Raw genomic sequence first — 61,443 nt, forward strand, 5'->3', positions numbered from 1 at the left:
CAAATGACAAAAAATTCAAAGAAATTACAATTGTTTATTACCATGAAATTACAAAAAGTAATAAGAAAAGGAAAATAAAAAATAAATGACAAAGTAATTAGGCCTAACTAAAATAAATTTGAGTTTAAACATCATTGTAAGTACCTAGGTGTTAATATAAAGAAAGATTATTAATAAAGAGTACAGATCTCTACTCATGGTTATGAGGGTAATTAGGGGTTGTAGTAAGGATGTAAAGGAGAGGGAATATCAGTCTCTTTTAAGACCCCAACTAGATTATGGGTCCAGTGTATGGGACCCTCACCAGGGTTACTTGATTCAAGAACTGGAAAAAATCGTTACAAAAATGTTGCAAAGTTTGGGCTGGGAAGACTTGGGAGAAAGGAGACGAGGTACTTGACTAAGTGGTATGTTCCAAGCTGTCAGTGGAGAGACGGCATGGAATGACATCAGTAGACGAATATGTTTGAGTGATGGCTTTAAAAGTAGGGAAGATCGCAATATGAAGATAAAGCTGGATTTCATGAGGACAAATTGGGGCAAATTTTCTTTTATAGGCAGGGGAGTTAGAGATTGGAATAACTTACCAAGGGAGATGTTCAATAAATTTCCAATTTCTTTGTGATCATTTAAGAAAAGGCTAGGAAAACAACAGATAGGTAATCTGCCACCTGGGCAACTTCCCTAAGTGCAGATCAGTAGTGACTGATATACTATTTGAGTTGTCATATATTAAGGAATACTTAGAGGATGTTAAGTTAGATCACTGAGGTCTGCTGCAAAACCAATCATATCATTAAATTGAGCAGAACTACTTGTTATCGGTTGTGGAAGTTTCTGTACGATGTCAAACTCTCTAGTGTAGAATTCTGCTTTGGTTTCTTTGAATTTCATTAACTGCAAATGTCTTTTGTAAAAAAAGGAACTATGTAGCCTATATTCTCTTTCTGTAAAGTTTTTGCTTCATATAATCTGAAACTACTGGAAAACTCACCAGGTTCAAGTGTAATTGTATCTTCATCCACATACTCAGAGAAGCTTTTGAGATAGTCTTCTTCTATTTCTTGGATAGCATAAACATCACAAACATTTTCATTAGAAGAGTTGTAATGAACTTCTTGTGATTTTGATTTTCCTTTTCTTTCTTTCCTTTTTTCTCAGAAGGCTTCTCTTTTCTTGCTTACATAATTGTAATTTTTTTTATGAGACTTGATGAAATATCTTATATGGAACAAGAAGTCTAGACAACATGACAGGACTTAATATAACAGGTTTTACCGAAAAAAATTGAAACAAACATATGAAACTACATGGGAGTTTATTTTACTTATTATGCATTATTGGGGTAATTCAGTTCAGGGGACTCAGTTACCCAATTGGAATGGCCTACTTACCCCTGTTTTGGAAATATTTTCTACTTAGAGCCACTGGCAGTGCCATTGCACTATGAGAGACTTTATCTCATTTTCAAAAATTGATGCCTGCCTGGCCTACGCAGTGGCCTCCACGGTATGCACTAGCAATGTGTCTTAGAAGGTGTGCTATTTACCAACAGATGAGCCCAACTTAGCACACTGCGGTGAAATGCTGGCAACCAGGAATCAGTTAGCTGAAAATTTATGATGTCCAATAATGGACAAACATTATTCGTATTATAAATTTACTCATTTGGAATGAACATCTTTATCATCTGATGGCCAGACAGGCATCAATTTTTGAAAATGAGACAAAGTCTCTCATAATGCAGTGGTACTGCTGGTGGCTCCAAGTAGACTATGCAATGGCCTACACGGTATGCACTAGCCATGCGTCTTGGTAGGTGTGCTATTTACCAACTGAGGAGCCCAACTTACCACACTGGAGCAAAATGCTGGCAACCAGGAATGAGTTAGCTAGAAAATTTAGACCAACTATATTGGTGTTTTTAAATTTACTCATTTGGAACCAATATTTCAGGTTCCCTTTGGGAATCAACATCTTTATCATCTGATGGCCAGGCAGGCATCAATTTTTGAAAATGAGACAAAGTCTCTCATAGTACACTGGCACTGCCGGTGGCTCCAAGTAGCCTACGCAGTGATCTCCACGGTATACACTAGTCTTGGTAGGTGTGCTATTTACCAAGTGATGAGCCCAATAGCCCAACTTAGCACTCTGGGACGAAACACTGGCAACTAGGAATGAGTTAGCTGGAAAATTTATAATGCCCAATAACATACCAACTATATTTGTATTATAAATTTACTCATTCGGAACAAGTATTTCAGGTTCCCTATGAGAATCAACATCTTTATCATCTGATGGCCAGACGTTAGCATCAATTTTTGAATATGAGACAAAGTCTCATAGTGCATTGGCACGGCCGGTGGCTCGTAGTAGCCTACGCAGTGGCCTCCACAATATGCAGTAGCCATGTGTCTTGGTGGGTGTGCTATTTACCATCTGATGGGACCAACTTAGCACACTGGGGCAAAACATTGGCAATAAGGTATAAGTTACCTGGAAAATTGGTAATGTCTCATAACGTACCAACTATATTGGTATTATAAATTTACTAATTCAGAACCAATATTTCAAGTTTCCTATGGGAATCAGCATCTTTATCATCTGATGGTCAGGCGGGCATCAATTTTAGAAAATGAGACAGTCTCGCAGTCAGGATAGATTGTTAAGCCTTGAACAGTCCGTGTTTTTTGACAGGAGTAGTTTATGCACAAATATAGTGTTTCACACTTTCCCGCCTCATTTCACACACTACACAACACATAACATACAGTCAACATACTGGACACAGAAAAAACATACACACATGTAATGACATTTACCTCTTAGCCTAGGAGTAACTAACTACTCAACTGAATATGGTGTACAAAAAAGTATGAAGATCACTATGCATCCATCATAACAAACATTGTATTTGTATCCAGATGTCAACACTGATGCTTTCAGGGCCCATACTTATAGATATGAGATGGGCTTATGCCATTCAAGAAAACAAGTCTGTACGTATTACAGATATTCAGATTTCTGGGCATATACATACATTTTACATGATAGGAACGTAAATATAGTTTAGCCTACTTTGGTCAGAAGCATGATCTTTCAAGGAAAAATTGTGAGTGCATCTTGTAAGTATGCACACAAAGCAAAAGCTGAATTAAATGGAAGCAGTTCACAGAAAGTGGTGGTGTAAGAGAATATTTAGATAACAAAGGACCAATTAATGAAGAACTTGAATCATTCCTTGCAGTAGTTGAATTGTATTTAGTTTCAGTGTGACAGTTTAAGTTGTTCAATAAGTATGGTACGGTTTAGCAAAACTGGCATTTGAGGACTCTGAAGATCATGCATTGACTTCACTATCTCCCTCACATTACTGGGCTTTTTTTTAAATACTTTGATCCAGTTTCACAAAATTCTGAAAAACTTTTAGCAGTCCATGTTGCGATCGCTTTCGGAGTTTACCGGTTAATGAAATCTTTCAGGTCTTCCTTCCAGCACTGCTTTGGGCTGGATATTGTCAGACATGAGCCCAACTCCATAGCTGAATCATCAGTGTTGAGGCCATCAGTTCAGAGAGTACCAGATTCGATTCCCGGGCAGGACAAGGGTTTTAATCTCATCTAATTAATCCTTCTGGCTTGGAGACCAAATGTTCGTGAGAACGCTAACCTCTTCATATATTCACACAACATGCCACTGCAAACCACTACAGAAACACTCAATAGTGATTATATACCTCCACATATGGTTACATTAGGGAGCCTCCGTGGCTCAGACGTCAGTGCGTCAACCTCTCACCGCTGGATACCGTGGTTCAAATCCCAGTCATTCCATGTGAGATTTGTGCTGGACAAAGCGGAGGCAGGACAGGTTTTTCTCCGGGTACTCCTGTTTTCCCTGTCATCTTTCATTCCAGCAACACTCTCCATTCTCATTTCATAACATCTATCAGTCATTAATAAATCACTTTGGGAGTGGCGACCCCATCGTACTAATAGCCTATATATGGTTCATTCATTACTTCCCTGACCCGGTCAAAGGCTGGAAAACAGCTTGTAGGTTTTCATTTTCATGGTTACATTAGGAAGGGTACCAACACTGACCTGGTCAATGACTGGAAAACAGGTTGTAGGTTTTCATTTTCATAGGAAGGGTACCAGCCATAAAATATGGCCAAAGCCACATGCGCAACTCAGTTTCCACCCATGAGGTAAAAGCAGTAGAAGAGGATTGTCGGACAGGAACATGACATACTTTCATGCTCTCATTTTTTGTACAATATTAGAATATTCAACAAAGCATACAATTCTGGGTTCTGCAACATCACTAGCAATCCCTATCCTGCACAGTTCCAAAAATCATTCTCGATTATCAATATCTCTTCATCACCAGCATCATAAAAGAACTTACAATTCTTTAGAAATCACAGCACCTGCACTGCCTCAAATAATATCAAGTAACAAAATGATTTCTGGCCTGTCACAGTCATGAAAAAAAATCGTTTGTTATTCAAGTCAAAGAAGGGCTTTCTTTTTTCACAGAATAATGCAACAAGTGTATGTCTAGTTCTTTCCTAGTATTGAAAGACTTTCCACAATGTGAACACGGAAAGATTGCTGCAGAATGTGCTCGTACTAAGTGTTGCTTCATTTTGAAAGATTCAACGAAAGCCTTGTCACAATAGGAACAACTAAATGGACGAACACCAGTATGTCTTATTACATGTTTAATCAAATTACATTTCGTCGCAAAGGACTTATTGCATGTACTGCAGGAATAAGGTCTTGTACCGCTATGTAGTTCCATGTGTTTTTTCAGATTCGATTCGAAACTAAACATCTTAGAGCATACGGAACACTTATATGCTTTATTTCCCGTATGAACAACCATATGCCTCCTGACGTCCACGGCTCGGAGGAAGGATTTCCCACAGAGTGTACATTGGAAATCTCTCTTCCCACGATGGATTTTGACATGTTCCCTTAAATTTTGAGGCCATGTAAATAATCTGTTGCATTCCTTACATTCATAGCTACCTTTGCGATTATGAGTATCACTTATATGTTTCTTCAGATGTGATGTTGTTTTAAACACTTTCTCACAGTGGCAACATGTATAGTTAAGTTCATCTGAATACCTCAAATAGTCATTTGAGGTGAAATCTTGAGCACTTTTTTGACCGTTTGATGATGATGTTGCAGGCAAATGAAGGTCACTAGGGAACATAAGAAAAAGTCTTGTTTAAACATACTAATATAACTAACATATTAATGACAACTTCAAAATGTAACTTGTCTAAGATGGGAAGGTGTGCATCACAACTACTATTTCTAACAGCAATAGGATGAAGCTGTGAAGGTGACAAGGTAAAATAAATGGAAACAGAAGCTGAGTTAATTTTTGCTGTTGACATTTAAGTGTGAGAAGCTAATAGAATGCAGTCTCAAGGTTAACTTGACATGTTCAGTGAATATATTAGTAAACATGGAATTAAAGTTAGTACCAAGAAGAGCAAGACAATGGTTCTAGTTAGAGGAGAAAGAAAAGGTACAATAAAACTAGGGTGGAACAAACTGATGTAGGCTGTAGGACTAAGCATGGAGGTCATTAAGAGTAACCAAACGGGACATTTATTGTTAGAGATTGTGAGGAATATGATTAAGAAAAGAAATGCACCAGAGCTGATATATAAGATGTACTATTGTTCCGTACAGACATAAATAGCAGAGACCTGGACACGGATGAAAAGGCACAGTAGGAAAAATAAAACCAGTGATATGTTACAGAAGTCTGGAGAGAAATTGGCAGTTTGAAACATGGATATCTGGAAAGAAATCAGACTAGACAAGCTGTCAAACACAATCAAGAGAAATAAACAGACTGAAGATGTAGGAAGGATGGTCAATGGGAAGATACTGAAGAGGACAAGTGATTCCAAGATTGAAACATGGCATGAAATGCATTCAGGTTAAGGTTGTTGGATGGAAATAACGGTGGTATAAGAAGGAACTGTATTGGAACATCAGTTGAATAGATGTGATTAGATAGAAGAAAAAGTAAATCCAATGATCAAAATGAACTTTCGACTTAAATGTAACTTTGAATATACGTTAAGAACAGAACCGAAACTGGGAGGTTGTGGGTTTCGATCACACTGGTGTCCAGTTGGCCACTTTTGTCCAGTACTTAGACATCTCTTCAGCATATGCTATAAGTTAATTTATTAAATTAACCATTGCGGTTTAATTTCTTTCGGTAGGTATTTACTTCAATCTATTCACCACTGATAAACACTGTTATATATCTAAATCAGCACTGTTAATGCTATTAAATAGTACTAAATATTGTTGACAGAGCTGATCTAGCTGATATATATCAGTGATTTTCAGTGGTGAATGTATTACATGTATGGAACATGACCGAATAGCTTGAAAGTTGATTTAGAATACAATGTGACTTTGAAAATTCAATAACAACTTCAATTTAATGATGTTGATATAGTAATTGACCAGCACAGTGGTTGTCAGAACTTTTTTTTTTTTTTTTTTTTGCTAGGGGCTTTACGTCGCACCGACTCAGATAGGTCTTATGGCGACGATGGGATGGGAACGGCCTAGGAGTTGGAAGGAAGCGGCCGTGGCCTTAATTAAGGTACAGCCCCAGCATTTGCCTGGTGTGAAAATGGGAAACCACGGAAAACCATCTTCAGGGCTGCCGATAGTGGGATTCGAACCTACTATCTCCCGGATGCAAGCTCACAGCCGCGCGCCTCTACGCGCACGGCCAACTCGCCCGGTGTTGTCAGAACTTTTGACACTTGAAGCTTCATTCCCAGATAATCATACTCACATGGCATTCTCATGGCATTTATAACCTATGAATAGGGTACACCTGTGTTTTATGCATTAATATTTGGGTAGGTTCTACACGAGGTATGCCACTGAATGCCTCGACTTCTAAACTAGCAGTCTACAACAGTGCTCCAACACCTTATCTGTATTGCCAGCACTCTGCTATTGCATCAAATGCTATCGCAATACAACCACGGGAGATGGCCATCATAAAATTTAATACTCAGAAATGCAAATTTTGTTATGAGAACACGTTGAAATCAAATTCACAAAAAATACATATGATGATAAACTGAGAAAAATAAATTCTTACAAATAAAAGATAATGAGGACATAACAAACTTCTTGCAGATAATGTTTGGCAGAGAAATAATAATATAAGCTACATAAGGAACACTTCACCAATTTCAGAAACACTTTTAATTTGAGTCCCATTCTCAATCACATTTAAGTGGCAATGATAGAGTGGTCATGTCTACTTGCAGTCTGTCCACAACAATTGTGGTTTACTGCCCTTTACGAGCTGCAAAAATTTCTCCCTCCTGATCTCATGATTAGAAAGACAAAGAGTATAAATAACTATACAAAAAAAATTGCTGAACAAAACACACAAGAAAACAGGCTGTACCAAATACCACACACGCTGAGTGAATCCAAATAAAAGAATTGGCAGATAGGTTGCGAGATTATGCATTTTCAATGGCCATATCAATGTGAAATTAGCTTGGATATATCTGCTTATGCACAAGTACTACACAACAAAATGTCAGTTTGAAGAAATCTTAACACGTTGAGTGCCATACGACCCCATATGGGTACGTGAGAGTAGCCAAGTTTTTGAACCTCACGTCCCCATATGGGGTCGTACGTTCATTCTAAATCGAGAACTGTGCAAACCCATTTGGGTGCGCAGTAAGTATGTGTTTCGAAGATGTATAAAGTCTCTTCCTGCCATCTGCTGGTCGTCTATTTAAAGTACGTGCATAGTCCACCTTCCATTTCTCAATTCCTGTTTTGGCGCGACCCCATATGGGTACGTCAAGAGTGCTTTGTGGGGTGACAAAGTCATTGTCTATCTCACGCAAGGGTTGTTTATGTAAGTGTGCAGTGCTGTGAGTTTCCTTTTCTTTTTTAAGTCGTTACGAGTAAATCGACCAGTAAAAGACTTAGTGCAGACTGTCTGGACGATATATCGAACAAGTCGGACAATGATGGTGCAGACAAAGTATTTAGTTACAGTGGTTTTGAACCCAGTATACAGCAAATATCGATCTCACACGTTCAACCACATTCATGAATTACAGTCTTCAGCACACACTTCCCCACTGTACTCCAGGTTTCCAAGCCAGCTGTTGCAACAATTATGACCGTCTTCTACGATGTAGTCACTGGTTTCCCATGTACACAACCAGTGCTGCCAGCTTCTCTTACTCATATTGAAAGTTATACAAAAAAATTGTATACTTTTTCAATATTCCGTAACTACTAATTCTTCTTATAATGTTATTCTGTTACATCCTAATTTACCAAATTCACATGATTTTCACTACTTTATATAACTATATTCTATACGAAAATTTCCTAACCTAAAATCGGAAGATCGTCATTTACAAACATTTCCTGACCTTAAATCGGAGATCGTACATTTTAACGGCTCCAGTATGAACAAGATAACATATCTATCATAATCAACAGCATATAACGCGTCCCCGCAAATGAAAATGTAAGTATGACCGAGCGTCGGGACAGTAACTACTGTATAAGTACGACCCCATATGGGGGCGCGTGTACGTGTACAGTTCGTAATGACCAATACGACCCCATATGGGGTCGCAATATTTTACCTAATATACATAATAAGTTAACCTAATATATCATAAATACATCCTCATATCAGCGATCATTTGCTTGGTTAAGCCTGTGAACGTTTTGGCACCAGGGAATAACTCGATGTTATTAGCTCACGGCACTAGACGGCAAGCCTATGAAAATCGGTCTGGCACTCAACGTGTTAATATTCACAGAGTTAAGAACTGAAGTTCAATAATAATAAAAGATAGTACAGTGATTTTATGTAGCAGAAAATCTACAGCATATTTATGCTTACAAGCATCTGTGTACATTAATCTTCATTTTCACAGTTCTCCACAAATACAGAATCATTTTATCCTCTCAGAAAATACATCTGGTTTACAATATATATTTTAAACAAGGAGCAGTCATTTATTATTACAAATAGATGGTATATTCATTTTGAAGTCAAGGATGTTGATTTGGAACAGAGAATTTAACAAACAGAAAGCACTACATTCAGTGTGAAAAATTTGCATGTCGATTCTCCCTATATCCATCAATATTAATTTACTGGGTATCCCGACAGGTTATATAATATATTAAATTACAAGAAGATTATTATTATTGTTATGTCTATTTTCACGGCAAAATGATTAGCATGCTGGCTTTTAGTCCAGGATGTCCTGGGTTAGATTCCTTGATGGTTCAGGGATTTTAGGCTTCATTAGCTCAGGGGCTGGGTGTGTGTGCCGTCTTCATCATTAGAATTCACCACAGGGGGGCCCAATCCTCACAGATGCGCAGGTCACCGATAGGGCATCAACTCGGAAGACCTGCACCTGCCCCCTTCAGAGGCCACACACCATTATTGTTATTATAATAATCTTTTCTACTGTGACCTTAAGAAACAGTGCTTTCATTTGCCTGGTGTGAAAAATAGGGAACTACAGAAAAACATATTCAGAGCTGCCAGTGACCAAAACCTAGTAGGTAGCTTGCATGGTATATGACAGAATTAACATTGTCCCATACAAACAGATTTATTGTCTAAAAATGTTACATGTTCGTGGATGTTACCATTTTATTGTTTCTAACCACTGAGTACATACATGACAATATACTCCATGTGGTACTCTTGCTGACGTCTGGTGGAACTCCAGCAAGCTGTTATGCATACTTTTGAAACCAGAGGGCTATCAAATATATTGGAAGGAAAAAATAAAATGCCTTAAATAGATAGTAGGAATATTATAGCAGTTTTTGATTATGATACTTTCAACATAGACTTTATTCTTATTTTAGAAATAAGAAGGTCTACCTGGCATACTCATCACATTTCAAAGACACAGCAGGGTTGGTGGATCAGTTCTGGTTTAAACTGGGCTAGAATTTATCATAGAATGAGGTTGCTATACTGAAGCATATAAAAAGGGACAGTATTCTTTAAATAAGGTATAAGATACAGATAACTAAAAATTTGAAGGAGAAGATGGTTTTATCATTGTAGCTGGACTATAAGTACTTTTAGAAACTCCAAGCAATCAAGACTGTAGTCTTTAGTGAATTCCTACATTTGACTTCATTCATATAATAGTGGTGCCATTTTATAAAAACTTTTAAAGTGAGTTTTTGCATTAAATCAAGAACAAACAGAGCAACTTTTAGTGAACATGTTTTAATTGTAATCACTGATAAAGGGTCTTAGATAATATGATGTCATTATCACTGATGAAGAAAACTGCCATTTTTCAAAACATGTACAACCCATGGTTGATTAAATTAATGATGTTATAATAAACATTCACAGGGTGGAACAATCAACAACCTGGTGCACTTATTTCCATAAGCTTAATCAATAGAAAGGCCATAAAATAGTCAAATTTGTGAATTCTGCACCGAAGAACCTCGTTGTTATATATTAACTAAGTTGAAACTGAAGAAAACAGTTTCATAATATATCATTTTGAAAATGATAGGTCGTGTAATACTTATTATCTGCCGACGCATTTTGAGCCTGCAACCAGGATTGTCTTCAGAGCAATAACAAAGATTTTAGTGGCAACTACCACTCCATAGTAACTAGAATCAAGATAGAGACACCCTGTTAGAATTGTAGTTCATTCCAGGGTCCCCAGATTCAAGGTGAAGGATGCTGAAGAGTTAAACATGGAGGGTAGCCATGATCCACAAGTTATATATCCTTGCCAAAAGCATACTTATTAGCCAAGCAAAGAAGGTTTGTGAGAAGGATAAGTTGAATGGTGAACTTGAGTTCCTAACCAGAACTTTCCTGAACAAAGAATACTCAAGGAAACAGATCGATGAAATGCTATACCCTAAGCCAAAAGACAAATTGTTATGTGATTCTCATCATCCAAGTCTGTCTTTCTCTCTATACAATAAAATCTGTCATGGATAGGGTTAAGAAGTAAGTATAAATAAGCACCTAATCGATACTTTATTAATGCCTCAGGCAAAATTGAATAAAATTAAAACTTACAGGACATGTTTCGACCACTTAGTGGTCCTCATCAGCTGTATAAATAAAGAACTGTCCTGTAAGTTTTAATTTTATTCAATTTTGCCTGAGGCATTAATAAAGTATCGATTAGGTGGTTATTTATACTTACTTCTTGATTAAACATCGATACGGTCATGAAATGGACAACTTGTAATGGATAGGGTTGGCAAAATTCTCAGAAGGCACAATATCAAGACTTTCTTTAAGCACAATAATATCATAGGCACTTGCTTGTGATCTGTTAAAGATCTTATTGGTTTAAACTGAGCTGGGATATATATGATTCCTTACTCCTGTGGATAGGTTTATGTTCGACAAACATGTAGGACGGTAGCAATGAGGGTTAAGGAACATTGCAGGCACTTAGGTCTCTGCCAGCCAGAGAAGTCAGCTGCAGCAGAACATGCCATACATAATATCCATCAAATCATTCTTGATGTAACTTCTGTCATTTCCAGAGAGAAATATTTTATACCTAGAATCATTTGTGAGGCAACAAAAATTGTTAAACCTCTGAATAATTTTAACAATGAGGATGGCTATATACAGAGTAACTCTTCAGCATCTTTCTCTTTAACTCTGGAGGCCCTGGAATGAACTACATTTCTAACAGGGTCTATCTTGAGTCTAGTTACTACATGTAGCAGCAATTTTGAGTTAGAAGTGGGGGCAACAAATGTATAAGCATAAAAAAGTACCCAATTTAGGGCTATAGCAGGGGTGTAAGGGCATAAAAATTGAAAAAATCTACAAAATGGTAAGTATTTTGATGCTCTCTGAGCAAATTTTGATAGAGACGTAAAGGTTAAGTATACCAAATTTAGAGAAGTAATAATAATACTATACAATAAAACTTTCATCAAAGGAGCAATAATTAGACATATATGGCAATTAAATATTAGTTTGGCATGATTATACAATTAAAATGTCATTTCGTATTCAACTTCATAATAACAAAAGAACAGACACTAGATAGAACTGCACAAATATATTTACTGAGTGAGACTGCCAGACTGATGTATGCACATGGTAAGCAGGTGAATCATACCCCAGTGTCCATGACTTTGGCAAAAGTAAATACCCCTACTATCCTTCCTTACAGCACATGCTACACGCTGCTGCGTGTGTCTCCAATACTTGCTGTGGCGCTGTACGAATCTGTTAGCTGTGATGAATGATATTTTGTGCATATTTCTACCAAGTATTTTTCTTAACAATTAAAGGAAGGAATTAGCTGAAATTCAATAAGGACTGTACAAATTGCTTTCTTCATAATTTGTAGTTTCATGCAAAGTTTTTAATAACTGTTAGATTGTTCAGTCTGCCAAAGCTTTATAAAAAAAATCAGCTGGCTAAAATGGAATATTATTTCTCCCTCACACTCCCTAATTGCTGCTACTACTTACTACGGAGTGACAGTTGCCACTAAAATCTCTTTTTACTGCTCTGAAGATGATGCTGGTTGCATGTTCAAAATGCATCAGCATATAATAAGTATTGTTGTAAGCAAATAAGGTAATCCACCTAATAAATTCAATATAAAATCAGTACTTCAATTTATTTTAATCGTGGTACTGGTTTCAGCCTATCACCAGCCATAAGATCTTAAAACAATTCAAAACTAATTGGCTATACATATAACAAAAATAGATAGCATAATACTTGAAAATTGTTCTGTCCAATATTCAATATACACTAAAATAAGGCACTATGTTCAGGATATAACACAACACTTGAAAATTCTGGTGATCTGTTGGTATACTTCAATAAATATAAATTACTGTCTTGAAGGTATAAAATTAAAAGCAATTGGTGAAAAACTGAGATAAAATAGATTGATGTTAACCCATTCACATACCATTTAACTGAACTTATTTTTGCCTTGGTGAACCATTTGTTTTCATTACTTTACATGATATTATCACCGACACTGAAAAGGCATGCTTTACAGCAACGCAATGAAAGGAAATATCCAAACTACTGTCAGATGTACTTTGTGAAGTCTTTATGAATATGGTACGTCATAAAAGAGTCATATTCGTGCATCGCCACCTTGCACCGTTGGCATTCAAATGAAGATTCCTTCCTCAGACCCCGTGTCACACAGACTTTGCATCTCCGTGATGGGATGACCTTCTTCGTTGTTGGGGGTATTTTGGTCGGAAAGTGTCCCCAGTGCTTCTCTTGAAGTCTCATTGGTGTATACCCAGGGCTTGGGTGCCTTATTTTGGATAGTCAGGCAAGGTCACACTTGCCAACAGCTGTTCGGCCAAATTGATCCGGAAGGTGGAAAAGCCTACTCACTTCTTTTCATGGTTGAGGAGGGGATGATTGATGTTGGAATTCAGAAGTGTCATATCTAGCATGTAAAAGTATATTTTTTGTATCCTTTTACATACTTCCTCATCAAGGAGTCTCTGGTCATGGGAATCAACACCACACTTTCCCCAGTTGTAGTCAACAACAAGATTGAGTCTGAACGTCTTTTTTCTATCATACATTACCACTTCAAGGTAAACTGGCCTTTATTTCATCCACAGATACAGGAAACCAGTGTTCCTTTCCAAATGACATTACCCTATTTATATCCTCGGCAGCCGATACAAGACGTTTACTTGCATAAGCATTTACCTCATTGGTTAGATGTTCCCGAAAAGTCTGCTGTTAGAAATTCGTTCACAACTTGTAGTTCGTTCGGGCATTGTCCTAGGTGCCTTTGGAAAACACTATTTCACCACTTGCGATGCATGAATGATTCTCTGTAGTATTACTACGTGCTCCCAGTTCCATTCCCTATCATGTAAAACATTATTAGAAGCCGCTGGTGCAGCATCAGTTGTAGGCCTAAAATTCAGTGACATATTTGATGGCAAAACAGCACTTTGTTCACCCCTACCAGCGCTAAGGTTTCTATCACACAAACTACATTCACTACTTTCCATATCCACTAAATTCTTTGTCGCTTATTTCTATATCAATGTCATTCTCTTCTAAAAATTCCCATATAATCGCTTCGTCACTCAACACAGAGGCAGCCATGATTTCGCTTACGATGTTGCTAAGATACTGGTTATTCTTTCTGCGAAATAACTGCACAGACGTGTTTATCGAATACATCAATGGAATAAAACAGCGATTCCATCTGTCAAGAGGTTACCTTACTAATATCAAATCCTTTCACAAAGGAAACCGGCTTGGAGCGGGTCTGGAAATAAACACTACGCGCGGACGGAGAGATCCGTCTTTGTACCGGAGTGCAGTCGAGAGCCAGGACGGAGAGATCCATCAAAGTACGTCAAGTGGTTAAATTAGATTTTACTTGATTATGTTATGAATATATTTATTGGATACTGAATATTTGATCAGAACTATTTTCAATTACTATGCTATCTATTTTTGATATATGTACGGGCGATTAGTTTTATACGTGTTCTAAGATTTCATGGCTGATGATGGCCTGATATATACCTGCTAACTTTACAAAACCAAAAATCAGGAGATTTTTATATTAAAATCAGGGAATATCGGTACAAATCAAATTGGTCAATACTGCTTATTCTACATGTCTTCTGCAATACAGGAGTACTATGGCATATATTATAACACTTATTGCCTCAAAACCTGACTGTTGCTATGCGAGGCTACAAGGCTGAAAATTACACATCTCTATTCCCTCACAGGAAGTATGTGAATGGGATGATCGTCTCTGATAAGCCTTTCGAATACTCATACTCCACACATGTGAATCAGTCAAACACTTAGATGACATTACTTAGCAAGTGCATAGATTAATATATTGCATCATGCGCCCGCACGATTATGTGAAGTGCAATGCTATTTTCATCAAGTAATAAATTAAAATTTGCCAGAATTGTCTCCAATGGGCTCCTAAAATCTCTAGAAATGTCACTAGTCACTATCTTTGAAATTCTGTCACTAAATTACTAAAAAAAAAAGACTCCAAATCTAGCGACTAGTCTCTAAAATTGACTAAACTGATGTAAATGAACACGAACATAGCAAACGAGAACGTCAGATTGACAATCGGTATACACGTCGTGATATACTGGTTTCAATAAACTTTGCACATTCGTGCGCATTTCTCGTATTAATAAACATCGATATTTCATTTGAAAGCAGCCAATTAGTGAAGGACTTCTGGCCATTGGTAAACAAAGCTGAAATGGCATGATTTGAAAACAAATGTTAGAAATTCATCAAACAATAAGGTAAAATCAGGAGAAAAAATAGAATAATCAGAAGACGGGAAAAACCGTCGAAAATCAGGAATCTCCCACTAAAATCGGGAAAGTTGGCAGGTAAGCTGATATCAATAGGCCGAGACTATTACCAAGATAAAAATAAATTGAAGTACTAATTTTATACTTTATTGATTAGGTACATTACCTCATTTGTCTACAATAGTTATATTGTCATTAATATGGAATACGAAAATGATAAACTTTGATATTATAAGTATTACACAACCTAACATCCTCAAAGGTCATTTAGAGGTCATAAAAATCAACATCTTACAAAATGGCTTCCATTATAAAAATTAAAAACAAAACATGAGAAGTAAATGTATTGTGTGTACAGAGTTTTGGGAGTCACTCTCCATATATAACCTGTGAAGCTACTTTATTTTGTACTCTGCAGAAGAAATAACTGGGTAGATCAAAGGAAAAGGTGGAGTTAAGGACTACAAAAAGACGTGAGACAGATTGGATTTGGGAATGACTGGTAGGAGTGAGGAAGTAACAGGACCCAATGGTGCTCTCAAGCAGCTGCAGATGTCGCTAGGCATTATCACCTGTTGATGATATTCAACGAAAGATCAGAAAATGGAGCAAACCTGATCTGATACTTACTGATCCAAAGGACATCTTCCACTGATGACTTCGTCCTTAATAATTTCTTCTTTAGGAATCTAAAGAGAAGAAATTTCAATGAAGTTAAAAATGCAGCAGAAAAAAATGCAGTTTTGAAACATAAAAGACAGAAAAATACATGAAAAAATGATGACAATGATGATGATTGTTGTATAGAGGGGCTGAACATCTAGGTCATTAGCCCCACACAATAATTTAATAGCACATGGCTTTTAGTGCCGGGAGAGTACCAGGACAAGTTCGGCTTGCCAGATGCAGGTCTTTAGATTTGACGCTCGTAGGCAACCTACGCGTCGTGAAGAAGATGAAGTGGTGATGAAGACGACATATATACCCAGCCCCTGTGCCAGCAGAATTAGCTAATTGTGGTTAAAATTCCCGACCCTGCCAGGAATCGAACCCAGGACCCAGAGCCATGGAGCCAGACATCAGCCCCTAATGGTACAAAATGTAATGACAATTTAAAATTCCAAAATTCACCCACTGACCAGAATTTAAAACTTGATGATGAAGAATGTATGGATGAATATGAATGTAAAATAATCAGCGGATCCAACTCAGAATATTGAAAATTAGAAATAATTCCAAAATCAGTCCACTGACTAGACTTCAAAGAGACAAAGACGAACAATGTTAATGAACATAAAACAATCAGTGGATCTGACCTGAAACTAAATTAACCGACTGATCAGTGAGTTTTGGTGACACTCACAGGCTCCCAGGAATGAGTTTTTTCGTGAAAATTTTGAATTGTTAATTTTAAGTTATTTTGATCCTAACTTTTCTCTATTAATAAATTTACATAATTTACACTTAGGTACATAACTGATACCTTCAATTTAATTGAAATCAGTGACACAGAAAATATTTTTCTCAAAACAATGAAAGGAATAGAAAAATCTACATAAATATAATTAGGTCTACTCTCTATATATGATCAAGTTTGTAACCTTTACAATACACTGACTTGATTTTACAACAGTTTCACCTATCAAAATATCTCTAGGGTATGGTACTGTCCAAGACACTCAAGTTTTTCGTCGTGTTCAATGTCCATATTCTTTCCAGTACAAACAATAAAATCAAGGATAAACCCAGTTTCACAGTCACAAAATATAAACATCTTTATATCAAGCCTGTATCGCTTTGATGTTTCCATTTTAGGCGACTTTTCCAAGCAACTAGGCTCTCATAAATACAGATATTTTGGAAGGGATACAATATAGATTGGGATTTCTCCCTGAAATAGTTTATTATAGGCCTAATTTTGTAAGGTCTGTCATCTGGAGGTTGTAGATTGTTGTCAGAAAAGTGAAGCAGCCTTAGAAGGAAGGGAGAAATTGTCGAGAGAGGTCACTTTACCGAACATTAGAGTTTTGAACAATTAATTTGTCGACCAATAGTTTTTCATTTTTTCCTCATATGGCCCATCAACAAAACAGTTGCCAGAAAAAGATAAAGTGTCTACAGTTATGGCTTGCCATTTATGTAACTTCGACTTTTCCTTTACGTCCGTATTTTCCGTAACAAATAAGTAGTACTTGTTCGTTTCTGACACTATCAAGTTCATAATATTACGATCAACAACTTCTTTGAAAATCGACACATCAAGTCTTGAATTACTGTCATTATCATTCAAATGAAGATTATCACTAACCCCTGAATTTGATGGATCAAAATGAGCAGAAAGCATGGGAAGAAACCTGCCTACAGAACTACACTTTCTTCTTTCAGATTGAACAGCTGACAGCTTAGCCTTCTTTGCGAGAGTGGAGCGCTGCATTTCATTCTCAATTTCTGTGTTGTCGTCTTTCGAGGAATACCCAATTTCACTCACATCAGATACAATACAATCACTACCACTAGGCCTATCATAAATATCAATTTCATCATCAGACTCCTTGTTAATCAAAATAATACTAATATCTTCCGAAGCAAGCTTGCATCCTCAATTTGATCCTGCCATTACCACGCGTATTTGTTTACTATCAGAGATTGTTTGTTTCTATGGAAACCAGAAATGAAGGAAAAGAAAAATAATGTGTGTTGTCAAAGAATATTCATGCAACGCACTCATAAGAAACAACAATAGAAAACAGTTCTCGGGTGTTGTAATTTGTAGCACAATCATGTAAGAAGTTAGGTTATGTAACTACGGATGCTGCGACAGATCTTAGTCACAGAACCTATGAGATGTGATAAAACACAGAATAAAGTTCGCTGAACATGTCAAACATCCCCCACCTTTTTTCTAAAAACCCGCCAGTACGGTGTCAGGAAAAATTTTTTAACATTCAACATGAAACATGAACAGACGGCGGTACTGTTCAGGAGCAAACTTCGAGAACGTAAATAGACGGCAGTACTCCTGTGGGCCACGCGCAACACTGCCGTCTCATTGGGTTAAAACAATGGTATATACTAACCAAGGGGCTGTTTCCACAGCACAATCCTGAATCGATGATGCATGTTTTCAAAAGGCGCCCATCACAAGTAATTAGACTCCTGGTGTTCCGCACATTGTGGTACTACTCACAGGTACTGTACTATGCACAGGTATCACAGACCTATGATGTTTCTCGCATAATGGCACCATCATGGCAAATCCACAGTGTTCCTCACATAGTGGTACTAATCACAGGGTCCTGTACTATTCGGTGGTGTTCCTCATATAGTGCGTAATAATCACAGGCAACACAGATCCACGGCATCACTTATATAGCGATACTAATCACAGGCCGGGCTGACTAGCTCAGATGGTTGATGCGCTGACCTTCCGACCCCAACTTGGCAGGTTCGATCCTGGCTTAGTCTGGTGGTATTTGGAGGTGCTCAAATATGTCAGCCGCGTGTCGGTAGATTTATTGGCACGTAAAAAAACTCCTGCTGGAATAAATTCTGATACCTTGGCGTCTCAAAAAACCAAAAAGTAGTTAGGGCAATGTAAAGCCAAATAACATTATTATTATTATTAACCAAAGGCAATGCCCAGACTCATGGTGTTCCTCAAAACGAAGGCCCATGATATCCACAGCCAGATGCTGAAACACCCTAGTGATAATAGCTTCCCTTTTATCTGCTTGGGATGTTCCAACCAAACTTTGACAGAAGGGAGTCTCCATCATAGTGGCGGATACTATATGCGGGTACTGTAAACCCATAGTGATCCACCCGCAGACCCATGGTATTCCTCAAGTAGAGGTACTAATTGCAAGAAAAGTCGACTCATAGTCTTCCTCAAATGATAGTACTAATCACAGATAATCTCATGGTTCAATATCCAGCATCCCCTGGTGTTCCTTTTATTCGCCTCTGATAACAGGCAGGGGATACCTTGGTGTATTCTTTGTCTGCATCCTCCATCCAAGGGGGTTGTATGTTTGGTCCACAGGAGCTATATCATTTCTCAAGTCTGCTGGCAAGCTGGAATCTGCCACCAGGTATGCGCCACATGGGAGTTACACCTCTCTCTCTGCTACAACAGTGTAGTAGGTTCATGGTGAAGAAAAATACGGTCCAAGATATAAATTCGAATGCTCAAAACAACTTAATGTGTGACTGTCTACCTGGATAGAAGGAAGTTTGAACAGGGGTCTGGGGGGTTCAAAATAAGTACTGTGTGATAGATACTGGCAAAATAAAATATCTACTTATAATGCATTTGAAATTTTTTTGCTAATATTTTATTTCTAATTTGTAAATAAATTTACAAACTTTCAAGACCATGAATTTCAAAATCATTTTCCACTGCTGAGGATTCAGTAATACGGAACTCAACTGTCGATGCTCAGCCACCTACACTTTGACACACTCTATCTAAGCCTTTGCAAACTTAGATACTGGTGATATTGGACTTTTTGAAAGTCTAACAAAGCAATCCATCCTGTGGAACATGTTTCTGATCATTTTGAAGCTATTTATTGTCTATACATTATGACATTTTGCAAAATAATTGTTTTCCCCTTCGCACCACAATTTTTCACTACTTGATTTCCTTTTACAAGAAATCAGCTTCATTTCACGGATCAAATCTTATTCACATTAAATCAATAACAGTTTTTTTTTTGGTAATGGCTTTACCTCACACCGACACAGACAGGTCATAAGGCGACGATGGGATAGGAAAGGTCTAGGATTTGGAAGGAAGTGGCGGGGCTTAATTAAGGTACAGCACCAGCATTTGCCTGGTGTGAAAATGGGAAGCCATGGAAAACCATCTTCAGGGCTGCCGACAGTGGGATTCGAACCCAGTATCTCCCAAACGCAAAATAAATAAAAGTAAACTTCCAACTGTTTGATTATATATATTTGCTTTAAGCAAATTAATTATTTGTAGAACATGTTTCATTCCTTAGGAACATCTTCAGCTACATGACATTGCTTAGGTGAAATTATACAGAATTTTATTCTTATCAAAAAAGCATCTTAAAATAGTACCTGTGTTATGCTTGAAACAAAACTAATTAAAAATGATAATTAAAATATGTGGGGAGGGTTGAGTGGGGTGGTGAAATGAGAAGGGAAAATGGATCTACTCATGTTCTAACCTAATTTAAAACACTTAAATAGATATTAAAAATTTGTTAGTAAACAGCACTTTTGTTCATGTCTGATGTGTTTTTCTTAGTTGTTCATTTAAACAAGTTTTTGAAAAGGACTTTTCAAGTCGCTCTTGTATCTTAATTTTCAAAATACTGTTCCCTTCAGCTGCTGTTCTTTTCCAAAGTGAGTACTGTACATTGATTTAATTAGGTGAAAATGGATCTACAAATGTTCTACAAATAATTAATTTGCTTAAAGCAAATATACAGTATCAAATAGGTGGAAGTTTACTTTTATTGACTTAATGAACAACTAAGAAAAACATACTCATCACATATTGAATATTTCTATGTTTCTCTTCTCAGCGTCACTATTTAATTCCTCTCCTGCAACCTAAATTTCAATCTCCTAATTAAGCTTTACATCCTTGTTGCCTTCTTTCAGGGTAAAATCTAAATTCTTTACTACTCATTTATACGTTTACGAAATCCTACAAATTTCAATGTTTTCTTTGAAGTTATAATTCTGTTACTTTTTACAGTTGAAAATATATTTCCTTAATATCTTTAACTTTGTATAACCTATACATCTCACTTCAGAAACTCTTACAATGACACCACATACTTTTCCTCTTTCTTGTTTGTCACAGAAACTGAATGATATGAAATAAAGACACATATATAAGACATCCACGATTAAACCACTACCTTACAACTACACCACAAGAGAACATAAGCACATAAAATCCTAAACTAATAACATATATATATAAAACACAATTTAATACTATATTATGACTATTAGAATATATATTAATTTTTTTATTTACAGGATCAGCTCCTGTATGGTTACAACCTTAACTGTTCAAAGTTTACACTCCACTCCAGTTGATTAGCAAAAACAATCCTAAAATAAAAGACAGTTCATTTCTTAGGAGATAATGTAGCTTGTTTTTCATCCTACAAACAAACCGAACCCCATGGCGTAACAGGCCCGCGAACGCTTCTCAGGCTGAGGGTCTGCAGATTATGAGGTGTCATATGGTCAGCACGATGAATTCTCTTGGCCGTTATTTTTTGTTTTCTAGACCAGGGCCGCTAAGTCACCATCAGACAGCTTCTCAATTGTGAACATGTAGGCTGAGTGGACCTCAAACCAGCATTTAGATCCAGGTAAAAATTCTTGTCCTGGCCGGGAGTTGAACCCGGGGCCTTCGGGTACAAGTCAGGTCGCTAACTGTACACCGTGGGTATAGCTTTCATCCTTATAACTACTTTCATTATTTTGTGAGGTGTTGGAATTTTTCCCTGCAGGAGTTCTTTCGTTACTGGGCGAGTTGGCCGTGCGCGTAGAGGCGCGCGGCTCTGAGCTTGCATCCGGGAGATAGTAGGTTCGAATCCCACTATCGGCAGCCCTGAAAATGGTTTTCCGTGGTTTCCCATTTTCACACCAGGCAAATGCTGGGGCTGTACCTTAATTAAGGCCACGGCCGCTTCCTTCCAACTCCTAGGCCTTTCCTATCCCATCGTCGCCATAAGACCTATCTGTGTCGGTGCGACGTAAAGCCCATAGCAAAAAAAAAAAAAGTTCTTTCGTTTGTCAATAGATCTGATATGAGGCTGACTTATGTCAGAAATTTCAAATGCCACCAAACCAAGCCACAACTGATCTTGACAACTTGAGTTCACACGACCAGCTCTCCGGTGAGTAAGCTATCCAGCTTACCACGTACAATATGACAATTGCCAGACTGAGAAGCACTGTTTACAAAGTGATAAACTTGCTAGGAGTCGCTAGTATATTAAAAAAATGAACAATCTTTTATTTTATGACTGTCCTTGCTCCTCAGCTGGAGTGAAGCGTAAACACTAAACAATCAAGGCAAAAAAAATAAATGATATGTTGTTTACCTCATAAAATTTGTGAATGAGGACATCCCAAAGATTGAAGTATGGCAATAGCTACAGAAATCATGCAACTCTGCATATGGAGGGACATGAATCATATGATGGCCTGAACTAAACTGAACAAATGAGATGAAGAAGACCATGTTTCTGAGAAACAGAGCAACATTACATTTCACTGGACTCCTTTTACATTCTGTTAAGTTTTGTGTCTGACATAAAAGAGTACAGTCTATTGACATAAAGATATAATTACCAGAGTTTCACATTCAGTCAATGAGTCCCTGGTTTCTTCTTCAGCATTTAACTCAGAATCACATGATGGATTTGTTTCTGTCTTGACACTTGTGAGGCTACCGTCTGGAAAATAATCACCTGTCTCCTGAAATTAGAAAAAAAATTATGACACATAGGCTGGCCAAAAATATTTGCAACATAGCTATAATTTGTATGACTTAATTGGCAAAGGAAAATCCAGTCACTCTGTTTCTATGAACACTCCACTCACAATGTTTTTCTGAGACAACAAAGAAAATAGGATGGTTGGGGTCTGTGTTGGAACTGCAGTCACAAGTCTGTTGGGTATAAATATGTGGTGTGGGTGTTGGATAGGTGTTAGAAATAAGTGACTGTACAATTTAGATTTAGAAAGAATTATTGCTTTTGCCTAGACCCTCCCTTTGTGACTGTCATCGAACAACACTATTCCCAACTTTAATCAATTTAATTGCATCTTTCTGAGTGTTCTTGAGAATATCTACCTACATAGACTACAGTAGAATGGATATCACCTGCCTCAGCTCAATGAAGCTCTGTCTTGGATATCTTGGGCTTGTTTGATTTCTTTTGACTCATTCTTTTATCTTGTTTCAATCGGCAATAGGCTTGAATCACCATATAATATTTACTAATCGTATCACAAGCACCAATATATACATATAAATACAAATTGTACAACCAAAATACAAATATATAACAGCATTAAAAAAGGTCCCAATGTGATAGATCTGGACTATATAGGTGACTTCCTGTCGAGCACGGTGCTTGAAAAAGTAGATGCTGTGTTGGTTCCTTAATGCGGAGACTGTCTTTAGAAATGACGAACCACAATGGAAAGGTCTAAGAAGACCACAGAATGTGGCAGAGGAACAAACTTGCATGGTTGCTGACCAATAGTTAGCCACTTCCAGGGACTCAGGTGTTGCTTGTATGAGGTCTTCTGTAGTACATGAAATAGGACACAGTTTGCATTGGAGAAGATGAGGAGTTGGCTGTGGAGAACCAACCTCATAATGGTGAGTCTACACAAAAACCGCACTTCAACAGGTTATATATATTCATTTTGTAAACACCTGAGCACAATCTATTGAGAGATTTCCACATTAGCCAACCTTCTGTATGACCAGGAGGAAGTTCTTTGATTGAAGTCAGCCATCCTTCTGAGTATTTAAACCTCCCTCACCATTTGCAAATTAAAATAAGACATTGAGTTGTTTCAGAAATTTACACTATGCTCTCAACAATTTCTTTTTTTTTTTTACAATCTGTTTTACATTGCATGGACACAGAACATATGGCGACAATGGGATAGGAAAGGGCTAGGAGTGAGAAGGAAGCAACAGTGGCCTTCCTACACTGTTAATTGCAATCCAGGTCCAACGTCGGATCTGACCCCAGCATTTTCCTGTTATGAAAATGGAAAACAATGGGAAACCGATTTCAGGGCTGCCGGCTGCGTGGTTCAAATTCACTTTCTCCTGAATGCAAGCTGATAACTTTGTGACCCAAACTACAGAGCCACTTGGTCTGTACCAACAATTTCACAATTTTTCATGTTCCTAATATAGTTTTCTCACAAATATTATTACAGATATTGATAAATGTTGTATAGGCAAATCAAACACTACTGTGTTACATTAATTTTACTGCTCACTTCGAGCTCTGATTTCACCTCCAAATTGCAGATAGGCAATAGTGAATACACCCCTCTGCACAGGGCAACATGAAGGCCTCAGACATTACACTGGACCAAATCAACATTAATGATGACCCTAGATTATAGGGGAAAAGTCCAGAGATGTAGAAAGAAGCTACATTCGAAATGGTAGAGTTACAGTGCCATAGTTTAGTCGTTAATGAGCGTGGAAAATACAACAGTTCTAAATACAATAGTTTACGTGCTATATGTGCCTAAGTAAAAAAAAAAAAAAAAAAATCTGAGGGAAAATGCATTTAAAATTTGTGTTACACTTTCCCATCTCAGAATGAGGCTTCGTAGTTTTCTTGACCCTTTGTGGTCTTTGTCCGACTTAGTTCCTACACTGTTAATTGCAATCCAGGTCCAACGTCGGATCTGACCCAATCTAACTTTAAGATGAAATTTCCTATAAATTTGTGGGAAATCGACAGATGTGTTACCTTGTACATAGCATGACTATTCTTTTGGATATTTCAGACATCTAATAATAGTTTTGTTTTAGAAGTTTTATCTCTAGAAATACATCTGTATGGAATAATGTTTATGTTCTGCAGCAATATGATGACATGTATACCAAAGTAAATTCTTTCTTGAATAAAATTACTGTGTCCACCTACTCAATACAATACAATGCAATATAATTTTATTGAATAGGTTGACAAAGTAATTTTATTCAAGAAAGAATTTACTTATTGTACCTTCAATATGGAACAAAATGAGATTAGTTACTTGTATACCAAAGGTAATCAGTTATATGACTACTGATTCTAATGCTAATTCTTCATCTCAGTCGGAAGCCACATATCACCAGTGCCCAAGCAGACAAGAAAAGAAAACACTGTGCCAAATGTTCAGACAGGAACCTACGACTCATCCCAATAATTGCTTTCAAATGTACCACACATTGAAAAATCATTGCTATGACTGCAGCTGACTGAATGACCATATAAAATATTGTACTGATTGGAAAGGGGATCACAACCCAAGGAGAGCAAAACACTGAGATTTGCTGATGATATTGTTATTTTATCTGAGACTGCAGAAGATTTGGGAAATTGCAGAATGGTATGGACAGAGTTTTGGGTAATGTGTACAATTATGAAAATAAATAAGACCAAAACTAAAGTAATAGAGTGCAGTCAAATGAAGTCAGGTGATGCAAATATATTAGATTAGGAAAGCAGGAAGTAGATGAGTAATGTTACTTGGGTAATAAAATAACTAATGATGGCAGAAATAAGGAGGACATAAAATGCAGACTAGCACAAGGAAGGAAGGCCTTTCTTAAGAAAAGAAATACCGGGCGAATTGGCCATGCAGTTAGGGGTGTACAGCTGTGAGCTCACATCCGGGAGATAGTGGGTTCGAACCCCACTGTCAGCAGCCCTGAGGATGGTTTTCTGTGATTTCCCATTTTCTCAAAAGGCAAATGCTGTGGCTGTACCTTAATTAAGGCAACGGCCGCTTCCTTACCATTCCTAAGCCTTTCCTGTCCCAGCATCACCGTAAGACCTACCTGTGTCGGTGCGACATAAAGCAAATAGCAAAGAAAAAAAAAAAGAAATTTGCTCACTTCGAACAATGATATAGGAATTAGGAAGATGTTTTTGAAGACTTTCATCTGGAGCGTGGTATTATATGGAAATGAAACATGGATGATAACTAGTTCAGAAGAAATGAAAATAGAAGCTTTTGAAATGTGGTGTTACAGAATAATGCTGTAGGTGAGATGGATAGATCAAATCACGAATGAAGATATACTGAACTGAATTGTTGAGAGGAGATGATTTGTATGACTACATTTGAAGTGTGTTCAACAGATATCATGTGTAACCACATTAAATTTTTTTTTCGATCTATGGCACTGTCTGTTAAGTTAATACAGTAGACAGGCTGGCACCTGTCCTTGAGTCACTCTTCCATTCCTTATCTCGCACCCCGCTCAGACAGGAATACGTCACCACCTGTTTCTCCAGTTTCCAGTTACATCAGCTGGTTGATAGTTACGTTTTGTTTACGACGGTCTGTGATAGTTATACGAAGTTTTTGTAATATGTTTTACTGCATTTAATTTTCCACCACGAGTGTTTGTCTCTCATCGGAAGTGAAACTTCAATAGTGTATGGAGACATCATACAGACAACATCAACTCATTTCAGGTGAGTACTCTTGGTAAAAGACACATTGATACTACTTGCCTTACAACTGGTTCTTTATATATGTAGGCCTACTGTTTTTCACCTAAGCTAAATATTGGTATTTATAGCATATTGTCGATTATTATGGTCTAGGGTACGGTTTCGAGGTGGCCAAACTAGAGGGAGTCTACTATAGTATGGAACCGAGGTGTCACTCACCAACTTGAGGATGTCTTTTGTTTCTGCTGACCATTCTGGCTCACATTTAATGAAATGAGGCTCTTCCATAATTTCCAAGCAAATCTTGAGCTAGAAGAAAAAAAAATGAAACATCAAAACGGAAAGAAAATACAATTCTTTATTAAACAATCATTAAATTATCAAGAGTTGACCCCGCGGAGCCCAATACTCGCTACATTCACCTGCGCTCGGAACGACTGTCACTTAATTATTTCTTGCGGTCTTCTCACCGAGGACGTGAGTACATGCTTGGGCGTTCTAACAATGCTGCCAGTTCCTTCATTATGGAACTACGACTAGTGCCAAGCAAAGCGATAGCAGTGCATTGTATACTGGACAGTGTGGAAGAGCTGACTTAATTTAAAGTGATTGGTCTGGATAGGTAAGGTCCGGTTAGTGACAAAACCATTGGACTGTAACCAAGTAAAGGGGGTTTGGGGATGTAAGCCCCCAGGCTAGGGCTGGAAAGGGGGCTTTAGGTCTCTAGCATTCTGTAGGGTGATAGCAAGGCATTCTATGCTGGACAGTTTGCAAAAGATGAATTAACTTATATTTTGGGTCAGTAAGAAAGCAATTGGTCTGGATTGGTTAGATCCGGATAGTGACAAAGCTATTATTTCCTTTATATGGTGTTTTCTCTTCATTTCTGCTTTTATTTAGCTGGGGTTGGTAACACAATTTTATTATCGGCATTGATGGCAAAGACATCACATTCTATTCACGATGACCAATAGGAATGAAAGTAGCTACTTCAGCCATGGACGATGGCAGGTGCTGCTCTTTATTAGCTTATAAAAGTAAATGTAATTCTGGGGGCAGGATGGTGTGTTCCTAGACATCGCAATGAACACATCTCTCCTCCAAAAGGAATTCCAAGTAAGATTTGCATTATTTTCACTTCCTTATAATGTTATAAACATAGGGCTGCATGGTGTCACCTTTTGCAATTAAAATTTAAAAAGTGTTAGAATACACACACTTGATATAATTTAGATACATAAGCAATAAATTACTTTAACAGTTATTGACCACCTAATCAATACCATTACTAGGACTAGATTCGGCCAATGTAAAAGGCCATCTTCAGCTATTCACAGCAAGACAGTTTAAGGAAGGACATAGTGTCATTAAAATTGAATGTCTTAATACAAATATCAAATGGAACTAAATTTTAAAAAGCTATGATCACAAATATGGTCACAAAAACACATACGTACACAATTAATTTTTTGACTTATCTTATGATTATTCTCTAGAGTGGTTTTCAGAAATTCTGAGATGCCAGAAGTCTGTACTTGAAGAGTTGTTTAACATAATGTGAATCTACTGAAACAAGGTTGGCATATTCGAGTAGCTTCAAATACCTCTGGAGTGACCCAGAACTGTACCTGCCAACTTATGACCAGAATAACATTGGAACTAAGACATTTACCTAAATCTACAAGTTAGTACATACTTAATTCAGGTGAAATTCTGATAACATATCCCCATCTTATTTCATCATCCTGCATAATACATGTTTATTCTGAGGCCCCTGGATATCTCATAGATAGATAGATGTCTTTATTTTTCTTCCAGACCTACAGCAATGAAGCCTTATTGATCTATTAAGGGAGAAAAATAATCATGTCCAACCTAGGCAACATAAGCTGACATGCACATATAATAACTCTCGTAAAGTAAACATAACTAACAACAAACAAAGGAAAAAGGCAATATTAATGTAAATAATAATAATCAAATGGCAATGGTGCATTGATATCTTTTCAGATATAAAACAAAACCTCAGAAAATCTCAATATTACTATTAAGAAAGGGGGTAGAACGAAAACAAATATAACTACTGGAACAAGGTATTCTCATCTGTTGGCAATATGGCAGTAATGGAGAAAAAAAAACTAAAACTGGCAACATAATAAACTAAAAAACTGGCAACGTATTAGTGAGCCGAGTACAATGCTGTGTCCGACTGTATCTGCACTTTAGACAGAGAGTATGTCACTTCCGGCCGGGTTCGCACTCAGCGCATTCTTTCTTGAGCACTGCCCTCTCTTACGTCCTGCTTAAGTTGCAAGCCTGGCTTCGTATTACCTCCATTGTAGTGCCGGTGTGTAATTTATTCACCTTACGTTGCGTTACTGTTGAGCACTATTCAGCCTGTATTATTTCACTATATTTATTAACTTTAGAATCCAGACAACTCACCACCTTAAATGAAACCATATTCACTCACAGTTAACTAGGACCCTCAACTCATAAGCAAGCCATCCGCACATATTAGCGTTATCCTTAACACCTGTCCAATTTACAATCACTCTCTTCCTCATTCACTACGCATTATACCGCCTGCTAATTTGCCTATTAAATCACTCTTATCATTTAGCCACTCTTGACATAGTTTTATGCGTAACACACACACACACTCAGCTATTCTCATACGTACAGCACTTTACTTTTTGCTTCTTGTCACTATGCCTTCGTCCAATTTGTTCTTTTTACCCCATATCTCTCTTAGACTCAGACTTCTCCCTTTTGCCAGTGCACCTCTTGCTTCTTCTTCCTGTCTCCCAGCCGTATTTTCACTTGGTTTGTGCGCTCTTGTCACATCTTGAGTTTCCGCCCCCACAATCGCTCCCTGTATCTTCCTTTCTTCCCTCACATGGGACTCCGAGGTCAGCTCCTTAATTAGTGCCCTTGTTGCCCTGGTCTCCTTCCTCATCTCATTTACGAATTCGCTGGTTCCTTCTTCGATTGATTTGCAAATCTCATCTGTCAAGTTCATTACTTCTTGCTGCGAGCTTATATCCAGTGCCTTGTTTTCTTTGGTTCTTTCTTTGCCTCCATGACCGTTTCCGCCCATTTTACTGTCTTTGACTTGCCTTTTTTCCACACTCTTCCCCACTACCACTTCGTCCTTCCTATTCTCTTCCATTTCTCATAATTTCTTCGTTGTCCACATTCTGGTCCAAAGTCCATTGGTTACTACTAATTATTGGCCCTTAATATAGGCTCTTAACCCTTGTATTTTAGCCCGGACCAAATGCTTCTTCAGAGTGTTTATATTCTTTACCCCTTCTCTTCCCATGTCCCTTTTAATCCAAATTTTTGTATTCCGTATATTATCTGCACCTCTTAACACTATTTCCGCCATCAGGGTAGAAAACAACTTCAGTTTTATCGGCCTATCACCCCGTTTTTTACCTATCCTTTCTACATCATCAATATCCACTTCACTGAAGTTAATTCTCATCATTTTCTGGATGACTTCCACCACTTTGTAAGTTGTCAGCACTTTATCTTCTCCTTTATCTTCCGGCACTCCATATATAAATAAGCATTTCTTCCTACGTTCTCGGCTACTGTCTCCAATTTCTGCTTTCAGCTTCACCACCTCTTCCTCCATCTCCTTTATTTTTGCTTTGAGTAATATAATTTCTCTCTCGCTGGTTTCCACTTTGTTCATTGTCTCTTCTGCCTTTCCCTGTATCCAACGCCTCATCTGTTCAAATTCCTTCATTTGTTCTTTCATCATATTTTTGATCTGTTCGAACGGGCATACTTCTTTCACCACTTCTTTCACCTCTCTTCTTATAACCTCTACGTCTTCCCAGTTCATGTTGCCACTGGGGGTTGGGCTGGGGTTAACCTCTACACCTCCTATGGTTAGCAATACCATAATCACAGCTGCCACCAGTATCATCTCGCTCATCATTCTTGTTTCCACTTTACCTCCTTTAATTTTGGCTGTTTCATTCTTCCATCTCCTCTGCCATCTTCCAATAGCTGCACGATATTGATCCACGCCTATCATCTTCCTCTTCCCTCTCGTCTTACTTTTCTACACACCGTTCACACTCCACGCCGGCTCTCCCGGCACCTCAACTCAATACGTCTTACACTGATCGCTGACTAGGTTAGACTGGATATCTCATATATATAGCCTTCAAAATTTACCTCGTATGATGCTCTTGAGCTTCATTAGTGGAAAGTTATACAATACATTACATTTTAAAATGATGTTTTCTTCTGCATAAACTTGGTTTACAGAAAAAGAACTGTATTTTCTTCTTGTACTAAAATTAAGAACAGATTGGGATCCAGGAGGTGATGTGAAAAGTCCACCCTACTAAACTCAAAACCAAAGACAACCTCTCATAGGGACAAAGTCAGACTTTCTCCGGTGATCTTCCCAGAAATTGTAAGCCAGATGGCAGGAATGAGTAGCCGGGCAGAGAAGAATACGTAAAAAATGATAATGATAAAACTTCAATTTATTCCTCTCCGGACATTAACAGAAATGTCCGGCTTGGTGGCTGAATGGTCAACGTACTAGCCTTCGGTTCAGAGGGTTCCGGGTTCGATTCCCGGCCGGGTCAGGGATTTTAACCTTAATTGGTTAATTCCAATGACCCGGGGGCTGGGTGTTTGTGCTGTCCCCAACATCTCTGCAACACACACCACACATAACACTATCCTCCACCACAATAACATGCAGTTACCTACATATGGCAGATGCCGCCCACGCTCATCGGAGGGTCTGCCTTACAAGGGCTGCATTCAGCTAGAAATAGCCACACGAAATTATTATTAACAGAAATATCAGATAGGTAAACGTTAACTGCAAAATTGTACTATTGTATTGTTACTATCTCAAACAAGAAATAACAGAGTATTTTGAACATCCAGCCCTCTACGGCTCGTTCATAATCGTGTAACACTTGCACTCTGTTACTGTAGAGTACCCTACAGGGTTGTGATGTCGTGTGGAATCGAGTGCTCCTATGAGATTCCACGCCAATCCAGACACTACACGCGCATGACAATAAATGATTATCAAGCTAAAAGTTTAAATTCCAATGTAATTGATGCAATTATGCTGAAAATAATGAAGATTTATCATTTAAATTGTAATTTTTATAGTATTTACATTTTAATCTGGAGCATCCTGTGACTCATACAAATGTTGATATTGATATGTAACTAGCATATATCTTGGTTATATTAGTCAGGCGGTCTGTAAAAATGGCAGGGCAGTGCACCCATTAAGACGATCCTGGGGAGAGCCATAAATTCTGTCCTTGTCAACGTGTTGACCACATTGGACAAATCTGGGTAAATGGGCAAGGAATGGGAAACGTTCATTGAACACTTCTGCCTGTAACTTCCGCTTTTGTCTTCTAAGCAGATGTGGGTCGATGAGTGCTGGGTAAAATTGAAGGCAACGAGGGTATAAAGAAAGTTTTAAGAGTTTTAGAAACAATGAACAATGTGAAAACTAGTGTAGAGAAGGCACATGCCCTAGAGAAGGATTTACTGAATACTTCAATTAAATTTGTGCACAGTAAGCAGCTGCAAATAATAGACTTATTCAGGGTGCAATAGCCATGAATAAAGTGCATGAAAATTATTCTTTTCATATTGAACAATGTAGTCTGTCATTAACAGATTTATTTCTACAGTTACATACTTCTTATTTCTATAGAAATGTTAAGACAATCAACTTTTAGGTTACTTGTTTGCTTAATTCTGCCTGGAAGATGATTTTCAGTTGCAGTGAACTAAATATTTGAGTCTGTACAGGTTCATCACAGCCGCAGTTGACATATTTGCTGAAAAATAACTTTCAGAATTCATGACATCTGTAAGTCACATACAACTTGATAACAAATTACTGGAGCGGTCTCACATTTCAAGATTTTTCAGCTGTTACTTGTATACACTGGAACAAAAACAGTGCTCTTCTAGCATTCACCCCCATCGCTCTATGAGAAGGGGCAGTAGAATAACACCCACAGTATTCCTTGCATGTTGTAAGAGGCGACTAAAAGGAGCCCCAAGCACTCGTAACTTGGGAGCATGGGGTGACTATCACGTGCCCTTAGCTGAGTCCTCACATTGCTTCCACTTATTTATGCTAGGCTCCTCACTTTGAAGTGTCGGACCCCTTCCATTTTCCCCTCTGATTAGTGTTCATAATCATCTCCACCACCACCTCCACAACAGCAACCACCACCACCCAACAATCAGTGACTGTTGGCCAATGGTTTCTGAGATCTAATTGTGGTGTTGGAGTTATATGTGGGTGTTTTTCAGCATCTGCAACAACACTGCCCGACCATTACCACGGATAGTCGAGGGTGTGTTGACAAGAGGCACTACCTCTGAGGAACGGCGACATCTTTAAAACGGGAAAAGTTCTGTCACCAGAATAACATTTCGTTCTCAAAGGTTTTAAATTTACCCTAAATGTCAGGTGTCTAGCGGTTAGGATTTAGAGACTGAACAGAAATATAATTTTTGGGATTTATAATCCTAGCATATGGTAACTTGTTATATTGAACTATAAGCCGATTAAAAAAATTACAAACACGATTCACGATTTCTTCCCTGGATATCTGAGGTCATAATCATACTATGACTAATAGAAAAAATACAAAGACGGTAACTTATTCTACATTTTTGTTAATGGTGGCCAATGACTGTATGTGAAAATTATTTAAATACAAGACATCCGTAGCATAAGTCCAGCTGGAAATTCTTCAGTTCCTGAAAAATCAACAAAATACTTACTTGAGCAGCAAATTTAATACCACGTCAACATTCTCACCCGACATCCTTCCTACACAAAAAATTACAGATCGTCTATTCAGAAGCAAAACACCAGACAGGTGTAATAGTAACACGAACAGAATGCACATCTTTAGAATATAATGAAACTGTTAGTGCGTTTACATACATTATTGAAAACGCCACGTAAACGAGGATTCAGTTCGGATTGAGGCTCAAGGTCGATATGATAAAATCTGGGGTTGTTTCGTACTCGGTTCGAATTGAGTTCCATGTAAATGCGGATTGTACTGAGATCCAACTGTAAACGACTGCGCGCACACTCCATGTGTGTTCTGTCAAAAATACCGTATTTACGCGAATAATTCCCACGTATTTAAAAAAAATATATATTTGAGGCACGAAATTGGGGTTGAGTGTACAGTTATGCTTTGTGTAACCGTAGATGGAAGAAAACGTCACCATAGGTCATATTTAAACGCAAAACCATTCGGGCTTTTAGTTCTAAACTGTCTTTACATTAAAAAACAGTATTTTACAGAGTAATTTAAATTCAAAATTTCTCCGCGTCATGATAGAACGCGTCTTCCGGAATGTGCAGCTGTAGATTTCCGCACATTCACTCACTTCGGTGCGTCTATAGTGTGTTTCATAGTTGAAGTTCCAGTGAAATCGTAATTCTCTGTATCAATATCACTTAGCAAACAGTGTGTAGAGAAGCAGAAAAATGGGAGGACTCACTTTACATTAGATGCTCTAATATCACAGAGTCGGAAGAAAACTAAATGTGAAGGCCTGCAATATAGATAGCTCATAATATTGAACTACATTACATTGACCATTGTTTGTTGTGATGTGCTTTGTGTATTCTGCTCCCATTTATCTCTGATAGGTGGGCTTACTGCTGCGTATCTAGTATAACAGCCTGCCTGAATATTGGCGGGAAGTAGCTGGGGGTTAGATCTCTCTCTTTTTTGCATGCCATTCCCCTGGTTTACAAATTTTCTGATACTACTGGTACTAACACATTGGATCATCATAGTATAACCACGATCCTACTGTGCTTGCGTAGCAGGGGGAAGTTGATACTCCCACGTGGTGGATAGGGGGGGGGGGGGGGGTACTAACTGGCTTGCTGGTGGACTTGAGTGAACTAAAATAGCTCTCGCGGACCAAACACCCCCCCCCCCGGTGGGGAGTCATTTAGATTTTGATTCTTATGGAAGTGTTGGTCTAAAAAGATTTTCGAATTTGGTCATTAAACTACGTTTATTGATAATCTTTAAGATCTGAAGGTCCTGGTCTATAGTAGTGAAGCTATGCCCCGTTTCTTTCACATGAATACTCGTAGCGGAGTGTTTGTTGTGCTTAGATGCTGCTTTTACCTTCACAAATCCTGCTCTATATTAGATCACCAACCCGATTTAGAAACACAACGTCAATATTGCTTTCAAAACCCGTAATACAAACAGAAATACCAATACTTAAATTCAGGGATTTATAGACTCAAATGTGCCCAATGTGAGTTTTCTTATGTGGGGCAAACTGGACGCAGCTTTCATATGGGATACTTAGAGTATTATAATGCATCTAAGCACAACAAACACTCTGCTATGAGTATTCATATGAAAGAAACGAGGCATAGTCTCACCACTACACCTTAGATCAGAACCTTCAGATCTTAAAGATTATCAATAAAGGTAGTTTAATGACTGAATTCAAAAACACCTACATATTTTTAGACCAACACTTCAATCAAAATCTAAATGACATCGTAAAAATAAAGAGCACGATAATGGAACAAATTCCTAACTTATTGTCATCTCTTAACATAAAGAGTAATACTTTTTTTTAAAATCTTTTACTATAAATCCAGCATTAATACCCCTATATCAACAGCAGCCAATGTCCCTTCATCTGGCCACACCCCTTCTCCTACTCGTACGAATAGTGATCTTAATGCCCCGCCCATCCCTCTTCACCCAACACACTCCCCTCCAACAATGACACACCCCTACAATATGGGAAGCAGAGGTAAACTGACTGTCAGACCACCTCACACAAGCAACACAGTCGGACTTTCTCTCCTAATGTCTAAAGGGTAAGTGTCAAGAAGATTAATTCCATTAATGAACTATCCCAATATAGTACTCGCACACTTTTTTGTTTATTTCACAGACTTCAACAAACTTCACACGCTGTTACACTTACACCTAGAATACAGTTGAACTCCTCTTCAGACTTATAGAGAGATAACTTCAAAAACTTCACAACCTAGACAACAACTGCATGTTTAAGGGAAGATGGAATAATTTGTTATTAAATGAGACTTGATCAAGCATCCTCTACTAGCTATCTTGCGATCTAACCGGCACTTCACTTCAAATTTTTTAAATAGAGATTCTCATTTCTTTAAGGAAGTGATTTTGATCTATAGAAGATTTTGGCTACCCCAAAAACCATATGAGGCGTATATTTGCAAAAACCGGCTATCTCCAAATGGTTAAATTTTTCAGGAGACCAAAAAAACGTATAAAATCTAAATAAAGAGATTTAGAATTATTTGTATTTGTTTTATCACTTATAAATAGCATTGTAATTAATGTTACAGAATGCCAATGTTTTATTCCTATAATTATTTGAAATATTTAAATTTCAAATTTGGAGATGGCCGGGTTTGCACCAAACTAAAGAAACTGCAGGAATGAAAATGTACAAAAAAATGCTTTATTTAAAAGTTAACTTAAAAAATCAATGCAGTATAAAAAGCCAATGCATTTACACAAAACGAACCAGAATTAAATTTTAAAAAATTAAACTTTAAAAAACATTAAACATGAAATTAAACATTAATGCCATTGTCTACACTGTGCTCACATTCATCTCCCTCATCTTCTGGGTTGTTTTGTGGAAGGTTATTTTTATCAATGAGTTCTTTGTAAAACTTAAGCACTTCAACATTTCTCCACTGAGTCCCAAAATGTTTGGTCAATAAAGATTCAACATCTTTTGCCTTTAAATTGTTTACTATTTTACCAGCATGTATAACTTTTGGATTCATCATCAAAACATTCTTGCCTTTCTTACAAACTCCTAATTTTGTTCCAACGTCTATTCTGTAGTTCGGTTCACCTTGAATTAACACTGAATTGCCTCCTTTTGATTTGGTCAAAACCCTTTTTGCAGCAGAAAATTTGAAGTGCCATTTCCCTGTAGGCTTGAAAATAGAAATACATTCTGTTTTCCAGTCGAAGTCAGGAACATTGTCATCTCTTCCTAGTAAAAATAATTTGCCATACTGAAAAAGAACATTATGAAATTCCTCAGGTTGTATTAAAGTTTCTATTTTCTTCGTTTGTTTTTCAATAAGCCCGAAAACTCTATCAGATGGTAAAAATGAATGGCCTGTCACAGGGAAAATTAACTCAATTTCCTTAATGCTTTTAGGAGCCTTTGTGACAAACCAAAAGGAGAGCATTGATATCATAACAGAATTTTTTTTCTGCCCTCACATCCATCAGCAAAACACCTTATAAAAGAAATATTGGACATATTGGTAGTATTTAGCTTATGATAAAGCGCTGATGCTATTTCATTGGCTCCTTTCGGCAAATCATTTTCACCCCATGAATAAATAAATGTGTTATCTGTCAATGGCTTCTTTGAAGAACCACTCACAATGGTGAAATTGTATAAATACACTTGCCTACTATAATATGTTGCCTGGTCTGGAATTTTAGGCATAGGGAAATTTTTTTGACAATCAAAAGAGAGAATCAGCAAATCATCTCTCTCTTCTTTCATTAGTTGGTAAAATGCTTTAACCCTCATTTTATGCAGGTTTTTTTCTGTTCTTAAGATCTCTGGATTGTCAGCCAGTTTAATTCTCTCATCTAATTCAAGACACTTGGAACATACATCTGTACGTGGGGAGCCAAATCCAATGTTAAAGGATGTGGTGAAAATTTTGCGAAAAAGACTTTCTTTTACCCTTAATTCAGTGACAGTTTGGGAGTTATACATGCGCCACATTTTCTTAATATTTAACTCACTACTTAAATAAATTCTAACAACAGATTTACCTCTACAATAATGCGATTCCAGACCTTTGAATTGCTTTATGAAACTTATAACTGCATCCCTCTTTTGTGAATATATCTGGGTTCTACGGTCACCTCCCCTATTTTCTTCTGGCATTAAACCAGACTTATGAAAACGTTTTGCCACTCCCTGTACTCTGTGTTTTGTAATACCTAACACACTTAAAAATGTTTCCCTGCACACAGGAATTTTAGCTGTGTTTCTGTTCATATAATATACTATCGAAAGAGTTTTTGCTTCCCTGGTGGCAGCACTAGGCCTATGTCGAACTGGAGGCATTACGTCAATGTACTTCAGAATGAAGCAATCTTGTTTTATTTTATCAGAATATCTGTAGAACTGATCATGAAAGGTAGTTATATCAGCTTTCTTTACAGCCATACACTGGTGAGTTTTTGTTGAATGCCCACACACTGGAAGTTTCGGCCTGTCACTTGAAGCACAATATCTGTTTGAAAACAAAACACCCCTGATATTGTGCAAATTCAAAAAGCAGCAATGTTTAAAAACATATTTCACTGAAGAACATCAAAACATAACCTTAAAAGATACACTTACCTTTCCCTTTTCTGTTTTTCTCGTTTCCAAGAAGCTGGATTCCTCTGCCTTTTTCTGGCCCTCTCAGGTGTCACTTCATCAACCTTATTGTCCATTTTTCCCTATATATTTATAATAGCTACACAGTTCTATGGTAAAAACCACAACTTTCCTTAGAACAGAACTACGACACCTACATTAGTCACCATGAATCAGCGGTTCTTTCCTGCACAATTCCTGCGATTGCTCTGCTCTCTAGCGTTAGAGGAGATGGCCGGTATTGCAACTCATAACCATACGCGGGCGGCCATGTTTGCAACTAACCCCAATTTTCGATTAAGTAAATAAGCTGGTTGGAGGCCGAGCTTGCAGCTAATAGTTTGCCACCTTGTGTAAAAGTGGACAGAGAACACATTCAGCACAAAAAGTGGATTTCAATTTTTTTTGGAGATGGCCGGTTTTGCAAATAGACGCCTCATATGAGCTGAAACGTGTTTGATCTCCTATATATGTTAAAAGAAATGTGTAGATGTTGTGATTCCAATAGACTTCAATTTCCATCCCAGTATCAGCATTATGAGTATTGATATTTTACATTAATAGTGAGTATTCTGAACTAAATCAAATCATATCCTCCTCTACATAACTTGCCAAATAATATTTCATAATGTAATAACAAAGCAAATCTACTGTTTCTAAATATGACGAATAATTCAAAAAATCAAAAGTGAAAATCAAGTCTGTTTCCTTGAAGATAAATGATAATACATATAATGACTGGGTAATGGCTATTAAGCAGAGTTCAAGAAATTTCTAAGCAGAAGAAGAAGAAGAACTCAAAAGAAGAGGTCATATATAACAGACTTTAGTGAACAGTAAAAGTAAAATTTCATTTGACTGCTCCTTATTATTTTTCCCTATTGTACTTATCCCTTCAATAACATCATTCTTTAACTAAAATGTGTGGTCTACTGAAAATGTCCAGGTTATGCTGAAAATTTACTAGGAAAAAGAAATCTATAAACTTTTTGATGGTAAAAGGTTTAAGAACAGTGGAATACATAAGTTGGTGCAGGAAGAAATGGAAAGCAGAGGCTACACTACAAAAAATGCCAAACAAATAAAAAAAATTCAAGTTTGAAATTGGCATATAAATGCTTCTTAAAAGATAGAAGTAGAAGTGGTGCGGGCAATTTCACATTGTGGAAAAAACTTTAAGGTGCCGTCAATGTGCGTCTCTGGAGGGGTTGGACATTGCAGATTACAGTTTAGGGCTGTTGGAAGAAGTGTGTCCCCAACCTGTGGAGGTTGAGATACATCCATTCGTCAGTGCAGACGAGTTAAATACATTAACTCAGTCTTCTACAAGCAGCATGTCATCAACACCATCATGTGACGTGTGAAGATAGGCCTCGCCATCCTTTGAAAAGAAAGGACTCTGGAAGTAACATTGATGAGTTTGTGAAAGAACAAGATGAACTAATGAATGAGTTCTTAAAGAAACTAGAAGAAAGAGAAGGAGCTGCAAGTAAAGAAGAGCAGAAGAGCTCCAAACTATTCTTTCTGCCTTCATCTCTGCGATAAGTAATAATGCATCCATGCCACCACATTATCCCTACCCCTACCCTACCTTTTCACAACAATCTGCCCAGTTCAGTTTCCCAGACCAACAACCTGGCCCCTCTACATCATGAATATCACATTTTCCAAACCAGCATGTAGACCGCTAGACATCAGGAACTCCACAAGTTGACAAGGAAGCAACAGACTGTGAGAACACACCATCTGATACTGCATGAGAACAATTCATGTTACCTGAAATACACTAAAGAAAACAGTACTGTAACGTTAGTGATTCAAAACATAAGTATTCAGTGTTTTCAGTTTCAATCATATATAATTTATCTATTGGCTACATTAAATATTGGCTTTGGTTTGTTTACCTATCGAATATTTTACCCCCCTCCAACCTTCTTTCAACCAAGTTCCTACTCAATCATTTAATATCAATCTATTTTTCCATTATATAAAAATATCTTTAATCTTTTCAATCTTTACTGGTTGACTGGCGGGCCGGCCCCTACATAACGTTCCTCTCAAGAAGGTCTAATGTCGGGTGGAAACTGACGTGATTTACAATCATCTTATGACAGTTATACGTTTCTTTGAATGATATCGATGGTTGTGTTAAACTCTCAAATGAGTTAATAAACTATCTTGATATATCTCTACGGTGAGATTGGTCATCGCAAAATCCCTCAAGGTGCTCATTTTAAACGTTATAAAGACCAGCTTAAGAAGACTATGAATACTACCAACATAAATACCAACACCTGGACAACAGCTGCACAGAACCGTGTTCTCTGGCACAAATCTACTGCAGAAAGTGGCTCACTGTTTGAGCGGGCACACCGCAGACAAGAAATTGAAACACTTGAAAGCGGAAACTATGTCAGATCCAATCATGTCTTTCACGCACATTTAGATGTGACTTGTGTGGCCGCATGTTTCTTGCAAAAATTGGCTTGATCAGACATCAGCGGCATTTCCACAGAGCCAACAGACTTTAAGAGGAACTGCAGGAGAAAAACGTATTCTCGGAAACAAGTAGCGGCCGACTACGACTATTGAATTCCAGCAAGAAACAGCCAAGTGTTTCTGTTTACATTCTCAGTAATCACTGAGCATCATGGCGTCTACCAGTAATATAGACAGCGATTCAGACATTATTGATGCACCTGAGAATTCTGACAATGATAATACATTTTCCTTGCATATTTCTGAATAAATTAAGAGAAAATTGCTGCAAAAGCTATCTGCTGAGGGAAGGTCTGTGGGAGGATCCACGTCAATAGACATGTGGCTCATGTGAGAGACTGAACGGGAAACCAAATTTTATTTATTCCAATGAGATAAGGAACACTGGGGACTTGCGCAGTGTGTTCAAGTAGTAAAATAACGGGTGGCGAACAGGATATTGTGTACTTTTTTTGCAACTTTTGGAAAGAAACCTGGTTTGGATCCTAGCATTTGTTTTGTAGTGTACCATACGGGAGCCAATTACAGGACTAAGGACTAAAAGTGTAGGTGTGAAACAAATTAGAAGAGCAGAATCAATAGCAATGTCAGTTCTCTGTATAAAGATACATCCCTGTATTTAAAAAATACTTAAATAAAGCATTTATGTGAAACCTGTAAAATGTGCCCCTTTTAAATACGACCTGCTTAACAAACATTCTTTATTTAAATACGACTCCTAAAGGTTAATATATTTCATATAGGCAAATGATATGATGGAAAATATGAAGAAGTCAATATTTATTGGACAGAGGATACCACATTTGATGCAACAACTTTATACCTACCCTCTGCACTCTCCTCAGTGAGATTATTACACGATGCATTGCAGCAAGTGTGAAGTTCTCCTTTATGTTGCATTACGATGTCTTTGAACTTTGTAATATAGAATCTTGTGGTGATTCTACAAACTTTTCATCAATGAACTACTACACTTTGTTTTGATTTATCTTAAATATCATTACTGCTTCATACATCTTTCTCTCACCAGGTGAGTTGGCAGTGTGGTTAGGGGCACGCAGCTGTGAGCTTGCATCCGGGAGATAGTGGGTTCGAACACCACTGTTGGCAGCCCTGAAGATGGTTTTCTGTGGTTTCCCATTTTCACACCAGGCAAATTCTGGGGCTGTACCTTAATTAAGGCCATGGCTGCTTCCTTCCCATTCCTAGGCCTTTCCTCTCCCATTGTCACCGTAAGACTTATCTGTAATTGGACATTATACATTTTCCAGCTAAATCATTCTTGGTTGCCAGCGTTTCGCCCTCGTGTGCTAGAGTGGGCTCATCAGTTGGTACCTAGCACACCTACCAATACGCTGGCTAGTGCATACCGTGGAGGCCACTGCGTAGGCTAACTGGAGCCACCGGCAGTGCCAATGCACTAAGAAACTTTGTCTCATTATCAAAAATTGATGCCTGCTTGGCCATCAGATGATATAGATGTTGATTCCCATAGGGAATCTGAAATATTTGTCCTGAATGAGTAAATTTATAATCCAATATAAATGTTCTGTTATTGGACATTATAAATTTACTCATTCAGGACAAATATTTCAGATTCCCTATGGGAATCAACATCTATATCAGACTTATCTGTGTCGGTGCGACATAAAGCAAATAGCAAAAAAAAAAAAAATCCTTCTCTCAATTATATTAATGTTAAAATTATTCCTAACATTTGTATTTTATTGTTCCTTTAATCTTAATATACACTGACTGACAGAGCAAATGCAACACCAAGAAGGAGTGGTCAGAACTTTATGCCAATTGCAGGGTAGACTGACGTCACTGAGGTATGCTCATGATGTGAAATGCGCCGCTGTGCTGCGCACGTAGCGAATGATAAATGGGACATGGCGTTGGCGAATGGCCCACTTCGTACCGTGATTTCTCAGCTGACAGTCATTGTAGAACGTGTTGTCGTGTGCCACAGGACACGTGTATAGCTAAGAATGCCAGGCCGCCGTCAACGGAGGCATTTCCAGCAGACAGACGACTTTACGAGGGGTATGGTGATCGGGCTGAGAAGGGCAGGTTGGTCGCTTCGTCAAATCGCAGCCAATACCCATAGGGATGTGTCCACGGTGCAGCGCCTGTGGCGAAGATGGTTGGCGCAGGGACATGTGGCACGTGCGAGGGGTCCAGACGCAGCCCGAGTGACGTCAGCACGTGAGGATTGGCGCATCCGCCGCCAAGCGGTGGCAGCCCCGCACGCCACGTCAACCGCCATTCTTCAGCATGTGCAAGACACCCTGGCTGTTCCAACATCGAACAGAACAATTTCCTGTCGATTGGTTGAAGGAGGCCTGCACTCCCGGCGTCCGCTCAGAAGACTACCATTGACTCCACAGCATAGACGTGCACGCCTGGCATGGTGCCGGGCTAGAGCGACTTGGATGAGGGAATGGCGGAACGTCGTGTTCTCCGATGAGTCACGCTTCTGTTCTGTCAGTGATAGTCACCGCAGACGAGTGTGGCGTCGGCGTGGAGAAAGGTCAAATCCGGCAGTAACTGTGGAGCGCCCTACCGCTAGACAACGCGGCATCATGGTTTGGGGCGCTATTACGTATGATTCCACGTCACCTCTAGTGCGTATTCAAGGCACGTTAAATGCCCACCGCTACGTGCAGCATGTGCTGCGGCCGGTGGCACTCCCGTACCTTCAGGGGCTGCCCAATGCTCTGTTTCAGCAGGATAATGCCCACCCACACACTGCTCGCATCTCCCAACAGGCTCTACAAGGTGTACAGATGCTTCACTGGCCAGCGTACTCTCCGGATCTCTCACCAATCGAACACGTGTGGGATCTCATTGGACGCCGTTTGCAAACTCTGCCCCAGCCTCGTACGGACGACCAACTGTGGCAAATGGTTGACAGAGAATGGAGAACCATCCCTCAGGACACCATCCGCACTCTTATTGACTCTGTACCTCGACGTGTTTCTGCGTGCATCGCCGCTCGCGGTGGTCCTACATCCTACTGAGTCGATGCCGTGCGCATTGTGTAATCTGCGTATCGGTTTGAAATAAACATCAATTATTCGTCCGTGCCGGCTCTGTTTTTTTCCCCAACTTTCATCCCTTTCGAACCACTCCTCCTTGGTGTTGCATTGTCACTGTCAGTCAGTGTAAATGTTTATAGTGTTTATGAGCTGATGATGGCTTGAAAACCCGAAACATGTCCACTACCTTTCCATAAATAATATTTTCATATTATATTGTCATGTATTGATTAGGTGTTCAAACCTATATTTTTTCTCAAGTTATATATAGACAATATGGACCAATATGAATATGATTACTTGTAATAATGATCAAAGGGATGAAGTTTTAATAGTTTGACATCTTTCCAAGCCATCACCTTTTCAAAATAATAATTTGCAGAATATATAGGAAATTGCTAATCACTAAATTCCAAACCAAATGCCTGCTGCTACTTTCAAAACTTTCAGCAGAACTCTTGTGGAGTGAAACCATGATGCATTTCATGGCAATTTGTCTGTCATGTTGGGTTGTTAAGCCTTAAGCCGTGCATGATTTTCAACAGGAGTAGGCTATTGCAAGTGATAAATATCATTGTGGTTCCGTATTGAAGACTACTATATTTATTATATTGCTAATTAATTTATTAATTAACCACCTATTCAATACTTTACAGTCTTATACAATTAGGATTAAATCCTTTTTACATTATGGAATATGAGACGTGTTTCGCCTTTCATAGAAGGCATCTTCAGCCTCTGTACCTCCTCAAGATGAAATCAGGCACTTGATTTAAAATTAAAGTATAATTATTGAGATTTAATATTAACATACTTAAAATAAGAGCAGTCTAAAAGAAAGACTGAATGACAGTCATTAGCCTCTGATTAATAGTTGTGTCAAAGGTACAAAGTACAGTGCTTATTTATCAAGTTATATACATAACAAAATAACAGTGTATCATTTCATCGCAGTTTGTGTCTAGTCCTGTATAAATTTTAATTGAATTATTAAAATATTGTCCACTGAATATACCAGAAATACATCTGAGATTCTGATAATTACAAAAAGTTGAAATATTTCTTCATTTGACTTGTTTATAAAACTATTTACAAAAACTATACATTACAATTTGTCACAGTGTTAGGAGAAGAATTCCAGTGACATGAGAATAGCTAAGTGAGACATTAATCAGAAATAATGTCGTAAAAATTTAAAAATCATCTGGTTGTAGTCTTTGGTTCGAGATTTTTGACTTGAAATAAGTAATTGATGATGTGTCATTTGGCATAAACCAACAACTTGTTTTGAATATTCTGATGTATTTACATAATTAAAATAGGAGCAGTTTGAAAGAATTAATACCAATTTTTGGCATTATTGTGAGCAACAATAATATCAGCTATTGGCTGTTGATTAATAGTTGCATCATGATCACATAGTACATTGTTTAGTAGCAATGGTCTATTTTGAATTTTTTAAATATAACAGTTTTCTTAGAATGTTAGGAAACACATTCAGCAATAAGAGGATACTTATTTCAGATCTTATCTGGAAAGAACATCTAAAAAAATTTGAAAATCCATCTGGTTGAAGTTTTTGGTTTGAGATTTTTTTAACTTGTAAAAGGATTGATGATATAACATTTGGCATAGATTATAGTGGAGAGAACAAATGTTTAAGTAAAATAACAACTTAATAGGAGTACCTTGACTTAAAATAAGCCTTTATTAACCCTTTGGATGCCGACCCATAATAGGTCATCATATGCATATAATGCCAAGCATGTTTCAATGGATTTTGCATCACTGTATAAAATATTTTATTTACATCTCAGTTTAAAAGATATGGAGGTAAAATTTGGTATGTGAGCTTGATATATTCCAAGGAATATAAACATGTGACTTGCATTTCAAAAAACAAAATTTCGTGGAATAATGTGCACAAATTTTTTTTTATTTAAAAAGGAGAAACATAATTTGAAATTAATTAGCACATTTTACACTAAATTCAAAGTGACTAAGTGAAGATATTTAATCTTAACTCATATCTGGGATCATATATACCAATTTATGTTGTTAATGTAGGTCTATTTTACAATTTATAAATTAATTTCCAAAAACATTGATCATGTGGAGAGAAAGACACGAACAGTGTAACCTGTCAACGATTGAATATTTTATGAATAGTAATAATTATCATTTGAGAGAACTGTGTCTAGTAGCAGTATTTGTTACTACAGAACAGTTTAGAATATCAGAACAACATACAAAATCAACTAATAGTGTCAGAAATGAAAGTGTAAAGAACAGATTGAAATATTCTACGAGTGGAGCATCAGATTGAGGTTGGCCTACGTGTTTAGGCCCTGGGATTTGATAAAAATGTTGGGCATGGACAGCATTACTTTCAGGAAATATGCATTCAGTCCAAGAATCATCTAATTCACTGTCACTGTCATTTTCATTAACACTGTCACTATAACTCTTTGACATTGCCTGAAATGTTGTAAGCCCATTAGCCAATGGCACGGCTCCATCATTCTCTGGTGCGCTACCCCAAAAATATCATAATTATCACTTCTGATAAAATTAGAGTTGCTTACATCTTCAAAGCAACCCAAAAGTTCCTCAATTTCTTCTCCCGAATTAGGCCTACGTGACGACATGCCTTGTTGTGATAATTGTACTATTTACAACTTTACTATGACCTAAATAAATTGCTAGGTAATTATAACTGCAGTAGAAATAATAATAAACTTAATATATTATGATAAATAACTCAAATGCGTCAATTAGATCGTAAAATTATTGAAAACAAGTCACAACATGCAGACATAAACCAACAAGGAGGCTGCCATATTGGATCATAGATGTCAAGCGCTCACAGATCATACACTCGCAATCGACGAGTAAACTAGCAAAAATGAAGCTATGTCAGTGCCATCTAATGACATAAGAAGGAATTACAAACATTCTACCTTCTTTCTACTTGATTTGTGATGCAATCTAGCGCCTTACTACATAACTACACCACTTATAAGAGGGTGCAGATGGAATTGGTATCCTGGCATTTTTCGTGCAGAATGTAAGTGCCGATGCGTCAGCATCTTGGCACTGTAAGAGTTAATCTTGTTAGTGAATTGAAGTTGTGAGTTGTATAGCTTCACGGTGTTGGCGCGGGCTGAATGCTAGCATTTTGGTCAAAAGGGACATCTAAATTTGTGATGAATGGTGTGAATGCTGATTGTGTGTAGACAGTCTGTAATTAAGAAAATTGTTATTAAATTTATTATTCAATTATATTAAGGTTAAAATCATTCCTAACATTTGTATTTTAATGTTCCTATAATCTTATATAAGTGTTTGTAGTGTTTATGAGCTGATGATGGCTTGAAAAGGAGTAGGCTATGCACCGATATAGGGTTTCACACTTTCAGTACCTCATTTCACACTCTACACAACACATGACATTCAGTCATCATACTGGACACAGAAAAACATACACACCTGTAAAGACCTTTGCCTCTTAGCCTAGGAGTACTGTAACTACCTCTTCAACCTAAGTTGGTGTACAAAAAAGTTTGAAGATCACTATTCGTCCATCATCACAGACATTGAACTTGTATCCAGATGTTAGCATTGATGCTTTCACAGCCCATGCTTATAGACATGATATGGGCTTTTGGGCCTATGTCCTTCAAGAAAACAAGGCAAAACTCTTTACATTTTGCAGTTTTCCAGATTTCTGGGCACATACACACATTTTAGATGATAGAAATGTAAATATATTTTAGCATACTTTGGTCAGAAGTGCAACCTTTCAAGGAGAAATTGTGACTGCCTCTTGTAAGTACACGCACAAAGGAAATGCTCAATTAAATGGAAGCATCTCACAGAAACTGGTATAAGAGAATATAAGAGAATGTTTGGTAAGATAACAAAGGTCCAATTAAGAAGAACTTGAATAATTCCTTGCAGTATTACAGACTAAGAATCTCATTGATGAATCCGTATTAAAATAGTTTTGTATAATTATGTAAGAAATTCCTTGCAGTAGTTGAAGTGTGTTTAGTTTTGGTGCAACAGTTTAAGTTGTTCAATAAGTATGGTAAGGTTTAGCTTAACTGGCAATTGTGGACTCTGAGGATCGTGCTTTGACCTCACTATCTCCCTCACATTATTCAGCTTTTCTGTTTTTGTACTTCAATCCAGTTTCACAATATTCTGAAGGCTGTTTAGCAGTCCATGTTTCGATCACTTTCCGAGTTTAACAGTTTAACAGTGTCTTCCTTCCAGCACTGCTTTGGTCTGGATATGGTTAGACATGAGCCCAACTCCTTAACTGAATCATCAGTGTTGAGGACGTCAGTTCAAAGAGTAATGGGTTTGATTCATGGCCAGGTCAAGTGTTTTAATCACATCTGATTAATTCTTCAGGCTTGGAGACCGGCTGTTTGTCACAACACTAACCTCTTCATATTCACACAACATGCCACACTGCCAACCACTGCAGAAACAGTAGTGATTATATACCTCAACAGAGGGTCACATCAGAAAGGGTATCCAATCGTAAAACATGGCCAAAGCCACATGTGAAACTCAGTTTCCACCCATGAGAAAAAAGCAGAAGAAGAGTATTGTCAGACAGGAGCATGACATACCTTCATGCTGTCATTTTTTGTACAATATTGGAATAATTCAACAAAGCATGCAATTCTTGGTTCTTGCTGCATCACTAGCAAACCCTATCCTGCACAGTTCCAAAAATCATTCTCAAGATTTTCAACATCCCTTCATCACCAGCACCATAAAAGAACTTACAATTCTGTAGAATTCACAGCACTTGCACACTGCCTCAAATAATATCAAGTAACAAACTTGATTTCCAGCCTGTCACAGACCTGAAAAAAATGGTTTATTTTTCAAGACAAAGAAGACCGTTCCTTTTTCACAGAAAAATGTATCTCCAGTTCTTACCTAGTATTGAAAGACTTTCTACAATGTGAACAAAGAAAGATGTCAGTGCAGAATGAACACTTAAATGTTGCTTCAGGTTGGCAGACTCAACAAAAGCCTTGTCACAATAAGAATAACTGTATGTAAAACCCCCAGTATGTCTCATTGTATATTTTTTACTTAGTAATAATTCAGACGTATTTCCCAACATTGGCTCATGACTTGGAAGAAGTGGAGACTATGTATGAAGATATTGAGGAACTATTAAAACTTACTAAAGAAAAAGATAATGTCGCAATAATGGGCAATTTTAATGCAATAGTGGGATCCCATACAGGCAATAAGGCAGTAGGAAATTTTGGTCTGGGGGAAACAAATGAAAGAGGTGAATCTTTGGTAGAATTCTGCAGTCAAAATGATATGGTTATTACAAACACATTGTTTGAAATTCCTCTTAGAAGAAGGTACACATGGGAGGCACCAGACAAGACGATTTCAGTAAGATTATATACTAATGAAGCAAAGATATAGGAATCAGATAAAATCATGCCACAGCTACCCAGGTCATGATATAGATAGTGACCATACACTTGTGTTAGCCAAGTGCAACATTAGATTTAAAAGAACCAAAAGATCTATCAAAAAGAAGTGGAGACTAGAAGGCCTGAAAGAAGCTGCAACAAAGGTAGCTTTTGAAGAACGAACCAATAAAGTAGATAATGGAAGTGATGAGCCAATGCAATGGAATAACATGAAGAAAAGGATAACTGAAGCAACAAATGAGCTTTTAGGAGAAAGGAAATTTGAGCCCAGAAAACCTTGGTTGACAGAAGAAATACTAAACCTAATTCAAGAAAGGAATAAGCTCAGGAAGGAAAACAATGTAGATGACTACAAAAGGATTAAAAATCAGATCACAACCAAATGCAGAGAAGAAAAAGAGAAATGGACCAAAAGCATTGCTGAAGACATAGAAGAAGATATAAAGAAGGGAAAACAGGATCAAGTTTATAAGAAAATCAGTGCTCTTCAGTACAAAAATAGAACCAAATCAGCAGTATTAAAAAACAAAGAAGGAATATTACTGGTAGACAACGATAAGATATGTGCTCGATGGAAAGAATACATGGAAGAACTGTACGATGATAAGGACTTAAAGAATGACAATAAGCTAATTGAAGATATCAATGAGTGTGGAAGAGAAATGCAAGGCCCTCCAATCATGAGACAGGATTTTGAACATGCCCTTCAGAGTCTGAAAGAAGGAAAAGCAACCGGAGTAGATGACATCCCAGCAAAATTAATAAAAAATTTAGGTATCAACATGAAAGACCAATTATTCAGAATAATAAATGAATGTTACAAAAGAAGACTTTACACAATGCAGAACCAATACCATACCTAAAATAGGTAGGGCAGTTGACTGCACCAATTATAGAACACTATCAATATTAACACATGCCTCCAAGATACTCATTAACATAGTTAAGAACAGAATAAAAGGAAAAGTAGATAAGTATGCTGGAGAAGACCAACTTGGCATTAGAGAAGGCAGAGGGGCAAGAGAAGCAATTCTGGCCTTACGCATGTTATTGGAGAGAAGGATGGAAATGAATAGAACGACTTATCTTACCTTCATTGACTTAGAAAAAGCTTTTGACAATGTGAACTGGGAACTACTGTTTAGAACTATGAGGAAAATAGGACTGGACTGGAAGGACAGAAGAATGATTAATCAACTGTATCTGAATCAAAGCACAAAAATAATCATCAATCAGGCAGAAGAAAAGGCCAGGATTAGGAAAGGAGTTAGACAAGTTTGTCCCCTATCACTGTATTTATTTAATATGTTCATTGAGGAAGCTATTCAGATCATGAAGGAGAAGACAAAGGGAATAAAAGTCAATGGTGAAAGGATACATTGTATCAGATTTGCAGATGACATCGTATTAATTGCAGACTCAGAAAAAGAAATGAATAGAATGCCGAAAGTCCTCTCAGGCACTCTTAAACTATGGAAATTAAAAGTAAACAAACAGAAAACAAAAGTAATGATAGTACGGAAAAATACGGAGGAAATTAAAACCAATATAAAAATTGATGACCTCAGAATTGATCAGGTGAAACATTTCTGTTGTCTTGGTAGTATGGTAACAGAGGATAATAGATGCCTCCTGGAAGTAAAGAGAAGAATAGCATTGGCAAAACAGGCATTTAAGACTAAGAAGAACATTTTAACCAGCACACACATGAATATAGATGTCAGAAAATCCTTTGCAAAATCATATGTATGGAGTACACTTCAGTATGGAAGTGAGATTGGACTCTGGGTAAATTACAAAGAATCGACTTGAACCTGCTGAAATGTGGATATGGCAGAAAATGACCAGAACGAGCTGGACACAAAAAAAAAAAAAAAACTAACCTGGAAGTCTTAAGGGAAGTTAAAGAAGAGAGAAGATTTTTAAAGGAAATGGAAAACATACATACATACATACATTATCATTATAGACTGTTATGCCTTTCAGCGTTCAGTCTGCAAACCTCTGAGAATTTACTAAACGAGGCCACAATCCTCGATTTACAACTAGTGTTGTGGCCTCATTTAGTTCTATACCTCTTATCTTTAAATTGTTAAAAACAGAGTCCAACCATCGTCGTCTTGGTTTCCCTCTACTTCTCTTACCCTCCATAACAGAGTCCATTATTCTCCTAGGTAACCTATCCTCCTCCATTCACCTCACATGACCCCACCACTGAAGCCAGTTTATGCGTACAGCTTCATCCATCAAGTTCGTTCCTAAATTAGCCTTTATCTCCTGATTCCGAGTACCCTCCTGCCATTGTTCCCACCTGTTTGTACCAACAATCATTCTTGCTACTTTCATGTCTGTTACTTCTAACTTATGAATAAGATATCCTGAGTCCACCCAGCTTTCGCTCCCGTAAAGCAAAGTTGGTCTGAAAACAGACCGATGTAAAGATAGTTTCGTCTGGGAGCTGACTTCCTTCTTACAGAATACTGTTGATCGCAACTGCGAGCTCACTGCATTAGCTTTACTACACTTTGATTCAATCTCACTTACTATATTACCATCCTGGGAGAACACACAACCTAAATACTTGAAATTATCGACCTGTTCTAGCTTTGTATCACCAATCTGACATTCCAGTCTGTTGAATTTCTTACCTACTGACATCAATTTAGTCTTCGACAGGCTAATTTTCATACCATACTCATTGCACCTATTTCCAAGTTGCAAGATATTAGACTGCAGGCTTTCGGCACAGTCTGCCATTACTACCAAGTCGTCAGCATAGGCCAAACTGCTTACTACATTTCCACCTAACTGAATCCCTCCCTGCCATTTTATACCTTTCAGCAGATGATCCATGTAAACTACGAACAGCAAAGGTGAAAGATTACAGCCTTGTCTAACTCCTGTAAGTACCCTGAACCAAGAACTCATTCTACCATTCTCACTGAAGCCCAATTGTCAACATAAATGCCTTTGATTGATTTTCATAATCTACCTTTAATTCCATAGTCTCCCAGTATGGCGAACATCTTTTCCCTCGGTACCCTGTCATATGCTTTCTCTAGATCCATGAAACATAAACACAGCTGCCTGAAGGCCTTAATCTTGCCAGGTAAAATAAAACATTACTAAACTAAACTAAACTAAACTAAACTAAACTATTCCTCTCGCAGCAATTTTCAATTACCTGGCGCATACTGAAAATCTGATCCTGACAGCTTCTTTGTGGTCTGAAACCACACTGGTTTTCATCCAACTTCCTCTCCACGACTGATCGCACCCTCCCTTCCAAGATGCCAGTGAATACTTTGCCTGGTATACTAATCAATGAGATACCTCGATAGTTGTTGCAATCCTTCCTGTTCCCTTGCTTATAGATACGTGCAATTACTGCTTTTGTCCAATCTGAAGGTGCCTTACCAACACTCCACGCTAATTTTACTACTCTATGAAGCCATTTCATCCCTGCCTTCCCACTATACTTCACCATTTCAGGTCTAATTTCATCTATCCCTGCTGCCTTATAACAATGGAGTTTATTTACTATCCTTTCCACTTCCTCAAGCATAATTTCACCAACATTATTTTCCTCCTCCCCATGAGCTTGGCTGTTTGCAACACCACCATGATGATTTCCTTTTACATTGAGAAGATGTTCAAAATATTCCCTCCACCTCTCCAGTGATTCCCTGGGATCTATTATGAGTTCACCTGAATTACTCAAAACACTATTCATTTCCTTTTTCCCCTCCCTTCCTAAGATTTTTTATTACTGTCCAGAAAGGTTTCCCTACTGCTTGACCTAGCCTTTCCGGGTTATTACCAAAATCTTCCCATGACTTCTTTTTGGATTCAACAACTATTTATTTTGCTCTGTTTCTTTCATCTACGTAGCAATCCCTGTCTGCCTCGGCCCTTGTTTGGAGCCATTTCTGATAAGCCTTCTTTTTACTTTTACAGGCTGCTCTCACTTCATCATTCCAGCACAATGTTCGCCTAGGAAATGGAAAACAAGAAAATAAAATTTATTGGAGATGTCATCAGACACAATACATTCATCATTAACATACTTGAAGGGAAATTGATGGGAAAGAAAGGGAGGATGAAGTATTTGGATGACATTAAGAAGAGGTTAGGTTGTAACAATTACATGGAACTGAAACGAACAGCCCATGAAAGAAGAGAGTGGTTGCATCGACAAGGCATTAGCCTTTAGAATATTGATTTGAAGGGAAGTGCTATTTGCAAGTACTGCAGAAATACAATCTATTCTCACCATTAACTTTCACGTTATTTCTCAAACCTGAATCATAGCTACGCATCTTGCAACATATGGAACATTTATTTACTCTATCTCCCATAGGAATAACCATATGTTGTCTTACGTTCACTGCTCGGAGGAAGGATTTCTCTCAGTGTGTACATTGAAATGCTTTCTTCCCACAATGAATTTTGGTATGGTCCCTTAAATTCTGAGGCCATGTAAATAATCTATTATCATCCATATGTTTCTTCAGATGTGATGTTCTAATAAACACTTTCTCACAGTGGCAACATGGATAGTTAATCGTAATCTATAATCTTCATCTCCGTATTGACGAACTACGCAATTAGATTTCAATACTTATTTATTGCACTTATTATGCTACAGTACCAGTTTCGACCCCCTACATAGGGTCATCTTCAGCTGAACAATACATTCACATCTATGTCATGAAGCTATGATTAAGATTAAATTGTCTAGGGAATGCCATATGATAATAAACATTTGGTCACATCCAAATGGGGCAGGTCAAAACAGGAACTGGTGAGTATGTCACTATGAGTGACAATGCAATTGTATATCTATAATGATATCCTTTAGGTCTTAAAAAATTAGTTTATAAAACACATCTCTACTTAAAACTAACTAATATATATTAGATAAATACAATATATATAGGAACACTTCATCCACATGAACGTTCATGCCTTGCATAGTTGTACACTTGGTTGCTGTTTCTGGAGTTTGAGTGATATGATTTGCTTGTAAAATTGTCACTTTGTATGTATAAAAGATTTTGTTTTCATGTTTAAACATAGAATAAAACACTTTCCAATTTTTAAAAAGGGTGCCAGGCGTGTGGATAGAATTAGGCTAAAATATGTATATTCAGCTCTGCTGTGTGTTGAATCTTGTTGCTTTATGTTAAAATCAAATCATGTTGTCCTGTGACGTCCATAAAATATGAGTGGCATGGGGTTCAAAGTAGTGGTTCCTTTCCCATTTGTAGCTGTGCAGTGATGTTATATTATTGTTATTGGTGTGGCTGAGTTGTGTTTGATATGCGAACTTGTTGTGTACTACTTTGTGTTCTTCTTGGGCACCTATTTCTAAATGTCTAAATGGATAGTTAAGTTCATCTGAATACTTCAGATAATCATTTGAGGTCAAATCTTGTGCACTTTTTTGACTGTTTGATGATAATGTTGCAGGCAAATCAAGACCACTAGGGAACATAAGAAAAAGATTTGTTTAAACATACTGTAAATGACAATTTGAAAATGTAACTTGTCTAAGATGGGGAGGTGTGCATCACAACTACTATTCCTAATGGTAATAGGATGAAACTGTGAAGAAGACAAGGAAAAATAAATACAAACAGAAGCTGAAGTTAATTTTTGCTGTTGACATTTAACTGTGAGAAGTAAACAGAATGCAGTCTCAAGGTTAACTGAATATGTTGAATGAATATATTGGTAATCATGGACTGATAGTAAGCACTAAGAGCACGACAATGGTTCTGACTAGAGAAGAAAGAAAAGGAAAAGGTACAGTAAAACTAGGGGAACACACTGATGTAGGCCATAGGACTAAACATGGATGTCATTAAAAGTAAGCAACCTGGACATGGATGAAAACACACAATATTAAAATCAAGGCCAGTGAAATAAAATGTTTACGAAGTTTGGAGAGAAATTTGCAGAGTTTGAAACGTGGATGTGAGGCAAGAAATGAGACTAGACAAGCTGTCAGACAGAATCAAGAGAAATAAACAGACCGAAGATGAAGGTAGCATGGTCAAATGGAAGGTAATGAAGAGGATAAGTGAGGCCAAGATTGAAGGAAGGCAAGAGATCCATTCAGATTAAGGTTGTTGGACTGAAATAAGGACAGTATAACAAGGAACTGTATTGGAACATCAGTTGGAAAGCAATAAATGTGATCAGATAGAGGGAAATGGAAATTCAATTATCAAAATCAACTTTCAACCTATTAAGATATGCTAAGTGGAGAACAAAAAATGGGAGGTTGTGAGTTAGGACCCCACTGGTGTCCAGTTGGCCAGTTTTGTTCTGTACTTGGTAACTCCATTGTGGTTTAATTTGGTTTGGTAGCTATTTACTTCGATCTATTCTCCACTGAAAATCAATGTTATATATCTAAATAAGCTCTGTCAATACTATTAAATAATATTAAATAATGAATTAGTATTAAATAGTATTGACAAATCTGATTTAAATATAATAGTATTGATAGAGCTGATTTAATTATATACATCAGTGATTTTCAGCTTAACACTGTAAATGTTTGGAGCTCCTGTTTTTACAGCTAGATGTGGTTCCTAATGTAACAGGGCCGGGATTAAAAATATATTTTACAGCCGAGTGCCCCCCTTCCTAACATGAGATTTTAAATCGCAAGAATCTGTTTTACGGCCGGTTACCCTTCCTGACGCGAGATTTTAAATCACAAGAATCTGTTTTACAACTGGATGCCCTTCTAGGATTCTAAAAAGCAGTATCTAGCCTCTTACATCATACACTATTGTTTTACGGTACGGCCGGTTGCCCTTCCTGACGCGAGATTTTAAATCACAAGAATCTGTTTTAGAACTGGATGCCCTTCTAGGATTTTAAATAGCAGTATCTAGCCTCTTACATCATACACTATTGTTTTACGGTCGGTTGCCCTTCCTGACGTCAAAGAACTGGGGATTAAGAATCTGTTTTACAACTAGATGCTCTTTTTAACACAAGAATCGGGGTTTTACAGCTAGATGCTCTTCTTGGTGCAGGAACTAAGATTTTAAATCGCAAGAATTTGCTTTAAAAAGTAGTTACCCTTCGAGATGCAAGAAATAAGATTTTAAATTACAGTATCTAGCCTCTTACATCATACACGATAGTTTTACGGCTATTTACTCTCCTTGACGCGAGGACTAAGATTTTAACTCGCGAGAATCTGTTTTACTGCTAGATACCCTTCTTCACGCGAGAACTAAGATTTTAAATCGCAAGAATTAATTTTACAGCTGGGTGTTATTTTTGATGAGAGAAACAAGATTTGAAATTGCAGTATCTTGTGTCCCACACCACAAACTATTGTTTAATAGCTAGATGCCCTTCTTGACGCATAAACTATTAGTATCTAGTCTCTTACATCATACACCATAGTTTTACGACCGGTTACCCTTCCTGACGTTAAAGGACTAGGATTTTAAATCGCAGTATACACGACAAATCTGTTGTAGCAGATTTTATAACTAGATGTCCCGGTACCGGCACATAGCCTACTCCTACTGAAGAAGCCTGCACACAGCTTATTGCCTCCATCCGACAGATGAATCACCATCAACGTCTTGTACTCACAATCATTTTCGAAGGAGTCTGCACAAGGTTTAACGTCCCCATCAACAGCCCTTACTTAATGCTGGCTTTTTGCACACCCCGCCTCTTACATCATACACCATAGTTTTACGACCGGTTACCCTTCCTGACGTTAAAGGACTAGGATTTTAAATCGCAGTATACGCGACAAATCTGTTGTAGCGGGTTTTATAACTAGATGTACCGGTACCGGAACATAGCCTGCTCCTACCGAAGAAGCCTGCACAAGGCTTATCACCTCCATCCGACAAATGAATCACCATCAACACTCTTGTACCCTCAATCATTCTCGCTAGTTCGGGAGATAGCGGGTTCGAACTCCTACTATCGGAAGCCGTAAAAAATAGCAAATGCTAGGCGAGGGACCTGCGCGATCGTCATAACGTGTAATTACATGATCTAGCCGGATGCCCTTCCTGACGGCATAAGTTGCCAGGATTTGAATCGCGGTATCCATCATTGTGTCTGACTTGCGTGTATGCAAGCTCACGCGTATTTTTTGCTGAGATATCATGCTACTTCCGTTCACCAGCTATAGCGGAAACTCGCAGTACTGCGTCTATTTCGTCTTACAACTTGGAGGAGACAACATGTGTACATATAATTTATGATTTTTCACCCCCATATTTTTTTAAAAAACATGTAAGTATGTAGTATCTCGCAACATTCTTATCCGTGTGTGTGTGTGTGTGTTTCGAGAAAAAGAAGAGTAACGTATCGTAATGTATTTGCAGTGTGACCGAGCGAGTTGGCTACGCAGTGTGCTTTCTTGATTTTCGTATGACATATACCAGTGTATTTGCTATTACTAAGCGTCTTAGCAGTGCGGTGAACGAGTTAGCTACGCGGTATAGATTTTTTAATTTTCGCACTAAGCAAATCATTTGAAGTGTTGCCGAGTTAGCTATGCGATATGTGCACAGTGTGTTTTTGATTTTCGTACTAGGCAAGTGATAGGCGAGATAGCTATGCGATATGTGCACAGTGTGTGTTTTTGATTTTTACACTAGGTAAATAATTGAAGTTGTACTTTTGCTCTGAACACATCAAACAATGTTCTAATCGCATGTTGTATCGAGTACAGTGTTCGATTCTAGTCTTGCTATGTTTCAATCTAATGTTCTCAGAACAAAGGTATCCCCCTAACATGTTGTATCGGATCACATGTTAAGGTTAACGACATCGAGTGTAGTGTTCGATTCTAGTCTTGTTATGTTTCAATCTAATTTTCTTAGAACAAAGGTATCCCCTGACATGTTGTACAGTGTTCGGTTCTACTTGTTTAGTGATCTGAACACATCAATCAATGTTCTGATCACATGTTGTATCGAGTGCAGTGTTCGATTCTAGTCTTGTTATGTTTCAATCTAATTTTCTTAGAACAAAGGTATCACTGACGTGTTGTATTGAGTACAGTGTTCAATTCTAGTTGTTTAGTGATCTGAACACATCAATCAATGTTCTGATCACATGTTGTATCGAGTGCAGTGTTCGATTCTAGTCTTGTCATGTTTCAATCTAATTTTCTTAGAACAAAGGTATCCCCCTAACATGTTGTATGGGATCACATGTTAAGGTTAACGACATCGAGTGTAGTGTTCGATTCTAGTCTTGTTATGTTTCAATCTAATTTTCTTAGAACAAAGGTATCCCCTGACATGTTGTACAGTGTTCGGTTCTACTTGTTTAGTGATCTGAACACATCAATCAATGTTCTGATCACATGTTGTATCGAGTGCAGTGTTCGATTCTAGTCTTGTTATGTTTCAATTTGATCTTCTTAGAACAAAGGTATCCCCTGACGTGTTGTATTGAGTACAGTGTTCAATTCTAGTTGTTTAGTGATCTGAACACATCAGACAATGTTTCTAATCACATGTTGAAGTTAACAACATCGAGAACAGTGTTCGATTCTAGTTGTTTAGTGATCTGAACACATCAATCAATGTTCTGAACCACATGTTAAGGTTAACGACATAGAGTGCAGTGTTCGATTCTAGTCTTGTTATGTTTCAATTTGATCTTCTTAGAACAAAGGTATCCCCTAACATGTTGTATTAAGTACAACGTTCGATTCTACTTATGTAGTGTTCTGAACACACCAAACAATGTTTTAATCACATGTTGAAGTTAACGACATCGAGTACAGTGTTCGATTCTAGTCTTGTTATGTTTCAATCTGATCTTCTTAGAACAAAGGTATCCCCTAACATGTTGTATTAAGTACAACGTTCGATTCTACTTATGTAGTGTTCTGAACACACCAAACAATGTTTTAATCACATGTTGAAGTTAACGACATCGAGTACAGTGTTCGATTCTAGTCTTGTTATGTTTCAATCTGATCTTCTTAGAACAAGGGTATCCCCTGACATGTTGTATCGAGTACAGTGTTCGATTCTAGTCTTGATCACTTATTTTGTGTTCTGAACACATCAATCAATGTTCTGATCACATGTTGTATCGAGTACAGCGTTTGATTCCACTCTTCTTATGTTTCGCAAGTCTAAACATGTACAATAATGTTATCACTGCACACGCTGGCCTTCGCGATGCAGTTTTAAACTTGTTCGATATAAAGCTATGCCTTGGCATAAGAGGCGGAGGAGGTAGAGAAGGAGGAGGAGGAGAATGATAAGGTCTTAACAGCCTATGTATAGTCACCATTGTTTAAAGATGACACCTGTCAAAAGAATTTTTCAAATTATCCACCACCACATTTCAGCTAAAGAGGGCAGCAGGGTGCTCTGTTGATTAAGCACATAGAATTTCAATTTGTTCTCCACCGCATGCATAACAGCAACCGTTATCTTGCGCAGTAGCCTCTAAGCTAGCTTTCTTCATAAGAGTAGCCGCCATCTTGTGCGAGCACCCCCTAGGCTGTCTCATAAGGAGCTATGTATAGTCACCATTTTGTGTCCGCCATCTTGCGTAAGCATCCCTAGGACGTCTCAAGCCATCTTGTGCCTCATAAGAGCAGCCACCATCTTGTAGAATTAGATAGCTGCCAATGCCAAAGGGCTTAAGTAGGAATCGAACCGTCGATCCCATCATTAGACTATGTTTTTCTTGTTCCTCATACTGCGAAACTACGTATTAGGCAGAACAATTTTGTCCGGTTTGCTCTACGGTGCACCGTTTTCGAGATATTTAACATTTTGCATTTAAGCCCCAAATTTAATGAATCGAACTAGCACGACACGTTAGCCTCTAAGCTACGAGCGGCAGCCATCTTGCGCAATCACCCTTAAAGCGTCTCATAAGGAGTCGTGTATAGCCGCCATCTTGCGTCCGCCATTTTGCGCAAGCATCCTTAGGGGCATCTCTATCCATCTTGTGCAAGGACCCTTAAGCCGCCTCATAAGAGCAACCACCATCTTGCGCAAGCATCCCTAGGGTCTCTCATAAGGAGCCTTGTATAGCGACCATCTTGCATAAGCACCTTTAAGGAGTCATGTATAGCCACCATCTTGTGCAATTAGCGTGGAGAGATGGCTGCTGTAGAATTTTTCTTTTTAAATTATCCGCCACCATATTTCAAAGGTATGTACCTAAAGAGTGTAGCACTGGGGTTTGCGATGTAAGATGGCGGATGACAGCTGACAAAAAGCGCGTGAGTTTGTTTCCAAACAAGAGCACGTGGAATTTTTCAATTTGCCGCCACCACATTTCAAAGGTATCTAGCTAAAGATGGCAGCACGGTGCTCTCTTGATTAAAGATGGCGGATGACAGCTAACAGAACTTTTCAAATTGCCCGCTACTACAGAGAGCAGCACGGTGCTCTGTGGAGTAAAGATGGCGGATGACAGCTGACGAAATTACCCGCATGATAGCAGCACAGTGCTCTATTGATTAAAGATGGCGGATGACAGCTGTCAAAAAAGCACGTGGCTTTGTTTCCAAACAAGAGCACATAGAATTTTTCAAATTGCCGCCACCACATTTCAAAGGTATCTAGCTAAAGAGTACAGCACTGAGGTTTGTGATGCAAGATGGCGGATGCCAGCTGTCAAAAAGCACGTGATTTTGTTTCCAAACAAGAGCACGTGGAATTTGCCACCGGCACAAAGAGGGCAGCACGGCGCTCTCTGGATTAAAGATGGCGGTTGACAGCTGTCAGAAAAGCACATGGGTTTGTTTCCAACCAAGAGCGCGTAGAATTTACCACCACCACATTTCAAAGGTAAGTAGATAAAGAGGGCAGCACGGTGCTCTCTGGATTAAAAATGACGGATGATAGCTGTCAAGAAAAAGCGCACAGGTTTGTTTCCAAACAAGAGCATAAAGATTTTTTTTTCAAATTGCCGCCACTACATTTCAAAGGTATCTAGCTAAAGAGTGCAGCATTGAGGTTTGCGATGCAAGATGGCGGATGACAGCTGTGACGTACCACATTTCAAAGGTAAGTAGCTAAAGAGGGCAGCACGGTGCTCTCTGGATTAAAGATGGCGGATGATAGCTGTCAAAAAAAGTGCATAGGTTTGTTTCCAAACAAGAGCATAAAGAATTTTTTTCAAATTGCCGCCACTACATTTCAAAGGTATCTAGCTAAAGAGTGCAGCATTGAGGTTTGCGATGCAAGATGGCAGATGACAGCTGTGACGTAAAAATTACCCGCCACCACATTTCAAAGGTAAGTAGCTAAAGAGGGCAGCACTGTGCTCTATG

At 37.9% G+C, this 61,443-nt stretch overlaps 1 protein-coding gene across 1 annotated transcript; it reads right to left on the reverse strand.

Moving 5' to 3' along the window:
• Positions 1-753: 753 nt before the first annotated feature.
• LOC136885349 (uncharacterized) lies at positions 754-33,513 on the reverse strand. The gene is made up of 6 exons (XM_067157862.2): positions 33,434-33,513; positions 26,843-26,932; positions 22,764-22,889; positions 16,041-16,099; positions 5,028-5,218; positions 754-776 (listed from the first exon to the last, which is right to left on the reverse strand). The coding sequence occupies exons 2-6, from the start codon at positions 26,909-26,911 to the stop codon at positions 754-756; spliced, it is 468 nt and encodes a 155-aa protein (XP_067013963.2). The 5' UTR covers positions 26,912-26,932; positions 33,434-33,513.
• Between the last annotated feature and the right edge of the window lie 27,930 nt (positions 33,514-61,443).

This window comes from Anabrus simplex, chromosome 14, assembly GCF_040414725.1.
Source record: "Anabrus simplex isolate iqAnaSimp1 chromosome 14, ASM4041472v1, whole genome shotgun sequence".
Taxonomy (NCBI): Eukaryota; Metazoa; Arthropoda; class Insecta; order Orthoptera; family Tettigoniidae; genus Anabrus; species Anabrus simplex.

Coding starts and splice junctions, on each gene's coding strand:
- LOC136885349 (XM_067157862.2), bottom strand. CDS start 26,911: ATGGAAGAGCCTCATTTCATTAAATGTGAGCCAGAATGGTCAGCAGAA. Junction 22,890..26,842: donor CAAAAGACATCCTCAAGTTG/GTGAGTGACACC, acceptor TTCTAATTTCAG/GAGACAGGTGATTATTTTCC. Junction 16,100..22,763: donor TGACTGAATGTGAAACTCTG/GTAATTATATCT, acceptor TCTTCTCTTTAG/ATTCCTAAAGAAGAAATTAT.